General features: G+C 37.2%; 2 protein-coding genes and 1 pseudogene across 2 annotated transcripts; 2 read left to right on the plus strand and 1 right to left on the minus strand.

Moving 5' to 3' along the window:
• The first annotated feature begins 23,708 nt into the window (after nt 1-23,708).
• LOC149252292 (cytochrome P450 750A1-like) lies at nt 23,709-25,712 on the plus strand. The gene is made up of 2 exons (XM_089456642.1): nt 23,709-24,789; nt 24,869-25,712. The coding sequence occupies exons 1-2, from the start codon at nt 23,812-23,814 to the stop codon at nt 25,121-25,123; spliced, it is 1,233 nt and encodes a 410-aa protein (XP_089312768.1). The 5' UTR covers nt 23,709-23,811; the 3' UTR covers nt 25,124-25,712.
• On the plus strand, nt 25,148-25,510 carry LOC149252293 (cytochrome P450 750A1 pseudogene; annotated as a pseudogene).
• A 22,610-nt stretch (nt 25,713-48,322) lies between the features above and the next one.
• Nucleotides 48,323-49,832, minus strand: LOC149252294 (MLP-like protein 423). Its single transcript, XM_089454116.1, has 5 exons — nt 49,706-49,832; nt 49,537-49,554; nt 49,137-49,253; nt 48,972-48,975; nt 48,323-48,560 (listed from the first exon to the last, which is right to left on the minus strand). Exons 1-5 carry the CDS (start codon nt 49,830-49,832, stop codon nt 48,323-48,325), a joined length of 504 nt encoding a protein of 167 aa, XP_089310242.1.
• Nucleotides 49,833-72,089: the final 22,257 nt, after the last annotated feature.

Raw genomic sequence — 72,089 nt, forward strand, 5'->3', positions numbered from 1 at the left:
AATAGGCCTATTTTTGACTATCACTGGGATCTGGAAAGCCATTTGATGAGGCAAACGCGGTGTACTATTTTCTAGATCAAAGATTATTAGGTTCGGGTCCTAAACATCAACAGCTCCTATAGCCGACAAAAGTAATTTGCATTGTGCTAGGCATGATTGCAGCACTTCCAAAGCTGACATTGCTGAGGGTGAAACAGTTTAGTCCTTAACAATGTTATAATTCTGGGCTGCTCTCGTATGTGGATTGAAAGCAGACTTTCGAAGTATACCCTTGGCGGGCGGTTTGATTACCATGTCTGGGTTAGGCTTCTCGATCTGTAGCGGATCGAGGCCGGGAGCTGAGGTTGATGGATTAGAATGAGAAGATTCTGCTTCCTTGCCATCAACAGGACTTTTACTACCATAATCTTGCGATCGAGTCGCAATCCTTACATGGGACATCATCAATATGGGTTCTTCATTGGCACTCGAGGAAGAACCTATCATCTTACCATCCTGCTTTGTAAATGCATCTTTCAAAACAGCAGGAGTTTGGGAACCTTTGACGATTTTCGCAACCTCTACTCGATGAGGGCAGTGTCTTGTAAAGTGTTCTTCTTCACAAATAAGACAAGGATAACGAGGTTTGCGCTTTTCGTCATTGGTTTCCGACTTTTCAGTTTTCTCCTTTGGAGTTTTGTCTGCTTTATTCTTCTTCTTTCCTTTCTTCTTTCCACCGGATTTTGATTTCGCCGTAGATGACTCTACAACGTGAATATCGGCGGAAACCTGAGCAGAAGAATATCCTGTCGGGGAATCAGGCAAGGTTATAATAGGAGAAGAGTTCTTGGAAGACTTCTTCTTACTTTTAGTGTTCACCGTACCAATCATACCATCAGCGGCATGAGACCCTGAAGGAGCAGCAGCGATTTGATTTGACTTAGGAAGATTGGGGATCTTTTAGTGTAACGTGCCTGATTGAGTATAAACTAAGTCAAGGTACTGCTCTTGAGCAATCACTTGCTCCTCAGTAACTACTCTAACCTTAGCTACGTCTTCAGTAATCTTCGGTAACAATGATTTAACAAACCATTCAGCTAAGATCTGGTCTGGGATAAAAACTTTCACTAACCGCCTTCGACGTCTCCATTCATGAATATGATCGGAAATATAAGTGGACGTTGATTGCTTTAATGAAGTTAGTAACTCTGTGCCATTATCATATCTGACCGGCAACTGAAAATGAGTCAAAAACAAGGTAGCTAACTGGCTAAAATTATAAAAGAGGCCTGTGGTAACTCAATGTACCACTTGGCCGCAAGACCAATGAGAGTACGCTGGAAAAGATGTAAGCGGATCAAATCATCCGGGATGGAATTAGAGGCACACCAGAGGTGGTAAGTCATCACATGATTCGACGGGTCCTCTCCAAACTTACCTTCAAACTTCGGAATGTCACTCGGCAACTTATTTGGCATTGGCGGCCAAAACGGAAGATAATTAATTGGATTTTTCGTTAGGCGTGACAAGTCTGGTAAATCCAAAGTTGCGATAAATGGTAATTGCCGATTAGGATCTCTAAAACTCTGGGTCATTACACCAGCCCTAGGAGGAGGATATCCAGGATAACTAAGAATGGGAATCGCGTTCGGGATATTATATCCTCCTGGAAAACCAGGATTAACCAGACCGTACTGGGGTTGTTGTGATTGTTGATAAGTGTACCTAGGATACGGTTGATACTGGTAAACTGGCTGCTGGACAACAGGACCGAATTGGTACTATCCCTGGTACGGTTGATAAGTGAATTGTGGTTGACTCGTGACAACCGTACTTAAACCAGGTTGCCCTACAGGCATCTGAACCGTAGTTTGAATCGTGGATCTAGATGATGGTAAAGATGTCTGAGGAGTAGATATAGAGACAGTAGAAACCGGAGCTGTCGATAGTCTAGAAGTAAGTGGGGTAGATTGAACAGATGTTGCGACAGTTGCAGCAGTCCTTTGAGATGGAGTACGAGGCGAAATAGGCCTAGACTGAGAAACTACCGAAGGTACAAAAGTTTGAATATTAGACTGGACTGGTTGCTGGGGTGAACCAGAAACTAAGGGTTGTCCAGTTTGAGGTGACAACTGGACACTTGGCTGCAACACTTGTTGAATTTGTGATGGATCCCACACTATGTTCATTCCGGGGTATTGACCCATAAAAGGTTGAGGATATTGAGATCCATAACCGGATTGAGGGTAGGATTGATAATTGAAAGGTACATTTCCCATACCTTGAACATAAGATTGACCTTGGGGTGGTTGGAAACCTTGATTCGAGTACTGACCTTCGGGTAGATACCCTTGAGGCATGTACTGATACTGGGGTTGACCTTAAGGTATAAATTGATACTGAGGTTGACCTTGGGGTACGTATTGAGGCTGGTGTTGACTTTGAGGAATGTACTGCATCATGGGTACATACTGTCCTTGAGGTTGGTCCCCAGACACAATTGGTGTACCTTGAGGTTGCTCCCCAGGCGTTAATTGAGGTTGCCCCCCAGGCGGTAACTGGCCACCTTGAGGTTGAGAATTGGGAATTGAACCTGACATCATGTAAATGTCTCCTACGGTCAACGGTTTATTACCATTGTTTCCAGTTAATAACCCATGTTCAATGGGTTGAGGAGATGCTCCCGCAAAAGTACCAGAAAGTGACTGATACCTAGAGGGAACAGAAGGACCGCCATATAAAAAAGATTCAGGCGATTGAGTAAACATGGACGACTGACCTGACATATTTACGGGAGTATAAAGACCTCTAGGTGGATAAGGAGCACGAGGTGGTGAAAAACTTAACCCTAAGTTGTCCAAATAATTAGTTAAAGAAAGATACCAAGTAGTACTTCTAGGTGGACTGTAAAAAATGGATTCACGCTCCCTTAGATCAATAGTAGGTTGATTTTCAGGGATAGGGATGCCTTTTTCTTCTTCTGGAGCAAGTTCTTCAATAGCTATCAAACCAGAAGGAAGATTTTCGGTGATGACTCTTTCTACCATAGGTGAATCAGGAGCACTAGAAGTTGGAGAGACTAACCCCGATGTTGGAGTAACAGGCTTAGATATTTCAGGTTCTTCACCTATATCACTAGTAGATGAAAAACTACCAGCAAGTTCAGAAACCGAAATAGCTTCAGGATTATAACCTGTTTCTAGAGTTTAGAAATCAGGATGAACTACCAACGAAGACTCTCCTTCTTCAGGTGACCCTACTTTACTGCCACTAGGAGTTACGAGGACTTTCAAACCTTCGTAATGACCCGGGACGTCTTCAGGAGGTTGGTCGCGAAGTCTACGGGACTTCCTCAACAAATCGGCCACAGTTACAACCTCAGGAGACTGGCCCCGAAGTCTACGGGACTGTCTCAGTAATTCAGCCACAGTTAAAACTTTTAACTATTGCACACACAAACAAAGTAAAATCTCAAAGAAAACCGCCTAAAGTCTCTAAAGAACCAAACAAATTCGAATCAAACGCCTAAATAATCTATGGCGTCAAACCACACACAAACAGTAACCTTCCGAACCGAAAACACTAGTTGGTGATGAAATCCAACATCGCAGAATTCAGTACAGAAGTGGCGGGTGGAAGAGTTACCCCGGAAACCTGCTTAATGAATAGACTGGCATAAGTTCCTCCACTTTAACCGTCTCGAGTGAAGTGAACACCCCAGAAAATCCAAGTGAATCTAGCCGACGTCTGCTCCAGGTATAGTGGGATCTTCCCTCCACCGTCACCTTGGGTAGAACCCTAAAGATAATAGTCACTAAGGTCACCAACAGCAACAAATATACCTGGGGGGACAGTCTACGATCCGATAACACGCAAGGACAGAGTAACAAGCTCAATCCCCTTGCCGGTTCCTTAACAATAATCCAAGGTTTATCGACAAGTGACCCCGGGCTCCTCGACAATGGTTAATCTGAGGTTTACCGTTTGTAGTACGTGCATATCTGGCGTCGTTCCCAATGAAGGAGGATTGATCCCCTCACTGGTTCGGATACGATCTCGTGCTTCTCCTTTAAGAGGAGCTTTCCCAGAGCATAAATGTAACTATTGGATTTATCCTACCACAAGATGAGCTACTTGTTTGGTTTTGTTGTCTTGGAGAGTTAATTACTCTCCTACTCCAAGACACTAGCCTGATCTATGTTGGTGTTTCAGAGCCCTAGTAAATAAAAAGTTACTAAGTTAATTTTACTTTAAGCGTTAATTTTTATGGCTTTTCTTTAGGACAAAAGGTAGCAGAGATGAAACTGATGGTGTGTAGACTCGACTCAAATCCACTAAAAGATGCACCTAAGATGATTTAAACTATCTTTCCTTTTCAATGAATTCCCTAGCTAAGAGAGTTGGAGAACACAAAATTTATAAAGACAACTTTCTTGGCAATGAAAATCAAAGAAACAATCTCTTTATCTTTTCCAAAGCACACAACACATGACCACTAATTATTTGCACGAAAACTTCCTTCCTCTTTTCAAAGACTTCAAATGCTACTAAAACAAACTTTCCTCAAAAGAGATTTTTGTATTTTTTCCTATTTTGACAAAGCATGTAAAACTACTTAACAAAAATCAATTTTAAAATCTATGAAAATCTAAGACCTAAAAGAAAATCTAAGAGAAATTTACCTAAAAGCAAATCTAATGAGGTAAAAGCCTACAAAATATAATTCCAGGTTGTTTTACTCAGTTACAATTCAACCAAGGACTAATTCATGCAGAATCATAAATCAGTCAAAAACAAAAATAAAAACTTTTTTTCTTTTTCTTAAGAATGAAATTCACAGCTTAACCAACAAGCCTTCTCGAAATTCCGCAAAGAGACAACACAAAGGTAGGTTTCTCACAAAGGTGGATTTTACGAAAGGTCCGACTCCTAAGAAGACTGAAAAGACCAGGGATATCCAAGGTTTTTACAACTTCTAAAGCCAAAGTCACTACAAGACCAATACAAAAGTCAAACCTAGGGCTAGAATTTCTATGAACTTCACTAAAACCCTTTATGCTAATGAAACAAGCTTAGATGAAAATTTTTGACAGGTAATCAGTGGATCTGGGCAGCAATAAATAAACTATAAACAAAATCTAATGGGTAAAAAGGAAAAAATGGAAAATTTCTAGACTTTTGACAGGGTACGCAGGCAGCCTGTTTGCATAGGTGCAGCCATGCTCTGTGTACAAAGCAGAAGTGCGTACAGGTACGCACTGTGCTTAACGCAGAGGGTGCGTACTGCTCTCAAAATCAAGAAAAATAAAAACTAATTCAACCCTAAGCTATTCCACCCAAATTCACAGTCAATCAGTAAAAAACCAGAAAGAAATCGACTTTTCTCAAATCAAAGTATCAATCAAAAGAGAAATCAATCAAATCCATGGATTCCCCAGCGGAGTCGCCATTTTGTCATGCGGAGAGAGTCAATTTTGCGGAAAAAACTGACCTCCCTAGAAGCTAAGGTTTTTTATTGACAAACAAAACAATCAAGCACTATCTTTCCCTAAATATGCATTTAAAATAAAAGCAACCAGGTGTTTAAAACATACCTTTAGTCCAACTTTGTTTGTAGCAGCCGAGCCTCTCCGATCCAGATGAGCTCCTTCTCCTTGAAGCCTGCATTCACTAACAAGCAAACAATTACATAGCACCTGAATAACTCATATAAAAAAACATATTCATCATAAAGACCAAGGAGTTTATGAAACAAATTATATTTAACAACTTGTTGAGAAAAATGAACTTAATTGTATTAATTGGAAACCAAAGAAACCATTACAACCAGTGCCTTGGTGTTGTGCAGGTCCCTCCCAGGGTGTAGCAAGAGTTCTCCTTTACTTTGATCATCTCACCCACTTCCAAATGAAGCTAAGAAAGGATTGGAATCTCTCCTCTCAAGCTCTAAAAGGGAGTCCTAATTTCAGCAGCATCTACCCTTAGGAATGTTCAGCTTTCAACCTCCCCTTCCTCTGGCCCAATGCCTGTATTTATAATGCTTTGGAGGAAGTTAATCAGGTCCACCATCAATGGGATAATCCCCTCTTTCAATGGGATAGCTCCCCTCTTGATGGGATAAGTTCCTCTTTCTTTGGGATGCATGAACCATCTGGAGGCACTCAATCCACGTCAAAACATCTTCTAGAATGCTCTAGATTCGACCACAGGTAACTTTTTTGAAGTAAAACTTGCGACTTTTGACCTTTACATGAGTACGCACCCACCCCTTTACAGACAGAGCGTACAAGTATGCAAGTATTATGAACTTGAGGTGTGTACACGCAGGTAAGGGTAAGAGAAACTGCGTAACCAGAGTTATATTGAATTTTAAGGACTTTATCTCTTTCTTGGAGTTTCACATGAGGAGCAGAGGTATAAGACTTGCCAAGGAGGATAGTATGACAATTGATGGAGCCATACTGACTGCAAATAGTCATGGTGACAAATTTTAGTGTAACAGGTATTATCAAGAAATTAGAACACTTCTATGAGAAAGGAAAGTGAAATCCTAATATCAAAAGTAACTGGAATGCCAAGAGAAATGTTGTAAATAAGAGGAATTGTACCAAGAAAAAATTAGAAAAGAAAGAGGGGAAACACCCATCTCATACAAGATAGTTTCAGCAAAGAACCAATGTTGTTGTTAAGGAAAATGTGCAGAAACTAACGTCAGCGCAACCCACGTTTGAAGGCCAAGAACCATTCAAGTGTTGAAACTGTTGTGGGAACCACATGAGGAGAGATTGTCCACATTAGAAAGACATAGAACCAAAGGATTACAACACCTAGGAGGCTAGCACGATGGGCGAAGTAGCTCGAAGTATGCCAATAATTTAAGCAAAAATCGAAAACCACCAAGTAGATCACCAAACATACATCATTGAGATGGAAGGTAAGCTACAAGAGAAAGTCATTTCTATTTTAATTGATCTAAGTTTTAATTATAGTTATGCCATCCCAAAGCTTGTTGAGAAGTGAAGATTGGGCAAGGAATTGCAACAAGAACCTTGGCTATTTCAATTGGCAAGGAGGATAAGGAGAGGAATCAACCATTGGGTAAAGTCATGTGCATTTGAACTCAATGGCATACCCACAATAACCCACTTGAATGTGTTACCATTGGGTGGGTATGGCATATTAGTGGGCATGGATTAGTTGTACTTACATCAGACCAAGGTAGATTTATATAAAAAAGAAATATAATTCTTGGATGAGAAGGGAATAGAAAGAATGTTGCAAGGCAAGGAAAATATCATATCAGTGAGACTAATCAATGTTATGTAAGCCAAATGTAGCAGCAGAAAAGGATGTGTAACACACTTCTCCCAAACCCACCCAAGTAACCATGCCAGCTGGGGTAAACATGAGATGAGAGGCTACTATGATCAAATTCGACCTCCTATTTGACTTTAAGGAAGTGGAATCGACGAAACATCACACGCAGTCATCCAACATCATCAATAGATCCCTAAGGAGATAAGTCAACCACTCAAACAACCTGTCCTCGGGTCCCACTACTATTTTGGACTCTGGGGCCATATTCACTCTCATGCTATGGTTAAGCGAGTGACTAGATACCTAAAGTTGCTCTCAAATACCTCCATGCTAGCGACCGTGGAACAAAATTTTCAGTTCTGTGACAGCGACCTCGAGATTTAAGCCACTTTTTCAGGCCTAATGCCCATGCCATTGCCCAAAATGAAATGATAGCTTGAAATCAAGGAAAGTATATGGAGAAAATCATGCAAAAGCAATAATATCAACAAGACCTTAACCAGACCCCTAATAGCCATGACATGCATTTCATCAAACATATTGTCAACATGTAACCTATAGGTGTAAACAACAGAATTAAATTTAGGGATATCATAGTTATATGGTAATCTCTATGAACCATTGTTCCCTTGTGGCATTTGCTGCATTATCATCTATTAGGTCATAAAAATATTATTGTCGGAATTTCTAAGTTTAGCCCGTTAGAAATTCTTCTTGTACTATCTGATTTATTTCTTCATACTTGTTCAATTACTTAACAAGTTATTGACCATCTTAATACTAAAAATAAATACAAGTACAATATCAACACATACAGATCATCAACTGAAAGTGAACAACCACACAAGTGAAACCGTTGTTCTTTGGCTAATGTCCTAGGAAAAAACCAATGCGGGAAAACTGGTGCAACTATCAGAGGGTTTTATTATTAAGCAGTTTTAGAATTCAATCTAGGTGCCAGAAATGGCACACCCAACAAAGAATGCCCTCGGAAGTAGTAGATCTCAGTCGGAGACAGATATTCCTGCTAAATCACTGGAAGAATGATCCCATAGCAATACTGCAACACTTGTGATACTCGTTGTCACCCTAAAGGGATTGCGTCACCCTATCCAACTCTCCAGATCCAATCCACCCTACAAAATCTCCTAGCATCAGCCTCTAGGGTCTACGTCAGTCTCTCTGGCTTAGCGTCAACCCAACGTCAACCAATTTTTCCCAGCGTCAGACTCTTGGGGCTTTACGTTAGCATCTAGAGCCTCTCTATCTGCCACGCTATCCCTCCTCAGGTTCTATGTAGCTCCTGGCTACCTCTACGTGGCCTCTGGCTTCCTCTACATGGCCTCTAGCTGGCTCTGCGTAAACCCTCTCCCGGCTTCTGCGTTGATGCTCCTGGTACTATCTTTGCCTCCCTGCTATTGTATTCACTACCCCTCAGCTGCAACTCTGATCACTCCTTTGATTTCCTCAGCAAGCCCTACCCTAAAAAATTGAATTCTTGATTAACTAAATGTGTTCTCCAACCGACCCTCGAGCCTCCTCTTATACATTTCTTGTTGACAATTCAATGGCCAAGATTGAGTCCCTAATCAATGGATAAGATTAGATCTGGCTTGATCCATTACATTTGGACCATTCTAACTCAATTTTATATTAATTCACATTAATATTTTATTTTCCCTAAGTTTAAACTTATGGACTCCATTAAAAATATTAATTATTTTAATATCTCCCAAACTGTTTAGGTTCTACCTAAACCATTTATGGGTCTTGGATATCTCATGTGATTTAGCCTCTCTACTAATTTTCAGGACTAGAGCACAGCTTATGCTACCCAGAATCAACACTCGCTCTTAGCGAGGACTGTGCTCAAGTAATACTCCTCAGTGAGTATCACCCTGATCATCTGCCATCGGTACCTGTGTTGATGCTACACCTATTGCGCAACATCCTCTACACTGCTGCATCATGTACTACTACCCATGGCCCTGTCATTGGCACTGCTGCATCCATACGACATCTCCCTCTGCATCTGTGCTACCACCCATGGCCCTGCCATTTCCAGTGCTACATCTGCACTGCATCCCCTCTCATTATCCTTCATCATGATGCTAATAGCACTGCCACTGCTAACTACTGCACTGCAACTCAGTTACTGAGAAGTAAGTAATTGATCTCCCAACTCTAACATCTCTGTCAGGCTAGAAAAACTCTCGATGATGAGGCTACCTCTGTCGCTAACAAGTGCTCCCTCTCTGACCTTTGCACTACTGCAACTACTCTATGCCTCTCGCACTACTACCTCACGTTATCCTGGGACTCCTGCACTGTAGCCCTCTCTGTCATTCCGTCCGCATCCATCTCTACCAACATTCGTCAGTCCCGCTACTCCTCTTTGGGGCTCTCGTAGCAAGGTATAATCCAAGAGGTTTGGTACCTTGAGGATCTTGCCCCTCATCGCCTATATTCCATATGATTGTATTTCAATCTCTCCCCACCTCTTCTGTCAAGGTGCATGAACACTCATGGCATAGTCATCATCAGTCGGCCCTTCCTTCTTCGCCTTATCCAGCAAAACCTTGGTCTCAGAAGCCTCTCCCTTGCCCTTCTTCCTAGGACCTTGGAGAGGTCCTTTTTCTTTCTTTTCTCTTAATTTCCCGTAGATTCGAAAAATGCATATTCTTCTTCCTCCTTCTTAATTCTAACCCCTTTTCCACTACCCAATGCCTTGGACACCTATCTGATCTCTTCTTGATGAAGAGCCACCCACAGTTCCTGCTAATTTTGAAGGTTCGTCTTGCTGAGTATGCTCTAGATAAATACCTCCCAATCATCTGAGACTGCATTCAATGATGTCTTCTCCATCAGTTCCTGATTCGGTGTGGCCCATATGGAAGTTAGCGGATCACATATCTCCTTCTATCAACTGAGGAAGACATCTATCTTCTCTCCCTTCTACATTTGATATGACTGCAACTACTTTTCAAGTAATATCCTCCTCTGCAAAGAAGTATGCGGGTACAATTTCTTCAGGGACACCCACATCTCATTTTTCCTCTCCTTCTCAGCAATGTGTGGTACCACATGATCCTTGACACCATCAAGTTTGATGCACTTTTCCCTGGCCATTGTCTCCTCATACTTGTCATTTTCAGCTCGGTTAACTGGGATCGCTATCATTTTTAAGGCAAAGTGTTTGGTGCAATACCTGTCTAGAATGGACAAGATCCTAATCTTCCAAACTAAGAATTTTGAAGCTCTGTCCAGTCTATCCTAATATCTTAGCCCATTCACTACCATTTTACTGCTCCTCTTTCGAATCTTTCATGTCTCTCTACTTCCCGTCTGGAAGTTTTCAGTTTGACTCCCTTTGAGCCTCGATTTACCCTCTAGAAATCCCTCTGCCAATCCTTGGCAACAACTCCCTCCTCTTTGGTCTTGCCCTGTTAGGTACTATTCTAACCAAAATACCACACTAGCTTCACTCCGCAACTTACCCACGGCTTCATATTCCCCAACATTCTGAAGGTCAGAGCCTCTAGGCTTTGTGCAATCCCAGCACCGACATAATCTACACCTCCTGGTCATAGTGTCGATCATGTCTCGCTGAGAAATATGACCGGGCACTGCATAGGTCAATTTTTCTCCTCTCTTTCTTAGCGTTGATCCTCCTCCTGACTCAAACTAGTGACGTAGGCACTTTGCGTCACCCCTTCCTCATTGCTTTATGCTAGGAACAACTTTTTTCACTCGGGACAACTACTTTCTGTTGCTACTTCTTTGCTCAGCTGATGCCTTTAGTTATCCTGTGGTATACAACCACGCTCTGATACCATGTTGGAATTTCTAAGTTTAACCCATTAGAAATTATTCCTTTACTATCTGATTTATTTCTTCCTATTTTTTCAATTACTTAACAAGTTATTTATCATGTAAATACTGAAAATAAATACAAGTACAGTATCAACACATACATATCATCAACTAAAAGTAAACAAGAACACAAGTGACACCGTTGTTTTTGAACTAATGTCCTCGAAAAAACCCAATGTGGGAAAATCAGTGCAACTATCAGAGGGTTTTATTATTAAGTAGTTTAAGAATACAATCTCGGTGCCAGAAATGCCTCACTCAATAGAGAATTCCCTCAGCAGTAGTACCTCTTAGTCAGAGATAGATATTCCAGCTAAATCACCATAGGAACGATCCCACAACAACACTGTAACACTTTTGTTACTCTATGTCACCCTGATAGGGACTGCATCACCCTATCTAGCTCTCCAACTCCAGTCTGCCCCACGAGATCTCCCAACACCAGCCTCTCTAGCCCAAGGTCAGCCTATTTTTGCCAGCCTCAACCTCTTGGGGCTATGTGTCAGCCTTTGGAGCCTTCATGTCTCCCACACTAGCCCTCCTTAGGCTCTGCGTAGCTCCTGCCTGCCTCTGTGTGGCCTCTGGCTGCCTTTGCGTGACCTCTAGCTAGCTTTCCGTCAGCCCTCTCCTGGCTTCCACACTGATGCTCCTAGTACTCTCTTTTCCTCTCTACCACTATATTCACTACCCATAAACTACATATCTAATCACTCCTTTGATTTCCTCAGCAAGCCCTACCTCAGAAAATCGAATTCTTGATGAACTTGATGTGTTCTCCAACTAACCCTGAAGCCTCTTCTTATTCTTTTCTCGTTAACAATTCAACGACTAAGATTAAGTCCTTAATCAACAGGTAAGATTAGATATTGCTTGATCCATTACTTTTGACCATTCTAACTTAGTTTTATATTAATTCACATTAATATTTTATTTTCCCTATGTTTAGAGCAGGGACTACACTAAAAATATTAATTATTTTAATATCTCCCAAACTTGTTTGATTCTGCCCAAACAATTTCTGGGTATTGGAGATCTCATGCGCTTTAGCCTCTCCACCAATTTTCAAGGCTAGATTACATCCTACACTACCCCAAATCAACAATTATCCATTCATGTATAAGTAAAAACATGCTGATAGCCATACATAACCATTGTCCGAAATGTACATATAACCAGCATAATAGGAACAGAAATACCATAAACATATCAGCCATCAACATCCATATATACATCAAAATATTTTCACATGAAGATAAAGGAAATGAATTTCTCAATAAATAACACAATGAACCAATCGAAGATGGGACTACAAACAAATCTCTCTTCATCCATTCCCCCCTGTGCCATATTTCAAGTATGAATGTGGGACTCAAACCAAAAGAACTCAACCAAGGGATACCGAGGCTAAATCACCTCAACCTCATCAATAGAAACGAGGATTTAGCATAATCCATCCAGGATCACTAGGCCAACACAATGAACACATCATAACAAGCTTTACCGTGATCTCCACCTGATCACTGGGCCAAACAAGGATGGATGCCATTAGATTTCTCCACCTACATTATGAGAAATTTTCCTGTCTCCTAGTCTATGGGCCTTTACTCGTGATGTGCATCTGATTCCATCTGGAAATTCTAATGACCAAAAAAAAATCCATCCTTGAACTTCCCTTCTCTACTACATAATCCCTCGCGCAATCTGCTCAATCCCTTTAGTGCAGTCACTCACCTTCCAATTTCTGTTAGCACCCCCATCTCGAGTAGTCCATCCCTTGGCAAGGCTTCCTTGCATCAGAAGATACAAAACCAAGGAATATACCTACCTCAAAACCATCATACCGATCATAGCATGCTCATGGATATCAATGGACGTAATTGGGTACCACTGTCCCACAATGGCCTTGTTCCTGAATTTCTTTACCAACATATAGTTGCATATTCCAATTCTTTTCATTGTTGCTACTAATTCTTGCAGTTGATTTTAACCACCCAGCTTGACATTTCTGTGCTTCATGTACCAAGCACATAACTTCCATTTGATTCAAAATAAATTGAAATAAATTCAAATCTTACCTCATTGGTAGCTTGTCAATAAGGTACACTAGCAATCCTGTTTACTTCCTGTCACGACAAGTCAAACTAGTATCATGTATAAAACATCACATCATGTTATGAAATCAGCTCACAAAAAGATAGAAAATATAGATCAACGACTTTAAAATCAACCTCTTTGGGGGGTAGGGGGAAACTCCTTTACATTACACAAATGAACAATTCTTCCATGATACAAATGACAGGACCTACTTTCTCTATATAGGAGTCTAAGGGGTCACAATATAATCAGAGCCAACATAACAATAATAATGTAAGGGTGCAACAATAACAATATTGGGCTTCTATGGGGCACAATAATAACAATATGCGGACTACATGGGCACAACAATATAATAAGGGGGTTGCACTAATAACAATAAGGGGTTACACTAGTAAAATAGGGACCTAACATCCCCCTCTCCTTCAAAAAGTGTGGTCCTCAATGCTTGAGTAGTTCTGGATGTGTCTATATAAAATTCTCATCCTCCCATTTGGAATCCTCAGCGAGTAAGTTCTTCCAATTGATGATATACTTTGAAATTGATTGATTTCATAGTTGTTAGGTTCTTGTTTCTATGACTGCTTCAAGTTCCAATATGATTTTTCCTTCCTCGTCAAGTTCCAAAAATATTGTTTGAATTGGGAGCTTGTCACATATAACCTTGTTTAAGCATGAAACATGGAAAACTAATGTCACTCGGGACCTTAGTACTATGGTGATAATTTATTATCCTTCTTAGCTTGCTTCAGGGACATTTGTTTGTATGGTTGTAGCCGTAAAGATACCCAGTCACCTATATCAATAATTATTTCACTGCGATGTTGATCTGCCTGTTGTTTCATTCAATTCTGCACGAAAGTGAGGTTATCCTTTTTCTTCTTGATATGTCCTTCTATCTTGAGTGTTTGAGGAGTGGTAATTCCTGCCAATGCATTACAAGATATGGTCAGATTCATTTATTCTTTCTCTGGGGTTGGTTCCTGGTGTATATCCTCTTCTTTTTTTGTTTCTTGATCCTTTTCATCCTCCTCTTCACAATCAATGTAAAATAATTTCTTCTCAACACACTTATGACCTTTAATGTATTTTGTATCGCAACTGTAACAAAGCCGCTTTACTCTTTTGTCTTCCAATTGTTGTGGTCTCAACCTTGTAGGTTGTGGAAGGCTAGGAGCAACAACACTTCCATCTTTATAATTGTGAGTGGTAAGCTTTATTGTTGCCATAGTTTTTCTCTCAATTTTTCTTGCCAACCTGAATGCCTTCTCCAATGAATCAGGTTTCCAAAGGTGAACCTCATGTTGAATGTTATCCTTTAAATTCCCCATGAAGATATCAATCCTCTACTTCTCTGGAATATCATTTACCCTTATATTCAATTTTTGGAAGTCCTCAATGTGCTCCTCCATTGAACCCTTTTGTTTGAGATTGATCAATTGACTAAAGAAGGTGTTTATGTTTGTATCCTCATAATGTGCTACCATTTCCTCTATGAAAATTGACCAAGTGACAAGTGGTTTATGAGAACAAATCCCTTTATAACATAAAAATTGATTTGGTTCTAAATATAAAGATGCAATACATACCTTTTGTAAGAGTTGCACATCATGTAGATCAAAATATTTCTCCATATTTAGTATCCATGTTACGAGATACTTCCCATCAAACTTCCTCATATCGATCTTTGGAACATGGTGGGTCCTTAATCCAACATTAGAGTCGATGAAATCATGATTAACATTTCTTTTTTTCTCATCATGAGTTTCCTTTACTACCCTTTCGCCATTAGTAAGCATTTATTGTAGCAACTTTGTTAATTGTGTCTTCAAATATTCCAAGTTTCCTTTAAGTTTCTCTTCTATACCATCCATCTTAACTTCCACACCCTTTGAATTCCTTCAAACTAATTTTTCAACCAAACTTATGAAAAACTTTTAAAAAACTACACACCTTTTGTCACTTTGTAGGAGCTCAATATTGAACCTACTGTATCTCTATAATCTTGGATCTCCAAGGTTTTAAATTACGTCCTACAGTAGCCCTCTGAGTCCTCTTTCCAACCCCACAAGTCTCATCAAGATTAAATTCTCTAAGAAAATTTTATGTTAAATCTCCCATGATGGACTCATTATAAACTAGTTCAGTAGAGCGAAATTGTACGAAGTTCCACATGACACTAGTTTGTCATTACGACCGAAAACCGATACACATAAGACTACATGTTGTCCTATTTCTGTAAATTTTTACGAAATGTCAATCTGATGCTCAGAGAGAAAGTTATGATGATTTCCACAGGTCACCTGTTTGGGATGTAATTCAGGAGCCTGCAAAAACACTAAATGTCTTGAACCATATCTACAAGAATATAGCGAAACAAGATTTGAAATTCGGGCCCAGGGTTCATCAATATTTTGGCTCAAATAAGTTTTAATTTCAGAGTATGAAACTTCGTAGAAAAACAATTATAGCAGAAATTCCACGATGACCTGTTTGCAATGGAATTCTGGAGCTTGCAAAAACCGCAACTTCCTCATATCATATCTCCGAAAATATAGTGAGAAAAGATCTGAAATTCGGACCCGAGGTTCAAAATGATTTCTTCTGAAATGGGTTTTTTTAAGTATCTGCAACATCGTATAAGAAACGTTATACCGACAATTCCATGATGACCTATTTAGAGCAGTGAAACCCTAGAGTCCAAGCCTCTTATACCAAATTTTATGAACCAATTCACAAAAGGATAGAAAAGATAGATCAACAACTTCAAAATCAGCCTCTTCGTGGGGAAACCTCCTTTACATTAAACAATGAACAATTATTCCATGATACAAATGGCAATACCTCCTTCCATATAAGAGTCTAAGGGGTCACAATATAATCAGAGCCGACATAACAATAATAATGTAAGGGTGCAACAATAACAATAGTGGGCTTCTATGGGGCACAATAATAACAATATGGGGACTACATGGGCACAATATATAAAAATGGGGTTGGACTAATAATAATAAGAGGCTACACTAGTAGTATAGGGACTTAACACATCAGGTTAGCTCAAAACATAACCATCATAGATCAAAATCATAAATCACATGTAACCATCATAAACTAGAACCATAAATCACATGTAATCATCATAGACAAAAATCATAAGTCATATCCATAATAAAACTAAAATACAATATCAATACTTATCCTTCATTAATCCTTACTTCTACCTTTGTTCTTTCTGTACACACACTTGACTGATTGCCACACCCGATAACACTTAGTGCCTTCTCCTCAACCATGTGTACATACACATATTGTACATCCTACACTTACAACCACGCACGACATACAACACCATGCAATTCATGCATTCACACCTGACATACAATGAATACACCTACACTCAGTGTCCAACACAACACAAGACCATGGAAAATTTTAACTGCTAATGTTTTCACAGTGGGCTAATTTTCCATGATTTTTCCACAAAAAAGGTTCACCAATTTTCAATATTTATAAAAAACGATTGACCCAAATTTTAGAATATGAAATTATTTTACCTTAAAAATCGCCAACATTATATAGAGACTATATATAAAATCATTATAAATCTTAATAATTTTACAAATATATCAATAAACATTTTATAGTTTGCATATTAGGGATTAGTGAGATTCGCCAATGTTTTTAAACTTAAAGAAAATTTCTCATCCTTATACAAATATCTTGGAATTGACATTCATCATTAGCTCAACAAGAATTATTGCATTGAGAAAAGGCTAATTGGAGGTTGGAAAGTTTATTATGGGCTTGAAAAAAATTGTAAATAAACAAATCTTTGGGTATGGAGTAAAAAATTCCTCTTTGAGACTCTAATCACCCTTTTTATTTTATATGGATGTGAGGATTGGAGTTGTAGTGTATCTAAATAATCATAGAGGAATATTGAGTTGATCCAAGAGAAATTTATAACCTATAACCTTAGATTAAAGGAAATACTTCGTACCCTATCCTATGATTGAAGCTAGTGTTTCCCCCATTGAAAGCATGGCTATGATAAGGTATCACATGTATGATAAAAAAACTATACAACATCGAAGCCATGAGGTTCCCCAAAATTGCTTCTAACTCTAGCCAGATCCCACACCTTAGGCTCAAATGAGGCTGACATAAGGATGTCAAGTCTTGGCTAAACCATTGGAGGTAAAAAAGAAGATCATCTTGGAGAATAGCTAAAATTTTAAAAACATCATTACTTCCAAATTTAAGGACAAGTTGAGAGAAGATAAGAAGTTAGAGAGATAAATGAAGCTATGGTACTATAAGGAGGTGATTAACCCCAATCTTGATAACCAAAATTATCTTTATGTCTTGGCTAGTGCTAAGAAGAGAATGAACATTGCCAATATAAGAACTAATTCTCATGAGGTCCAAAGTGAAATTGGCCATTGGTCAATTCCCAAAACACCTTGGGATGAAATAGTCTTCCACCATTGTGATTCTAAGAGGGTTGAAGATGGAAACTATTTTCTCTTGGACTGCCTAACTCTTATTAACATTCATTCTAGTTTTCAAAATCTTTGCCACACTACCAAATTTCTTGAATTGTTAAGTCAACAAACTATAGTGATCTAGGAAGAGTTCTCTCTCGTCTTTCGATTATAGAAATAAAATATTAAAGAATCTCAACTAACATTATGTTGGTCTTTGTAAAATTTAAACATGGCCATGTGCATTCATAATCTCATGATACATTTCACATTATCAAAATTAAAAAGCCTTAAAAAAAAAAATTAAATTATAACTTCACTTTAAATTATTATTACTATTTTATTAATTATAAAAAATATTAATAAACGACGTAATTATTAATATTTAAAAATATATGTAAGAAGAAAAACATTAGTAAATAAATAATAAATAATTAAAACCAAATATGGATTTTTTTAATATTGCTGTTAATGGTTGTTCATTATGAGTTCTATTGTCTTCCATTTCGGGCAAGGAAGCCCCCATAACCAAGGTTTATGTTTTAGGCAATTTACTATCCAATAAATATGAGAAAATACCTTGAGTTTCTCATTTTTTCATTTAAAATGAAAACATACAGAAAAAAAACTACTTTTAAAGATAAATTTCAACTACTTAAAAACACAAATTAAAATTATAAAATTTATTCGAAAATAAATATGCTATGAAAATAACATTTGCATTAAAAAAAAAAAATCATTTTGGAATAATAATCATTTTAACTTATTCCAAAATAAATATACTACGAAAATTAACATTTACATTAAAAAAATCATTTTCATAACTAACACCACAGACTAAGCCATTATAATTTATATATATATAAAATATGCTTCGTTCATGCGTATCGCAATCCAAACTCAGCGCACTTATTTGATTTACAACAGAAAATGATGTTCTTCTTTCCATCAAAGAATGCTCCGGACATTTGAGTGGTTGATTTCTGTATTCGTCAAGGTCGCGTGTTGGGTTACAGTGACCGAATTGCCTTCCATCTTATTAATAATAAAAAAATTAATACATCACTTAATCTAAAATATATAGGTTGAAAAAAATGTGTAAAAGGAATATAGTAAATCAATAATAAATAATTAGTGTTTAATAATATTGGTTGATATAATATTTTTTAATTAAATTAATTGATTCAACTGATTTAGAGTAGATGCGAATTTCATTGATATTATAGATTTGACTCTTCCATTTTTTTTTTGAAAAAACTTAATTGGAAAACGTTTCAAAGTTTCTCATATTTTAATTTTAATTAAAAAAAAAAAAACTATTTTTAAAAATAAATTTCAGCTTCCTATCTTAACAATTAAAAATAAAAATTAATTTTCAAAAATACTAATAACTATTTAAAAACACAAATTAAAATTATCACACCTATTGTCACGCCCCTACATCTGCGGTGGTTGTTTCAACCGCTTGTAGCGAGGTGCGGCACCACCGAACACTTTCTTTTAACAATACTAACATTCGTGGACTACGCCTACTTCAACATGAACATACATAGTTTGTGTTTTATAACCAAGTAAAAGCATTATCCTTTATACTTTAATGAAACCCATATTCATTATCCATGTGCAATTAACCGAGAACAACAATTGCAAACAAGTATAAAGGAGGGGCAACTCCCGAACAGTCTGCCGAACAGTTTATTATAACAGTTTCCTCAATAATACATCATCAAGTATACTTGGCAAAACTCCAAGTCTATACTTAGAATAATTTACAACAGAGGCATAGAACTGCCTTTACAACATGTACACCATTTGCATAAAGAATTAGTGCTCACCCGAGTCACTAATAACCTTCACCAAGTCCTGCACACGTACATCTGTCGAACCCCGGGTAAACCGTACCCTCACTCCAACTGGCACAAGACAACTCCTCAAAACTGCTTCTGGACAGTGCGCATGAGTTATGCGCAGCACCATCCAAAACTGCGCAAGTTTTACCCCTGCACTTGTGCGTATAGAAGATGCGAGTTCGTTGAACAAATGAGCCTCATGCTCTTTACACTTATATGCAACCTACGTGGGATTACATGGGGTGTGCAGCCCCATGGCCGACCCCCCAAAACCACTTAACACACGTCCACAAGCTATCGTTCACAAGTCGGCTGCCATGTATATTTTTTAATCATCGTATATATGCCTTCGTTCAACACTTAGTCGCATGCCTGCCCGAGCTTGTGCACGTCATTCACCCATCGCCCATTGCGCGCCCGTCGTTTACCTTGCGCCCGCCTTGCGTCCGTCGTTCACCCATCACCCATCGCGCGCCCACTATGCGTCCGCGCCTCGGTGAAAACTCAAGGACCTTACATCCTCCTTCACCTGATGTCGTTGTCGTCCTCGACAACATGTCATCCTCCAAGTATCAATATCCATGATGTCGACTCCTCCACATAAGGCAAACATCACTGCAACATATGTTGAACCACTGTCATCTGCACTATGTTGTCCATGTGTGTGTCCCCTCCAAAGTGAAGAGATCATCTCATCAAACCAACTCTCGATGTGCCCCATTCAGGTCCGTGAAGTCCTCTTCATCATCTGTAATGTGCCATCATCAATCATACCTGCTCCATGTGCTTGAGGGCTCACTGCCATGAACAGCTAACAATGAGCCCATCTTTTTATTCATCTAAGAAGATGTAGAGGGAGTAGAGCCTGAAGGCTCTCCCTCACTAATCAACTCAATCCATCTATCAGGATTCTCAATCTCCATCCTTTGTAGATAAGCAACCCAGTCTTCCTTCTGGACATCCGGCCTTACATATACCTCATCATCATCATCATCTTCCACTATCTCTAGTCTCCTTGTCAAGTCCAAGATGCTATCTGAAAGTGATCTAATGACCAATGACTGCTCCACAAGCTTTGCCTCAACAGTGGACAACCGCTTGTTCACCTTTTCCTTATCCTCCATTTGCATTGCTCCTACTTTACAATCAGGTCTTGTTGCACCAATGGTAGGCACACCGATGGGCACATCTTCCCTTCCATCATAAATGTAGAGCTTCTTCAAATGTGGCACAATCAAAGTATCGAATTGTTTCATAAACTCCATCCCCAATACAACTTCGTAGTCATCAATCCGCACTATAGTGAAGTCCACTTTCCCAGTCCATTCAGCAAATGTAGTGTCCACCTTCTCAACTATGCCAATAATGTCCATAGGGGGAGAATTCACTGTCTTCATTTGTGCCTTTCCCGGTACAAACTTCAGCCCAATTCTTCTTGCAGTATCTTCTCCCATGAAGTTGCGAGAAGCCCCACTATCCACCATAGTGAGTATATTAGTACCTCCAACCTTCATTCGAACATATTCTAACTTGTTTCTTTCCGGGTCTCTCTTAGAGACTACTTCTTTAGTAGCAGAAGCACCAAGTATCTACATCATCCCCACAGAAGCATCATTACCCTCATCATCAGATTGTGCAAACGTAGCCACCTTTAGTTTAGAGGGGCAATTCTTCACCGTGTTTGGTCCTTCACATAACCAACACTTCAAAGGTTTCTTCATCTTTGAACCATCATCTGATTTTGGAGTATCATCATTCTTCTTCTCTTTTGGCTTTTCGGACTTCTTCTTCTTGTCATCAGAAGTCTCCTCAAAGTGATCCACCATCCTATCAACTGCAACAAAAGCTTCTTCAAGTGTGTTAATCTTCTGCCTCCTTACCTCATTGCGTGCCCAAGGCTTCAATCCCATAATGAAGTTGAACACCTTGTCCTTTTCAGTCATGTCATGAAGTTCCAGAGCTGCACTTGAGTACTCTTGCTGATATGCTTGTAGGATTCCTGTTTGCTTTATGTACTTGAGTTTGGTCCTTGCTTCCCAGGTGTCATCCTGAGGACTGAAGTGGGTCTGCAAAGCTTTCTTCAAGTCTTTCCACGAAGTGATGTCATTAGCATTGCCATTGGCAATCTGATCCACCCTCCTTCGCCACCACATCTTAGCATCCTTTGTCAAGAACTGAGTAGCTACCTTGACTTGTGTCTCACCATCAACCAGGTTCAACCGCTCTAAGTATTGCTCTATGTCCCACAAGAAGTTGCCAAGAATTGCTGCCTTCCTTGTTCCATCATAAGACTCCGGTTCCTTGACCTTCACATGAGGCACTCCTCCACCTGAGTTATGCCCCACGGCCTTCTTCACAACCGCAAGCTCATTCTTTGTATCTTCAAGAGTCTTCTTCAAGTTCTCAATTTCTGCAAGACTTTGATCCCTTGATTCCTCAACCTCTTTGACCTTCACCGCAAGTTGTGTACACATAAGATCAGTGTACTCATTTTGTGCCTTGAGCTCATCATTTTGTGTTCGAAGTTCATCGAGTTTCTCTTCAAAAGAAATCTCCATATCTTCTACCTTTACCAACACCCTTTCAATGAACTCCATAGTAGTTTCCTTGCCATCATGACTAGACCCGGCTTGAGACCCGGCTGCCATCTCGACCAGCTTCTCCTTCCTTTGTGATCTAGTCTTGACCATTCGAGTATCCTGCAACCTGAACCAACCCTTGTTTCACTTCGTGTGAAACGGCTTCCTTCACCTGCAAGTACCCTTGTCACTGCCACGAGCAACCTTTGCTCACCAGCTCCGACCGAGCTTTGATACCAACTGTCACGCCCCTACACCTGCGGTGGTTTTTCAACCGCTTGTAGCGAGGTGCAGCACCACCGAACGCTTTCTTTTAACAATACTAACATTCTTGGACTACGCCTACTTCAACATGAACATACTTAGTTTGTGTTTTATAACCAATTAAAAGCATTATCCTTTATACTTTAATGAAAATCATAGTCAATATCCATGTGCAATTAACCGAGAACAACAATTGCAAACAAGTATAAAGGGAGGGGCAACTTGCGAACAATCTGCCCAACAGTTTATTATAACAGTTTCCTCAATAATACATCATCAAGTATACTTGGCAAAACTTCAAGTCTATACTTAGAATAATTTACAACAGAGGCATAGAACTGCCTTTACAACATGTACACCATTTGCATAAAGAATTAGTGCTCACCCGAGTCATTAATAACCTTCACCAAGTCCTGCACACGTACATCTGTCGAACTCCGGGTAAACCGTACCCTCACTCCAACTGGCACAAGACAACTCCTCAAAACTGCTTCTCGACAGTGCTCATAAGTTATACGCAGCACCATCCAAAACTGTGCAAGTTTTACCCCTGCACTTGTGCGTATAGAAGATGCGAGTTCGTTGAACAAATGAGCCTCATGCTCTTTACACTTATATGCAACCTACGTGGGATTACATGGGGTGTGCAGCACCATGGCCGACCACCCAAAACCACTTAACACACGTCCACAAGCTATCGTTCACAAGTTGGCTGCCATGTATATATTTTTTGATCATCATATATATGCCTTTGTTCAACACTTAGTCGCATGCGTGCCCGAGCTTGTGCACGTCGTTCACCCATCGCCCATTGCGCGCCCATGGTTTACCTTCTTGCTTCCATCCTTCACCCATCGCCCATCGCGCGCCCACTATGCGTCCGCGCCTCGGTGAAAACTCAAGGACCTTACACCTATTCCAAAGTAAATATACTATGCAAATAATTAGATTAAAAGCAATTACATCAAAAATATTAATTTTTCATAACTAATGACACACATATATACTATGCAAATAATTAGCTTAAAAGCAATTACATCAAAAATATTAAATTTTCATAACTAATAACAAACACTAGCCCTTTATGATTTCACATGTTACTTGGAAGAAAAAACAAAATTATATACTGATATTAAAATAAACGAGAAATAATATAAAAGTTCATTCATGCCCATCCCAATCGAGTGGTCATATTCAATTTGACTTATAACAGAAAATGAAGTTTTTCTTTCAATCGAATCCTGAGGACATGTTAGTAGTTGATTTCTGTATTCGTCAAAGTAGCCTGTTTGTTTGATGAATAAAGCATGAATATGTAGGAAGCGTTACAGTAAGCGGATTCGAAGAATTCTAGTATTTCCTTACATCAGTATGCAGTACAGCGGGTTAAAAATGTGGTTTAACGACTTGGTTCGAACTCTGAGCCTGTCAGTAATAATAACTGCAGCAGCTATTGGACTTGTGACTTTGGTATTCTTCTTTCAGATATTGCAGCACAAGAGAAGAAGACACAGCACCAGATTGCCTCCAGGACCATGTCCGTGGCCAATTATAGGAAATCTTCATCAATTGAGTCTGCCTGCTCACCGTGCTCTCAAGAATCTTGCAGAAAAATATGGCCCCGTCATGTTTCTGCGCTTTGGCTCTATCCCCACTGTGGTCGTTTCGTCTTCTGAGATGGCTAACCACTTTCTCAAAACACACGATTTGGTCTTTGCCAACCGGCCTCCAACAACGACAGCAAAATACTTATCCTATGATTTCAAGGGTTTGATAGCGACTCCATATGGAGATTATTGGAAATACGTGAGAAAAATATGCGTTACAGAATTGCTGACTCCCAGAAGGATTGAGTTCTTCAAGGATGTGAGAGAGGAAGAGGTATATACCATGATCCATTCCATTTGTGGGGAGAGTGAGAGTGGCACAATTGCCGTGAATGTCAGCAATGCCTTCTTTACCCTCACCACCAATATAATTTGGCGAATGCTGGTGAGGAAGAAATTTTCTAACAATGATTTGGGTACCAGTGGCGAAAGATTCAGGGATCTGGTGTTAGAAGGGTCAACTGCCGCGGGATCTTTTAACATTGGAAGCTTTATTCCTTCTTTGGATTGGCTTGATTTGCAAGGTAACAATCGACGAATAAAGAAGGCCAACAAAGTATTTGATGCATTTGTTGAGAAAGTAATAGACGACCATATGGATCAGGGCGTGGATTCAGCCTCGAATCCGCAGACAAAGGCAAAGGCAGAATATGGTAAGGTCTTCGTCGATGTGCTTCTTCAGACCCAGAGTGATAAGACGGACGACAAGATCACGCGAGAAACCATCAAGGCAATTATGTTTGTAAGTCTCTCCGGCCTCGTTCTCTCTTTCAGTTTTCTACTAACATGAGAAACGAATTGAATTTGTATGGATTTGTCAGGACATGTTCGCCGCCGGAACGGAGACGACGGCCATTACCTTAGAATGGGCAATGAGTGAGCTTCTCAGACATCCCCATGCAATGAAGAGGTTGCAGGAAGAAATTGAACGTACAGTTGGCAAACATGCCAAAGTTAAGGAGTCAGATGTAGCAAGCATGAAATACCTCCACAGTGTGGTCAGAGAGACGTTACGATTATACCCAGCAGGGCCGCTAGGCGTTCCCCGTGAATCTGCAGAGGGCGTTACAGTATGAGAATATCATATACCTAAAAAAACAATGTTATTGGTGAATGTGTGGGCGATAGGAAGGGATCCTAATGTATGGGGAAAAGATGCTTCAGAGTTCAAACCGGAAAGATTTATGGAGGAATTCGGTGGACACAATGATTATACGGACATAACAAGTACACAAGACTTGAGGATGCTTCCATTTGGGGCAGGAAGGAGAGGATGCCCAGGGGCCCCTATGGCTATTCCTACTATTTCGCTTGCATTGGCTCAGCTGTTGCACATTTTTAACTGGAGAGTTGAAGGTGATCCGACCCAACTGGATATGAAGGAAGCGCATGCAGTGTCTATGCCCAGAGAAATTCCTCTCTTTGCGTTTCCAAGCTTGAGGATGCCACTGAGTTGTGTTTAGAATTTGGAAAAGTAGGAATTTATAGGTTTCAGGCAGCCCGGGTCTTCCCGCCATCTTTAGCGTTGGCTAGTAGTTTGTTTGATCTATTGTTTTGCTATGTTGTGTGAGATGTTATGGCGATGTATTGTGCTTAGTGTTTCTGTTAGACATTATGGCGATGATGAGAAATGCATTATGCTTAAATAAATTGGGTAAATAACGAGGTAACTTTCCTACCTTACATATGAGTGTCGATTTATGATCAAGTTCCTTACGTAGTGCTTAATATTACATTTTCTTTTTCCTTTTCCTGCACATACATTTTGCATTGTTATTATGTAATTTGTCCGGTGGAAGCGAACTAGTATGTATTTTAATATTAAAATATAAATTTTTACTATGCATTATATATTTGCGTGTATATTTAAAAAATTACTTATCTCCCATTTATGTTTTAAATATTTATAGTATATATCATAATAAAAACTCTGAACAAAGTTGTTTATAATGTAATCTATTCTCTTTTTAAGAGAGAATAAATCAATAATTAAGTTATAAGAGTTATTTCTAAATATATTAGCAGTCATAAGGGCCCGGAAATTTAGATAGGCATCGTCACTGTTGTGTTTTGGAACCACTGTTACCATCAGTTTTTTACTGAATTTACAACAGTCAGAAGCGCTGAAAATGAAATACAAATTCCCGGTTCTGTTAAAAAAATTGAAATGAAATTCCAATTCCCAGTTATGTTGAAATAAATGGCTACTGCTGGGCTGATTCTGTAGAGGGTGCTGCACTGCTGGATATAAGTTATGTTTCTTTCCACGCTTCCACCAACTGAAGCGATTAGTCTGAACAGGCCTGTGGCGAAACTGACGAAAGAACCTGCAAAGAGGGAACTTTATGTTAGTTGTTCGGCAACTAACATTGTAAACCTGCGTTGGTTGTCTATGTACATTGTAAACTATTCTCTTTTTCTCGGAAATATACTATCTTAATTTGCCAAGGAAATATAAGTGATCACTTGTGTAACTCTCAAAATATGAATAAATGAATTTCGCTCGATTGGAATCAACTTTCTCCAAAAAAAAATATTTTTAATAGTTCGGATAAAGTCGAATTTATTGTATAATGGTATGTCAATTTATTTTATATGAATATTTAGTGAAAAAAAAAATTTAAATACCCCTCAGCTAATTCATTATAATAAACAATTTTCTGTGTAATCAATTAAACAAACCTCAAATTCAAGAAATTCTCTTTGAGAGTGAGCCCAATATTGTCGTGAGTCCTTCGAAGTTACCCATTAAAGATAAACAAAGTAAGCTTTGAATTGACGATGAGGTTCATATGAGGTTATAAATGATGTTGTATGCAACTTACTTATTTTTCGGCATCTTCACGTTGCTTTTGGCTTCCAAACCAAACGAAAGCAGAATCTGATGCCTATGTATATCTATATTCTCTTATCTAAAAATTTTAATACATATATCTATATTCTTTTATCTAAATTTTGTAATTAAATTATCTTTATTTTTTTAATTAAATTAAAAAATAGAAAAAGCAGTGTTTAGTTTATATAAATTTAATCTCTCTATGTCTTATTACGCATAAAATAAAAATAACCAAGTGGTTGGTTGAGCCTCTATTTTCTAAATCGGCTTCTACTCCCAAATCAATCTAGTCCCCCAACTTATTTAAAGTTCACAACAGATTATCAGATTATCTAGTCCCCCAACTTATTTAAAGTTCACAATAGATTATCAGATTATCTAGTCCCCCAAATTATTTAAAGTTCACAATAGATTATCAGATTATCTGCCCCATGTTATGTTGATGAAGGAATAACACAATTGGTATACTTATAGCCTACAACAAACTTGGACCAAACTGCACAACAGAGCAAAGAAATATCAGTTGGTTTCTATTGGAATTTTTTATCTGGTCTATTTCATCTAATCTTTTTCTCTTCTTCCCCTTCTATATTATCCATATTAGCCTACAACAAACCTGGATCAAACTGCACAACCGAGCAAAGAAATATCATTTAGTCTCTATTGGAATTTTTTATCTTGTCTATTTCATCTAATCTTTTTCTCTTCTTCCCATTCTATTTTATCCATATAACTCTTCCCCATTCTTCCCCTTCTATTTTATCCATATTTATAACTCTTCCCCACCCAGTAAGATGATTAGATTTCAAACCGTAATAGAATTTTCATATAAAAAGCCTGCAATAATATTATGTGATCCCAACATCACATTAAATGTTATTATGCATTCAAATTCTTCTTCTAAGCTTAAACTCTTCTTCCATTTTTATTTTTTCTAGTGAAACTATATCTCTTTCTTGATATTTACAATTTTAGATAATACGATTTGTCCCGAACGAATAAGAACTTGATTCGATTCAACAATAACATAAGTTTCATATTAAAATATACAAGAAAGTGAGTACAAACTATGAATACTTAAACCTATATTTTATCTAAATTACAACATTTTAACTCTCGGCATTTCATCCAATTGTTTTCCTTGTTTTCTGTTTCCTAATAGAAATAGGATTCCTCGTGGCCATCTAAGACAATATGTCCTTGTTTTTTCTTCCTAATATAAATAGGATTCCTCCTTGCCATATAAGACAATATGTCCTTACCATGGATGATCTAAACATAAAGCAGCAACACAAAATTCAGCCTATGAGCTACTAACAATAACTTGACTCTAACATTGCAACTGTAAGACTATGCATTAACTAGCACAACCACATTTACCAATGTAGTTGATATACTCTGATAGGCATATATGAATTGTATATAGTATCGTTTTCCAATGTGGTTGATATACCCAGATAGGCTTATATCAACCACCTTAATAATTCTTATGTGTACTTTTTAAAACACCAACTATTTATCATTATTAATAATTATATAAATAATAACAACCATATTATTATATATTTATATTATAGCTCATCATAATATTATACTCAGCGGGAGAGCATTCTCCATATGGCTCATAGCTTCACGAAAATAGTTGCTGGCTCAGTTCCGTCCACCTATAGGGAGCAGGCTTCGGCCCATATCGTTAGTGAAGCCCTAGTTCCCACTGTCCAGGTGGTCCAGGCCTCGATGAGGCTTTGAAGTTCTTTGAAAGTGCCCTAATCTGCAGATTCAATGGTTTTTGGCCGCAGCTGACACCTCTCCACAGTTGGATCTTGGAGGTATGGAAGCCTCTAATTCCTGATGCAATTAATATCTACCCTTGTGCTAGGGGTTTCTTTATAGTAGATTTTAAAAACCGTGAAAGCAGACAATGTATTCTAGATGCTAGCCCTTGCTTTTGGGAAAAATCAGGCCTATTCATGAGGCCATGGAACCCATCATTCCATCCCTCAACAACAGTCATAACCTCAGCACCAGTTTGGGTGAGATTGCCAAACCTACCCTTCATCTCCGGAATTCTCTCTGCTAAAAGCCATTGGAAATGCAATTGGGAAATTTTACTACAGGTGCCCAGAAACATAGGAATATGTCAGAACCACCTATGCACGCATCTGTGTGGAAATGGACATCAGCGCCGGATTCCCAGCTGAAATACACGTAACAAGTAATGACTACGTGTGGAACCAGAAACTTGATTATGAAAGTGTCCTCTTCAGATGTCGATATTGCTTTGAGAGATGCCACCTAGCCAAAAATTGCCCAAAAGCCTGCGAGAAAAATTCTGCTAGAAAAAATCACCACAGATCTACATGGTGGGAAGGAGCACAAAAAGAACACTACACTGTCATCAAAGAATAATACTCTCGAGAAAACTTTGAATCACAATAAATGAGGCAAGAAAGAAATCACTCTCAAGACAAGCAGGGGGGAAGCCCCGCCCAACAACAAAAAGAGTGAACTCGACAACCCCTCAAGCATCAACAGTTATGAGAATTCAAATACTGCACAAAATAAATCTTTATTTAACAGCAAAGAAGATCTCTTAGACCAAACTTCTTCTCCGACTATCTTCAAAAGGACGAACACAATAGATCGCGAAGCTAAGGCACCAATGTCCCAAGAGGCAGAAGAGATGAAGGAGATGCAAGATAAAGAAAGTTAGAAGACCGTAGAGGAAAAAAAGAAAGCTACAACACCAATCTCGGCAAGAAAGACGAGGAGCCAGAGAATTAGAAACTAAAAACATTATAGGTCCGATAGACTAATTGGGTCTCGGTGGACATTAACCACCACCATCATCATCATCATATTAGATAATAATAATAATAATAATAATAATTACAATTATATGGTATTATTATTATAATATAATATATTTATTATTATATTATTATAATAATAATATTATTATATTATTATTATTATACTCATAATAACAACTACGGTCCCATAATAATTAGAAATGTGATAAGAGAATTATTATGTGTATTTTTAAAAAAGATCAATTATTTATAATTGTTAATAGTTATATAAAAATAACCACCACATTCTTATATATTTGTATTTAATATATTAATATTATAATAGTAATATTAATCATAATTAATATTAGTAATATTAATTAATAACGATAATAATAAATGATAATAATATTATATTACCCTTACATTATTATAATAATATAATAATTATAATATTATTAGAATAATAATAGTATATATCTATTATTATATTATAATAATAATAATAATAATAATAATATTATTATTATTATTATTATATTATAATAATAATAATAATAATATTATTATTATTATATTATAATAATAATAATATTATTATTATTATTATATTATAATAATAATAATAATAATAATAATAATAATAATATTATTATTATTATTATTTCCCATAGAAAAAACTCGTAATTTTCATTAATTTTTTAAAATTACATTTTGTAGATGCCAAAGCATTGCAAAGACGAGGCTATGTAGCCAAACAAAAAATTGGTTGACACAACTGTCAAATAATGAAAAACAGAAGAAAGTGATCCCTGTCGGGAACCTTGAGATGCCAGAATGGGGAAATCAAAGTTTCTGCCCCTTTTTCTTCTCTACCTTGCGCCACTCGACTTGGGGCGGATGCATGGGAACAAGTTGAAGTGGATTTTCCTCTCTGGGTAGGGGGTTTTCCTTTTCGGAGTCCGAGGTGTCCGATATGTGCTGCCTTTTGGTTCCACTGGATTGATTCTGGGGTTCTGCTTGGCTGCTCTCATTTTAGTTGGGCTCGTCGTCCTCATCAGCTCCCTCTTCATCAGAGTCTGGTGGAAATGTCCACCCTTTTTTTTTGTTTAACTAATTTTTTCCTTTTTTGGCTGTCTTTTTTGTAATCTGGGCAGGAATTTTGTAGATGCCCAGTTTACCTGCATATTCTGCACCAAAATTTTGTATTTTCATAATCTATTATTTGCACCCAGCTGTTATCTTTATGCTTCAGCAATATGCGGTCTGGTAAACCTTTTCTAAGGTCGACTTCCACACAAATACATGCGTAAGTGAAGATTCTATCCTCCACCCGCTGAGTATCCATTTTGATATATCTTCCTATGGAATTGCCAATGCATGCAAGAGTCTTTTGGTCCCAGAAATGTGCAGGGAGATTATATAGACACACCCATACTGGGATCCTGGAGACGATAAAGGAGTTGGCGTCAAACTCCGGGAACCAAGGAGTGATAAAGAGTCCTGAAGATCCCCAAAACCACGGTCCCTCCTGGAGCACTAGTGTAAGGTCCTCGGAGGTGTGGTGTGGTTGGGCGCTGGGTGACCGTGCACGCGCGCGCGACGGGTGTGCGATAGTGCGACGGGCGGGTGCGACGAACCGGGCGTGCGGAGGAAATGCGACGTTCCTGCGAGCTATGTGCGACGAAACCGTGAACAATGAAATTACGACACTTGAAAGTTTGCGATGGTTTATACTCACGTTTGGAGGATTGTTATGAGGGGTTGGCCGACACACCATGGTGGGTAGGCTGACTTGAAATAAGCCTTGAACGGGTGTGTGCTTAGGGGTGTATGGGCAGTCGGTTGGGCAACCCACCCACGCACTAAGGTTCATATCTATGCTTGAGCGTTCAAATTCATCATCCAACTTCGCACTTCCTACTTCGCTCTTGGATTAGTGTCTCTTGTGCGCAATTTTGAGGAGGATGAGCGCATAGCTCATGTGCTCCTCCAGTGAGTCGCACTTGGTGAAGAACTCTTGGTGGAGAGGTGGACGTGTTGGGCAAGGCGTGCCCGAGGTGATCGTGCGGAGGTGTTTGTGAGATGACTTGGCATGCGTGTCTTGGTGACTCGGGTGAGCGCCCGCTCACCGTGCAAGTGTGCACGAAGGTGAGACGAAGGTTGGAACTAGAGGTCGTAGAGTTGGGCAGGCAGTACTACGTGCTGTGTACACAATTTGGGCATTTGTCAAGAGTGACAAGCGGGACTGCATGTGGGCAAGGATACAGGGTTTGGGTGTTTGTGACCAAATGAAGAGCAAACCGGCGAAGACGTGCGGCGATGTGAATGATGGGTTGGAGTGTTGTGGGCAACCGTGCGGAGGTGTTGACAAGCTGGGCAACCGAGTTTTCTGAAGTTGTGAAAATTTGGCTGTGTAAATTTGGTGTTTCCCAAGGACTTAGTTTGTACATTGTAAAAATGAAGATTATATAATATATGGATATTCAGGCAGACTCATATTGCAGGGAGTTGCCCCTCCCTTTATATTGTTGTGCATTTCTCTTAGTTAATGCTATTGATAATGAATGTGTATGGGTGTTCATTGGTATAAAGGCTAAACACATAATAATACATGGTTGCGAAACACAAACTAAGTAGGAGAAAGTGAATTAGGCGTAGTCCACGAACATAAGTATTGGTGAAAAGAAAGTGTTTGGTGGTGCCACACCTCGCTATAAGCGGTTGAAAGACTACCGTAGGTGTAGGGGCATGACAGGTGGTATCAGAGCTCGGTTGGAGTTGGTGAGCAAGGGTTGCTCATGACGGAGCGCAGGGTGGATGCACTTGACAGTTGATGACAGTGGAAGCAGGTTTAGCAGGGGTGAAGCTTAGTGCTTGGACCAAGCTGAACAACAAGGCATGGCAAGTTTGGGAGAATGCGAAGGGAAGCTCTTGCTTACCTTGTACAAGTTGAAGAGGTTGAAAGAAGAGAATCCCCGATTCGAGAGAAGTTTGAAGTCTTGGAAAATAATTTTGAAGACGAACTTCTTCAACTTGGTTGGACAATGGAGCAAGATGAACTTGCAGATTGTGCTAACAAGGAAGAGGAAGTCGTGATGATAGAGGATGTTGTGGATGTGACAACGATGGAGGATGAACTTGAGATTGATCAAGTTGGACCAGGATCGTGCAGTTTGCAAACATGGATGGATGAGTATACTCATTTGGAGGAACCTCATGATGGTGATGAAGAGCAAGGATTGTTGATTGTTGCAGGACTTGTTGGGGTTGCTTGTGACTTTATGGTAGAAGGTAAAAAGTCCCTTGACAAGGGAGGAACATGATGATCGTTATGGAGGAATGGGTCATGCTTTAGCCATGTGAAAGATTGGCTAAGTGCCCGGCATGACTCATGGACATATTGAGGAGGGTACACACTTGAGGTATGATGATGATGCTTGGGTGGACTTCTCATGGCCGAGACCAATAGATAGTCTTGGTGCACACTTTGGTGGAGGAGCTATGATGGAGGGACTCATGACATGATGATATGGTTGGGTAACCGAGTTCACTAGACTGAAGATTGAAGACTTGGATGAGGATGACCGATTGTTGTGATGAGTCTACTTGGTTGGACTACATGGACAACATTGTCATGGACATCAGGTTGGAGACATGGAGCATGGCAGTCCTATGCAGGGACATTATGTGGGAGCACTTGTAGAGGTGTCACTTACGGGCATCCAATGAGGAGTGCCAAGACAGGATGTTGTGCAGATGGAATTGCTAGTGTGACATGGAGACTTATTACTTATGAGACTATGGAGAGGTTGTACATCCTTGTGCAACAATACCATCGACATGGATGGTGTTATGAGCAGACTGTGGAGCATTCCTACTACATGGGGAGCTAAGGCGTCTTGCAGAGACCTTTGGGCCGAGACTTGTATGCTTGCTGATGTGTTGGTTTGGGATGACTTATGGAGCTCATGATGACACGATATTGTTGTGACTTTTGGGGACTTCATATATGGTGGACTTAGAGGATCTGATGCATTGAGGAGCTGAGGTCAGAGACTTTGATGTAGGATAGGGTGCATACTTTCAAGTACATGTATGGGAATGGCTTGGAAGAGTGACTTGATGTAGAGGATCGATATGAGACACTTTGGAGTGATGAAGTTACGATGATGATGATGCCTTGGTGTCAACACTTGGGCATCTCTTGAGCCGAGACTCAACTACTTTTGATACATGGGAGCTGATTGATCTATGATCATGAGCAGCACATGGATAGATGAGGCAGGTGTATACTTGTTTCTATGGAGACTTGAGGGTTGACACATTGCAGATGTGATGGAGGTAGCTTCATGGACTTGGATGTGACACACCGAGAGTTGGAGATTGATGAGATGGTCTCTTCATATGGAAGAGATACACATATGGATGATGTTGGGATAGATGTGGCTGATCATGTAGCACATTGACACCAAACATCATGGACAACATGTTGGAGATGAGATGAGGACTACTTCATGGACCTGAGCATGGCTCACACTTGTATGGAGATGGATTCTTGATCGAGTTGAGGATGTGGCAGGATGTTTTGAGAAACAACTGATGGTGGCATGAGGATGTGCATTCTCATGGTTTGGGTGTGACGGTTGGATTAGCTACCCAACTAGTTTAGACATGGGGGTTAACAGTGTGAAGAGATGTGTTAGCATTGTGTTGGAGTATCATGGCAGCAGTTCACATGGGGACGACACATGATGAGGTCGACAGGGGATGTTGCAGTGGGCATGTAGCTTGGACGGAGGGACCAACCTTCCACGATGGGGAGTAGCATGTGGAGATTGTGATAGGGTGATTGATGATCATGGATTGAGATGATCTCTGATGGATGACATACCAATGGGTGTACCTTGGTATGGTTATCTTGGTGACAGATGGTTGCTGAGGATGGTATGTTGTCGAGGACGACAACGATTTCAGGTGGAGGAGGATGTAAGGTCCTCAGAGGTGTGGTGTAGTTGGGCGCCGGGTGACCAATCACGCACACACGACGGGTGTGCGATAGTACGACGGGCGGGTGCGATGAACCGGGCGTGCGGAGGAAATGCGAAGTTCCTGTGAGCTATGTGCGACGAAATCGTGAACAATGAAATTACAACACTTGAAAGTCTGTGATGGTTTATACTCATGTTTCGAGGATTGTTATGAGGGGTTGGCCGACACACCATGGTGGGCAGGCTGACTTGAAATAAGCCTTGAACGGGTGTGTGCGTAGGGGTGTATGGGCGGTCGGCTGGGCAGCCCACCCACGCACTAAGGTTCATATATATGCTTGAGCGTAGAGCGTTCAAAGTCATCATCCAACTTCGCACTTCCTACTTCGCTCTTGGAGTAGAGTCTCTTGTGCACAGTTTTGAGGAGGATGAGCGCATAGCTCATGCGCTCCTCTAGTGAGTCGCACTTGGTGAAGAACTCTTGGTGGAGAGGTGGACGCGTTGGGCAAGGCGTGCCCGAGGTGATCGTGCGGAGGCGTTTGTGCAACGACTTAGCATGGGTGTCTTGGTGACTCGGGTGAGCGCCCGCCCACCGTGCAAGTGTGCACAAAGGTGAGACGGAGGTTGGAACCGAAGGTCGTAGAGTTGGGCAGGCGGTACTACGTGTTGTGTACACGATTTGGGCATTTTTCAAGAGTGACAAGTGGGACTGTGTGTGGGCAGGGATACACGGTTTGGGTGTTTGCGACCAAACGAAGAGCGAACCGGTGAAGACGTGCGACGAGGTGAATAACCGGTTGGAGAGTCGTGCGGCGACCATCCGGAGGTGCTGACGAGCTGGGCAACCCAGTTTGCCAAATTTGTGAAAAATTGGCTAAGTGTAAATTTTGGGTTTCCCAAGGACTTAGTCTGTACATTGTAAAAGTGAAGATTATATAATATATTGATATTCGGGCAGACTCATATTGCAGGGAGTTGCCCCTCACTTTATACTGTTGTGCATTTCTCTTGTTTAATGCTATTGATAATGAATGTGTATGGGTGTTCATTGGTATAAAGGCTAAACACATAGTAATACTTGGTTGCAAAACACAAACTAAGTAGGAGAAAGTGAATTAGGCGTAGTCCACGAACATAAGTATTGGTGAAAAGAAAGTGTTCGGTGGTGTCGCACCTCGCTATAAGCGGTTGAAAGACTCCCACAGGTGTAGAGGTGTCACAACTAGGGCCCTGACCTCTTATAAAGGGAATTTGACAATAAAAAAGCCTTTGGAGCAACGTAAAATCTCACAATTAAGGGTCCATTTTTTAAAAATCTAATGGAATAAGTCCATGGGTTTTGGCCAGAAACCATTGAAACGATAGATGATGGCTTGCTTCTCATAAATATTACGTACCTTCTCTGCTTCGGAAGTATCTATTGTTAGTTCAGGTGTATAGCTCAGTTGCTGCACTATATATGGGCTGGGAGCTATTCCGGCCTACTGTGGAGATGTAGGAGAAGGTTTTCCCCTTTGTATAATATGCTTGAAGGACATTCCTTCGCTTCTGTGTTATTGATGTGATTGTGGGCTATGTTTTGCTTTAGATCTACTGGCTCCTTCTATTTGTTTACGTGGGCCACTGTCGGCTGCACCTCTGCGAAGCCTCATATTGAGAATAATATTAGATCCTGGCTCGATGTTATAGGCCTTAATTGTTTTGTGATCCTGTAGTGATCTTCCCTTGGAAAGCAGATCTTGATGTCCTTCCGGAATGCCAATCTGATTGGCAATGTTGTTCTTCAGATTTAGGACACTTTCTGAGGCATAAATCCAGATCAGGGTTGATTTCTGAGAGGGGGTTTTATAAAAATTTGGAAGCAGTTGGAGTATGACCCAACAGATTCCGATTTGGCCATCAGGGGTCGGGGGACCGTCCGATGGTTTTTCCATACTTCGAATGATTCTTTGACTAGGTCTGGTAAGGCTGCTACCGCGAAGACCATAGGAATTGTACTCTTCAAATTTGCATTCAGGCTATCCTCATGCCAGATAGCCCCCTCCGAGATCTGGGGGCCCGGATCGATGAAGAGTGTTTGAGAGTACCTCATCATAGCTACTGATTGATGCTTGTTGAAAGCATGGTAGCCCTTGTTGATAAAACTTTGTGCATCCCTGTTCCAACAATATTTCTCTATCCAAGGTTCCAGAGCTCTTAGGTTTTGGCATGTCTTTCGATTGTTGTCCGGATGAGGTTGATCAAGGCCAGATCTGGGTTGTTTATTCCGATCCCCAGAGGGGGAGAGCAGATCCGCTCCATGGAGCCACCCTCCTTTGATTTCAACGGTGGATCCGATGAAGCATCCTTTAGATCCAATACCTAGAGCACCCAGGACCCCCTTCCTTTTTACCCCCATGTCGGTGCTCAGGGCATCCGGCTTTCCTGCGCATTTCTGGGGGTGGCTCCTCCATCTCCCTTTTGTAGTGGATATGAGTGTTGCATTGACTTTAATTATTCCCTTATTCAATATCCCCTTTCCAATGTGGCCGAGTTTTACCGCAGGTAAGGGCGCGTGAGGGATCCAGGCATTCGCCAGTTCACCGTGGTTTGATTCCCTCTTACCTAGGATGCCTTTCCCGATTTCTTGCAGGTTGTGATGACGGGTTGCAGGGGTGGCCATTGAAGCAGCTTTAACCAGTCCTTTTCAATTACCTTCTTAAGAGTTGAAATTATCATTATTATTACTATTATTATCCAATGATAATAAGAATTGGGATAAGGGAATATTATGTCTTTTAAAAAAAAACAATTATTTATGATTATTATATTAATATTATAATAATAATACTAACTCATAATAATATTAGTAATATTAATTAAATAATAATAATAATAATGGAGAATAATATTATATTATTATAATAATATAAAAATATAATAATAATAATAGTAATGTATTATTATTATTATAATAATTACATTATATTATTATTACCGAAGGGATTAGTACTAAAATCCGAAAGATTATATTACAATAAATCCAATTGATTAATACTAAAATCTGAAGGGGTTATGAACCGCAAGGAATAATATTAAACAAAAGAGACTAATATTATAAACCTAAGGTAGACAAAACCTTGAGATAAATATTAAAAATACTAAAATAAACATGGTTGAATTAATAAACTGTATGAATTAATATTTTAAACTGAAAGGAATAATAAACCAAAGAGATTATTAATATTATAGACCCAAGGAACTAATAAATTGAACCATTTAATATTATAAAATGGACTAATATTATAGACCCAAGGTATACAAACCCTAAGATAAATACTAAAAATACTAAAATAAACATGGTTGAATTAATAAACCCTAAGACTTAATATTTTAAATTGAAAGGAATAATAAAACAAAGGGATTATTAATATTATAGATCCAAGGAACTAATAAGCCCAAGGAATTAGTCAAACCAAACAATAAATATTAAACACCTAAGGGATGAAGAAGCGCAAGTGATCGATATTACAAACACAAAAGATTAATTAAGCTCACCATGATTCCTATTATAAACCCAAGTTAATAATAAACCCAAGGGATTAATACTAAAACCTCGAAGGATTATGAACCCAAGGAAATAATATTAAACCCAAGAAACTAATATTATAAACCCAACATTTTGTTTTCTATATAATACTACCTAAGCACCCACGGGGATTTGAACCAGTGACCTATCATAAGGAGTGCCTTAACAGTACACCCATTCACCATGAATCCAAAGCCCCGTGGGCTATTATAAACCCAAAATTGGTAAACCCTAATATAAATATTGGAAACGCTAAAATAAACATGGTTTATTTTGGTGGTGAGACAATTCTTGTCACAATGCGACATTCAACCATTGTTGGCCATGATTGGCAATCGTTGACCTTGAATGATATTATAAACCTAAGGGAATAATAACCCAAAGGATTTATATTATAAACCCAAAGTAATAATAAACCCAAAGGATTAATACTAAAAACCCAAGGGATTATGAAATGAAGGGAATAATATTAAATACAAGGGACTAATATTATAAACCCAACATATATGAACCCTAAGATAAATATTATAAACACTAAAATAAACATGTTTGCCCATCGTTTATTTTCATATTGAGGCAATCCTTATCACAATTCCATGTTAGACTATGGTTGATTTCATAATACACCATGGTTGACCAAAGAATATAATAAACCCAGTCAATTGATATTAAACCCCAAAGGAACAATAAACCCAAGGGATTAATAGTAAAACCCCAAGGGATTATAAATATAAGGGAGTAATATTAAACCCAAGGGACTAATATTATAAACCCAAGGTATACAAACCCTAAGTGGAGACAATTTGTTTTCTAGTGTGAGATTGGACCATGATTGACCACAGTTGACCATTGTTGGTTATGGTTGAGTATGACTGATATTATAAACACAAGTTAATAATAAACCCAAGGGATTAATACTAAAACCCAAGGGATTAATACTAAAACACAAGGGATTATGAACAAAAGGGAATATTATTAAACTCAAGGGACTAATATTATAAACCCAACATTGGTACACCCAAATATAAATACTACAAACACTAAAATAAACATGGTTTATTTTCATGGTGAGACAATCCTTGTCAGAATCCGACATTCAAACATGGTTGACCATGGTTGGCTATGAGTCACAATGGTTGACCATAATTGATATTATAAACTCAAAGGAATAATATATTTCTTTTTTTTTTGGTAGGTAAGCACCCACGGGGGATTTGAACTTGTGACCTATCACAAGGAGTGTCTTAACAATGCCCCATTCACTGTCAATCCAAAGCCCCGTGGGCTAAACCCAAAGGAATAATAAACCCAACATATTAATACTAAAACCCCAAAGGATTATGAACCTAAGGGAATAATATTAAACCCAAGGAACTAATATTATAAACCCAACATTGCTAAACCCAAATATAAATATTACAAAACTAAAATAAACATGGTTTATTTTCATGGTGAGACAATTCTTGTCACAATGCAACATTCAACCATGGTTGACCATGGTTGGCAATAATTGACAATGATTGACCATGATTGATATTATAAACCTAAGGCAATAATAAACCCAAGGGATTGATATCATAAACCCAATGGAATAATAATATATTATAGTTATTATTATATTATTATAATAATAATATATAATATATAATAATAATTATAATAATAATAATAACAATTATATTGTATTAGTATAATAATATTATTATATTATATTATTATTATAATGATAATATTATATTATTATTACCAAAGGGATTAATACTAACATTATAAACCCAATGTATATAAACCCTAAGATAAATATTATAAACACTAAAATAAACATGATTGACCATCATTGATTTTCATATTTAGACAATCCTTATCATAATTCAATGTTGGACCATGCGTGACCATGGTTGACATCATAATAAACCATGGAGGACTCAGGAATAATAAACCCAAGCGATTGATATTATAAATCCAAAGAACAATAAACCCAAGGGATTATTACTAAAACCCCAACTGATTATGAAACTAAGGGAATAATATTAAACAAAAGGGACTGATATTATAAAACCAAGGTATACAAACTCTAAGATAAATATTGAAAATAATTAATTAACATGGTTGAATTAATGAACCCTAAGAATTAATATTTTAAAATCAAGGGATTAATAAACTTGGTAAACCCAAATATAAATATTACAAACACTAAAATGAACATAGTTTATTTTCATGTTGAGACAATCTTTGTCATAATGCAACATTCAACCATGGATGACCGTGGTTGGCTATGATTGAACCCAAGGGAATAATATTAAACCCAAGGGACTAATATTATAAACCCAATGGATTAATATACCAAAGGCATTATTAATATTATAATCCCATGGAACAATAAACCCAAGCGATTAATACTAAAACCCTAAGGGATTTTGAAACTAAGGGAATAATATTAAACCCAAGGGTCTAATATTATTAACCCAAAGTATATAAACCCTAAGTGGAGACAATTGTTTCCATAATGTGAGATTGGACCATGATTGACCACAATTGACTATGGTTGGTTATGGTTGACCATGATTGATATTATAAACCCAAGTTAATAATAAATCCAAGGGATTGATATTATGAACCCAAGGGATTAGTAATAAAACCAAAGGGATTATGAACCCAAGGGATGAATATTAAAAACTCAACATTGGTAAACCAAAATATAAATATTACAAACACTAAAATAAACATGGTTTATTTTCATTGTGAGACAATCCTTGTCACAATGCGACATTCAACCATGGTTGACCATGGTTGGCTATGATTAGCAATGGTTGACCATCATTGATATTATATACCTAAGAGAATAATAAACCCAAGGGATTGATATTATAAACCCAAAGGATTAATAAACCCAGGAGATTAACATTAAAACCCCGAGGCATTATGAACCCAAGGGAATAATATTAAACCCAAGGGACTAATATTATAAACCCGACATTGGTAAACGCAAAAATAAATCTTGAAAACACTAAAATAAACATGGTTTATTTTCATTGTGAGACAATTCCTGTCACAATGCGACATTCAACCATAGTTGACCATGGTTGGCTATGATTGACAATGGTTGACCATGATTGATATTACAGACCCAAGATAATAATATTAAACCCAAGGGATAAATCTTACAAATCCAAGGTATATCAACTGCAAGGGATTAATAAAGCCTAGCAATTATTAATATTATAAACCCAACCACATTACTAAATATGGTACAAAAGCATTGATAAGAGTTAATAAACCTTATGAATAATATTACACGCTAGGAATACGAACCTGTAGATTAATAAACCCAACAGATTGATATTATAAACCCCTGATAATAATAAACCCAAGGGATTAATACAAAAAAACCAAGGGATTATAAACCGAAGGGAATAATATTACACCCAACGGGTTCATATTATAAACTCAAGGTATATAAAATCTAAGATAAATATTGCAAACCCTATAATTATCATGGTTGACCATGGTTAATTTTCATATTGAAACAATCTTTTTCAAAGTGCAACGTTGAACCATAGTTGACCATGGTTAACAATATTTGATTTTCATATTGAGACAAACTCTTTCATAATGTGACATTGGAACATGGCTGACCATGATTATAAACCCAAGGAATTTATATTAAATCCTAGGAGTAATATTATAAGCCCTATGAATAATATTTCACACTCAGATAATCTTTGTGAGAATGCAACATTGGACCATGGTTGACCATGGTTGATTTTCATATTGAGGCAATATTTGTCATAGTGTAACGTTGCACCATGCTTAACCATGAAAGAATTTCATATGGAGACAATCTTTACCACAATGCGACATTGGATGACCATGTTTATAAACCAAGGGTGACGTTCGACCGTGGATGACCATGATTATAAACCAAGGGTGACGTTCGACCGTGGATGACCATATAAACCAAGGGTGACGTTCGACCATGGATGACCATGATTATAAACCAAGGGGATTTATATTAGACCCAAGGATTAATATTATAAATCATATGAATAACATTACACTAGAAACCCTTAGATTAATAAACCCAAGGGATTGATATTATAAACCTAAGGGAATAATAAACCAAAAGGTTTAATAATAAACCTAATGGATTAGTATTATAAACTAAAACGATAATGAACCCATTGTTTCAGTATGGCTAACCATAGTTGACTATATGTGTCCATGTTCACCATGTCTAAACATCTAGTTTCTTGTAAAAATACTCAACTTCACACCCATCAACCTTTAAGTTAAGGAAACGATCACTACTTCTACTTCTGTACGCACCCCACTGTCAGGTGACATAAAGATCACCAACAGTAAAAATGGCAGAAACATCACCAAACATTTATAACATAAACATATAAATGGTAGCCAAACAAATTATGAAACCTCTTCTAATTATGTTTAGAATTCCAAAACTAAAATTTGAAATTTTAGATTTCCTTCAGTATTATAAACTGAAAGGATAATGAACCCATTGTTTCATTATGGCTAACCATAGTTAACTATATGTGTCCATGTTCATCATGTCTAAACATCACAAAATATGTTTTAAGTATGGTTGACAATTATATATCTATGGTTGACAATTGTGTGACTATGGTTGAGCTTGATTGACCATGGTTGACCTACATTTTCCATGGCTAAACACGATTACCCATTGTTTCACACAATACTTTTCTATCATAGATTATGATTGCGCATTTTTACAACGGTTTGCCACATTCAATCATAAAATACATTGGTTGACCATATCGGATAATTCTAATCTATAATATTATTATCGTTAACCTTAATAACTTTATTATTATTAATTTTAATAATAATTAATATAAATTTTAATGGTTAATAATAATAAAATTAATATTAACTTTAATAACAAATATTATTATATGACTATGAAAAACTATATAATTATGATTAATTATCATATTAATATTAATATATTTATAATATTTAATTATAATATTAATATTAGTATATTTGTAATATTTAATATTAATACAATATATTAATATTACTATTTCATATAATAATATATTAAATATCTATTAATATTCACATACTAATATATATTAAATATCAAATGTTAATATGAAGTATGAAGTATTAGTGTAGAAATATTTATATAACTATTATATCACCAAGTATAATAATACTTAACATATTGATACTCTGAATATAGTAATATGTAATATAAATATTTATTAATATTAATTTTAATAGATATTATTATTACTATTAAATTTAATATTAATTATTGTTATATATTAATATTAATTATAAGATCTAATTAGTATTGATATTAATAACATTTGAATTAATATTAATATTAATAGTCACATTATCATCATTATTATTATTCTCGACCACCTTCCCACGTTCTGAATAATTATTCTCCAGACCATCTCATTATTACACGTTGCATAGCCCAAATCCTGATGTGATGCGCTCCCTGTCCTCCTGACGCCACTGCGCTCCCACCTCAGTACCTGCCCTGTCGTCAGCCTTAGGATGAGCAGGGCTTCGCATGCATGGATATATGGATGCCGCCCATTTAAAGTTTCAATACATATATTCCGTAAGCTGCGTCTGTCACCATAAATGCAGTTATCATATTCATTCGAAAGCATGAGGAGAAGGCACTTATGTGGTCCTATCCTCCCCTCTCGCCTCATGATTCCCTTTAAATTTTCAATATATCTATTAATGAAGCTTCATATGTCACCATAAATACAATTGCCATATTCGTTTGAAATCATCACGAAAATGCGTTTTAGGCGGTCCTTTCGTCCCCTCTCGCCTCATGATTATCCTGGCGCAATATGACTGCCAGGTCATGCCATCCCATGTCCTCTTGTAAGGCCACCCATCTTCCATCCAATACATAATGGGAACCGCCACATGGCCAATTTGCCAAATAATCAGCGACTCTATTACCTCGTCTCAGAACATGGGTGACTGTAATATAGTCAATCCTCCCATTTGGTGTTCAATATCCTGAATAATTGCAGTCGTCCGCCAGCTCTTGGCTACATGGTCCCAGGCTTTGCCTCTCTGTAATTTCCTCAACATTTCAATGACAATTTGGAGATGGCTGATTGGGAGACCTTCTTACCTGACCCTGGACATACAAGAGGACGGATGTCCCTCTATAAGCAGTCACTGCACGTATATTGGGGAATGAAGCGTTTACTTGCTAAGGCCCTGGAGCAAGTAGCAGTAGAAATGGTGGAGCTCGCACAGGGTATGCCAATGTTCAAAAGAGAATTGAAAAATATACAAATGACCCTTCTAATGCAGGACAGGAAAATGGATCAGCTCATAAAGCTGTTGAAAGATAATGGAATAGCTGTGAAGACAGAAGATGCAGACAATGCAGTAAGGAATGATGCCATGCATCCGTAGCCACAGTAGTTGAAGACATTAATAGGTTTTTTACATGAGGATTTTTGTGCTTTTTCCAGATAGTAGTAGTTTATAGCAGTATAATGGTAGCAGTGTTGAACAATATGGATCTATCTCTAGTGTTGCATAGTATGTTTTTCGATAGATTAGCGGGGTATTTAGTCTGGTTTGAGAAACTGATCTTCTATTACTTTTGGATGGCGGTTATATATTTTTAGGAGTTCACCCGATTTCCCTGTTGGGCGGGTGGCAATATGTATATGTACATAGTTTTCAATTTCATTAATAGAATTTACCTTAGCTTACAAAAAAAAAAACTTTAATTATTATTATTTGACTATGAATGATTATGTCTTACAATTGTTTCAATTTATAATTTAACATTAAACATACAATTAATGGAACACAAATTTTCGTAGCTTAGGTGTGTTAAAGATCAAAAGTATTTAAATTATTTTGGTAAAACTAAATTAAAATTAAATATCATATGAATGCAATAAAAGTATGTGTTTCTCAAACATTAAATTTTGAATAGTTATATTAACTTAAATATAGAGTGTTGTGTGTATCACCTTATACACACAAACACAACAAAGAAAACATAACATTTGACATAAAACATTAACATGGTACAATACAAAACGCTACAACACATCACAACACAAATATACAGATTTAATATTATGTTTATAATGTTCTACTTTATTAGATATATTAGATTTTAACATGAGGTTGTCTAAAGTTAACAAATGTAATTTTATAAACATCATTGGAGTATATCACTGTGTGTATAAGCATCAAATTTTAAGTAGTGGAATTGAAAATTAAATAGTACAATTGTCCAAGTTGGCCAATGTTAAATGTGGTTGGCTTGGAAAAGTGTGTTTGTATAAATTTTAGAACTTTGAGAAATCATTTCTATTAAAAATTCAATTTTAGATTTATCAAACATGGAAATTTTTAAATGTAATTTTACAATTGTTATTATTTAAATGAGTCTTCAGAGTGTGCTAAGATTTAAATTGTGAAATAGGAAATTTAAAATAAAGAAAAGTTCTATACATCCAATTTTTAAAATGCAAAAATTAAATTTTGAAATGTGAGGTTGAAAATTAAATATGTCAAAAAAATTTACATAAAGAGTTTTAAGGTAATATTTTGTTATAAAATTATTATGAAAAAAACAATTCATTAAGAAATAAAAAATATTATTAATCTTCTAAGTTAAGTTCAAAATAAATAATTTTATCATAAAATGAATGATGGCAGGAATAAATTTAAATTTTAAATTTTAAAAACCAAAGCTATAAAAAAATAATAAAAAAATTTAAAAACTAAATCACAAAAGCATGAGAAACACAATAAAAACACACACTCCTCCATGACAGCTTTGGCCAAGGCTATCTGTTAAGGTTGAGAGTAGGAGAAACCCCCTGTCAAAAACAAAATGCTTAATTATATATCTATTATAGTTTTTTTTTCCTTTTTGAAGTTTACATCAACAATAATAATATAATTGTCTTCACCAATTACACTTCTTTCTATTAATCAATTACACTTCATCTACTTGCTACTCCTATATTATTTAGACCTTCAAGCAACTTTCTTGCTACATGTAACTTGTCTAACCCAATATCTTACTCTTGTGAAAAGCATTTTCCATATAATTTGTTCCATATCATAAGAGAATTAAATATTTAGTAGCAATTTCATTGTCAATTAATAATAAAAAAAAAAATTTACTTAAATATTCCTTCAAATCTAACTGTTAAATATTCCTTCAAATCTAACTGTTATCCTATTGATCTATATCATGCATTGAATTACATTCTTATCGAAAACTTGCTCCTTAAGTTTCAACTATGCTCTCTTCTCTTCCTCTTTCTATCTGTTTCATATCATATCATAAAAAAATTAAATTTTTATTAGAAATTTTATCTTTATATAATAAATACATAATACAATTAATTATTATTATTATTTTATATTATTGTAAAAGTGTGCTTGACTACATTGTCATGTAGTCAAATTGTGCCAAAAATTGTGGTTAACACTTATGGTATTGGGAAAAAACTTTTAACTTTTAACGCTTCCAAGTTATATTACAAATATGGTTTATATGATTGAACTCTCTTATTAATGCAGTCACCATGTTTTTTAAGGGAACTTTTCCAGTCGACAAAATAAAATATACTCTTTGCACACATTCTTGTCAATGATTTAAATGTTTTACTGATTATTTTAACGTATTGAAATGGATGGTAAAGCACCAATTTGGCTTCTGTAAATATATTTTCGTTTGACCACGTTTTTGGTACCATTTCCAATTTTAATGGATGAAGGAAAGCGATTCAGACAATCTGACTCAAGAAAAACCATGATATTCTATAGTTTGACCACGCTTTTTGACCTTTTCGGATGAAGGAAAACGATTCAGACAATCTCTAAGATGCCTTCAAAAACCTGGAAAGGTCAGTCTAACATAGATGACTTCGAAAACCTAGTCTCGACTATCACTCGGTGCAAAGTCTCTTCGTCTAGGTTTGTAAAGACGATCAATGCAATCGGTAAAGTTCCATTCAATTCTAGAGAAATGGCCTTGAAATTATTGATCAGTTTACTGGGATTGGGATTTATTTTTACTAGCAAAAAAATGTATGTGCTTTTATTAAAAAAGAAAGTACAACAGCATCAATCTTTCATTGTATATTCGCCATCATCATCTGATAACCACAAATATGATAAATGATTACTATAATCTCCTCTGTTTTTTCGAGAAAGACCTTATGAAGCATTTAAGTGTATCATCTAAACTATGTTTCAGCCATGTTTTACAATATATGAATCATGAATGCACGAAAATTTGCACCTGACTCTCTCTCACATTCTGCGGCCAGTTTCTTCACATTCCCGTTGAAGAAATGGCTGATCATGAATCGATTTTTAGAAATGAGATCTCAGGTCTTGTAATTAAATGGCTAGAACGATGATTTCAATTTTGAAAAAGACACCCTTTGGTCGTTCATGCACGGGGTACACTAACATATGTTCCTCTGCATCGCTAGAATGAAGATAATCTCAAGAATATTCACAAGTTTTTTGGGAGAGTATATTGACAAATGTTTTATTTTTTTGTGCCAGATTCAACTATATTTAAATAATAGTAATTTCGAATAACAAAAAGAAGTTTAAATACAAATCTTGCCATCATTATCGTCCCTTCACCCACCCTAAAAAGCAAAAAGAACAAAGAAAACAAAAGAAACACCTTCCCTAAAAAGAAAAAAGAACAAAGAAAACAAAAGAAACACCTTAAAAAAGGCATTTTTCTAGGTCCCCAAAGAATTAACCCGACTCTTCTCATGCATAGGTGTGCCACCCTCATTCCAGTGGGCTTTGCAGGTATGTAACATTGGTTGGTAAACTCATAACCACGACCATTTCCAATGCACTATCCAACAAATAAATAAAAATGTGAATATCAATCTGAGAAATATATCAATTACTTTATTAAATAAAAAATCTCTCAGGAGCGAACCATTTCCTTGTGCAAAGAGACTACCGCTTACAAGGTTCTAACAATCAACACTGTGATCCATTATTCTATTATACTGAACATAGTATTATCCGACTGAAACTCAAGCTGTGCTCAGTAGATATCCTTCCACGGCCTTGAATATGCTGACTGTTGCTTCCTTAATTAGCTCTGTTGGGGGAATTTGGTTACCCGCTGGCTCGAACTCGACTTTCCAACTTACAGTGCAAGAATTGGCATCAGCTCCTGGAATTACCTTCATGGTTGGCTTGAAGGCTTTGAATATGTTCAGCATCTCATCCTTGATCACAATATAAGGGTCATATTTGTTTCGTCCCATGCTTCAATTCTCGGATACATGAGTCGCCCCTTTCATTCCTGCACCCAACAACGATTTTTTTTCTGCTATATTCTTCTATATAATTCTGGTTCGGGATCATTAAAAAGGTAAAGAACAAGATGCATGTTAAATAAAAGAACAAGATTTATATAAATTTAAGTGGACTGTAGATTTCGAAAATATTATGAAATGTAATCTATAAGAATCCTAATATTTTGGAAGATAATATATTCCCAAAATAGATTATTAAGTTAAAGAATCCTAAACCCAAGAAACATATATTCTACACTGTATAACATTTGTAAAATACTTTGTATTTATTTAATATCCTCTAGTTTCTCTTAAAAATCATTAGCTTCACACCCATCAACCTTTAAGTTAAGGAAACGATCACTACTACTTCTGTACGCACCCCACTGCCAGGTGACATAAAGATCACCAATAGTAAAAATGGCAGAAACACCAGCAAACATTTATAACAGATACATATAAATGGTAGCCAAACAGATTCTGGAACCTCAGCTAATTATGTTTAGAATTCCGAACTCAAATTCCAAATTTCAGATTTCCTTCGTACCTTGTCCGTATTTAATTTTGTGGATTGTGTCAATGTTACCATCTCCGATGACTTCAATGCTTTTGAAATGAGAGGGCATTATCTTCGGAAATAAGGTTGCAGAATCCCGAAAGGCACCTTACAATTTCTCAGCGGAAACCACCTTCAAATCTATCTCCACGCTCACAGATTGCGTCATTTTTTCAGCTAAAGCCTTACCTAAAGCATATGAAACAAAAAATGACTGTTGGAGCACTACGAGTGTTGGAAGAGGTGAGCTAAAGCCTTACCTAAAGCATATCAAACAAAAAATGATTGTTGGAGGACTACGAGTGTTGGAAGAGGTGAGAGGTTTGAAGGACTGAGTGCGAGTAAAATGATGAAGCTATAGCCCTAAATGCTGGAAGAAATTATTCTTAACCATATAAGGCAATGCAGACTGCATCACAGACAAAGAAAAAATAGAATAACACAAAGACAAATTTTGATAGCTTCCCATAAACATAAACCCTTCACATCTGTCAATTTTTTAGACGGTTCAATGTTTTGTCCTAATACACTGGTATTAGCTTTAAATCAATGGAAAATACTCTGAACGGGCAGCCGTTTCAAGGAAGTAGGCACATAACGTTTTCGTGTACTCTTCCATTTATCATTCACTAGTTCATCCAATACATTTAGCATCCAACTCCGCATACGTTTCACAAAGGAATGCATAGGGACGGATGCACTAAATGGAGTGAATATTACACTTGGCAAATCGTTGGACACGTTTCAATGCTTATTTTTTTTAACTTTATTTCTAGTAATTATGATAAGTGGTTATGAACAGGGTAAATTAAATTTCTGATCATGTTTTGTAGAAAAATAATTTAAGTGCCGGTTAAACATGTAATTTAGATATGCATGAAAGTTAATAGTATGAATTTCAACCATTGATGAAGTGGCAACCACTAGAATATATTGGCATATTTCAATTTAAGCCATCCCATCAAAAATATTAATTAAGAAAATGATTAAAATACCCAACTTCAATAGAAGGGACACCTATCCACTTAAAATTTTTCCTCACTTTACTTGTCACCTTAGCCTTCCAGCGTCCTTCCATTTTTCTTTCTTTTATTAAACTAAGACACCACATCTAAGCTTTGGAAGTAACGATCAATCTATCCTTAGCGAGAGAGAATCCCAATGTGCCAACAAATTAAACACTATAAATCTAAACCTCACTCAATATAAGTTCTCTCTTTTTCTTCCTTGATTTATTCATTTTCTCTTCATTCACCTCTGCTCTATCTAAGCCACCACTCTTCCTCAGCAACTTAGTTCCTAAGCAAGAACAATATCAATTTCAACAAATGCTTAAAAAAAAAAACGCTCTTCACATTAACAACTTACAACTTCCTGCTTCAAAACCTGCAACAACAACAAATTCATCATTTTCTTCTCACTTCCGTTTGACTTGAACTTGTAATATCAGCCCGCTATATCAAATTTTAAAATTAAAACCACCTCGTTATCAACCAAGTCTGAGAGACCAATCCAACCTTACATGCGACTATAACACAGAGTAACAAGGATTTCTTTCAACATCGTTTTCTATACACAAGGAATAAAGTGTAAAATTTCCATTAACAGCCCAAAGATCATCAATACCGAATATTTCACAAACAGAACTTAATATGATAGATGACATACCTTGGTTAACCGCGGAAGATGTAATGGCTACCATCTACTTTGATCTGACTCCTGACTGTTCCTCTTCTTCAGAATTCGGTTTCTCTCCTCTTGCCCTCACTTCCTTTATGTGCTTCTTGATCGAGAAGAATGCAACTCTTGTGTGTGGGAGAGAGAGGACCCAATCCTTTATATATTATTTAACTCTAATCTGGTACGTCCATCATATACCAATTCAATGCTTAAGATCTAATGGTTTAGATTAGAAACTGCTTTAGTGCTTTAATGCTTTAATGCTTTTAACGCTTTAATGCTTTAATCGGGTCACATTAAGATTTACAAACTGCAGATTTCTAACATTCTCCTACTTGACCCGATTATTCATAATATTAAGTGTTGAACATCATACTATGATAAATTGCTGAGAGTTATGGCGGTTGTGCACTATTAATTCAATACATTCCCTTCCATATACTACAATACCAGCAATCCATCAATCATACTCATAATTTATATAAAACAGCATAATGGTCCACATAATGTCTTATATCATAATGATTAAACATAATATCTTTATAAGACTCTTTCTTGTTTAAAATTACATAAAATACGTACTACTTCATTAAAACAAGAGACACATAATTGTATATCAGAAACACATAAAAGAGCTCAGAATGTCACACATCAATTATTATTAATACAACCAAGACCCATTCTTTGAACATGTTCCTTAAATTGTCTTGGTTGTAACCCTTTCGTCAAAGGGTCTGCAATCATAAGTTCTGTCCTGATGTGCATGATTGACACTCTTCGTTTCTGAACCTCATCTTTCACAACAAGATACTTCAGATCTATGTGTTTGGCACCTTTAGAGTACTTGTTGTTCTTTGAGAAAAATACTGCTGCAGAGTTATCACAATAAATTTTCAGCGGCTTGCTAATGGTGTCGACAACCGCAAGTCCTGAAATAAAGTTCCGCTACCATAATGCATGAATTGTGGCTTCAAAACATGCCACAAATTCTGCCTCCTTAGTGGATGAAGAAACGATAGTCTGTTTCGCACTTTTCCATGATATGGCACCTTGAGCAAACATAAACAGGTAACCAAAAGTCGATTTTCTAGTATCGATGCATCGAGCAAAATCTGAATCGCTATATCCGATCACCTTTCTGTACAGGAACTGTCCCAGGTGAACATTTACTCATTCCAAATCTCTCTAGAATCCTTTCGACATATCCTTTCTGAGATAAATAAACTTGCTCCCACTGATCCTTTGGTATATGCAGTGATCAACCGTATTTTCCTTAAAACCAAAGGATGTAATAATGGTATTGAACTTAATATACCATTGTCGGGATACTTGTTTAAGCCCATATATTGACTTCTTAAGTTTACACACCAATTGTTCTTTTCCTTCTATAGAAAAACCCTCAGGTTGATCCATGTAAACATCCTCATCAAGATCTCCATTCAGAAAGGCTGTTTTCACATCCATTTGATGCAACTCCAAATCATAATAAGCTACTAATGCCATTATTATTCTTAGTGAGTCCTTTTTCGAAACAGGAGAAAATGTCTCCTTGTAATCAGCACCATCTTTCTGAGTGTAACCCTTAGCAACAAGTCTAGATCCCAAACTTCATTCTGTTGCATGGATTTCAGTTCTTCTTTCATGGCATTAATCCATTCCTTTGACTCTTTACTTTCTACAGCATGTGAAAACGAAACTGGATCCTTATTGATTCCAATATCATAATCTGATTCTTGCATATAAACCACATAATCATCAGAAATAGCTGACCTACGATTTCTTTGAGGTCTTCTTAATGCTACTTGTTGTGGTTCATGCATATCAGCATTATGTAAGTCATTTCCTTCAGGAAGTACTTCTTCATTTATATGTTGTTCATTATCAGCATGTTGTTCTACAACAGCTGGAACAACATTTGGAGTAATAGTAGATGGAGGAACTATTCTAGGCAATGTAACATTTACCCTTGTTTCCTTTATTTCTACTATTTCTCTTCGAGTACTCCCACTGACTTCACCATTCTCAATATATCTTGCATTACCAGTTTCTACAATTCTTGGACTATGATTAGGACAGTAAAACACGTACCCTAATCATATCTATTAACGTCCTATTGCGCCTTTCTGCTACACCATTTTGCTGTGGTGTACCTGGCATTGTGTATTGCGCACATATGCCATGACTTTCGAGGAATTTTGCAAATGGACCTGGACACTAGCCTGACTCATTATATTTACCATAATATTCACCACCTCTATCAGATCTCCATTAAAGGTTGAAGCGTCCATAGGTCCGCAAATATCAGTGTGTATTATTTCAAGAAGCTGGCTGCTTCTGGTGGCTCCTTTCTTATTATGTTTGGTTTGTTTACCTTTAATACAATCCACACATAATTCTAGATCACTAAAGTCCAAATTTGACAAAATTTCATTATTTACTATTCTCATCATTCTTTCTTTGAAGTAGAATTTTCATTCACCATGCTACGTTTACATCCAACATTATTTACTACATTCAACAAGGAATTCGCATAAGTGTCATTCAGTTTAAATTTATATAAACCACCAATTAGAATACCAGAACCAACATTATCAGTATTCTTATATAAATCAAAACAGCCAGATCCAAACATACATCTAAAACCAGAATTATCCTACTTACTTACGGAAATAAGGTTTCTAGATAATGAAGGTACATAAAGGGTACTGTATAAGTCTAATACATATCCACTTTCTAGATTTAGACGATAAGTCCCAATGCCTTCAATTGAAGATTTCATTCCATTTCCCATAAGGAGAAAACGATCTTCATTTGTATTTATGGTTCGGATCATAAGAAATCCCTGCATATTATTGGAAACATGAGTTGTAGCACCAGTATCAAACCACCGTGTATTAATGGGAACTTCAACTAAATTTGATTCAAAACATACGAAAGATAGATAATTACCTTTCTTTTCGAACCAAGCTTTCTTTTTCGGACAGTCAACTTGATAATGTCCTTTCTTTTTACAGAAATGACATTGAACATCCTTTAGTTCCTTCTTTTCCTTATCCTGCCCATTCTTAGCAGGTGCCTTTTTCTTCTTGAAATGACTTGATTTTCCTTTCTTTTCTTTACCAGCTTTATTACTCGCAAAACTTACTGAGTGATTCACTTGATTTTTCAAACGTCCTTCTTCCTGAACAAGTCTACTGGCCAATTCATTAACATTCCACTTATCCTTTATAGTGTTATAGTTAATCTAAAAAGGTCCATATTCAGAAGGTAGCGAGTTCAGGATGAGCTGGACAAGAAAATAATCCTCTACTATAAGTCCCAGGGAGTTTAACTTTGTTGCAAGATTAGTCATCTCTATAATGTGCTCTTGCATAGTTCGCGACCCATCAAACTTCATGGTCGTGAGTTCTGCCATAAGAGTACCAGCGAGTGACTTATCAGCTGAACGAAAACGCTCTTCCACAGACTGCATATATTCCTTAGCACTTTCTGTTTGTGGAATTGTTGACTTGATGTTGTTAGCAACAGTCATCTTAATAAACATAAGGCTCAATCTGTTACTGCGTTCCCGTGCTTTATGGTGTAATTTTTCCGCCTCAGTGCTATCTCTTGTAAGAGCAGCATGTTTATCCTCAAGGAGTGCCAAGTCAAGATCCTGAACACCTAAACGGAAATTGACTTGTTCTCTCCATTCAGAAAAATTAACACCAGTGAACAATGTAACAGATGAAGCATGTGCATTCACGGGAAATCCTGCAAATTAAAAATGAAATAACTATAAGCTCATAACTAATGCGATTCAAATGTAGACATAATAGTATAAAATAGCACTCCTTTGGGTAGATACTATCCTATACTTAACATAATTAAATACCAAAACATAAGTAGGTAACAAATATGTTCAATTAAATAGAATTGACATCTTTCGCTGATCAATATTTATTTAATCAAAATATCTATTAAACCTCATCATGTCAACTAGTTATAGAACAAGACTTTCCTTTGGGTAAGCTCTCAGGTTCTATCATTAGTGACGCCAGTGTTAATTGGTATTATTATCACTGGCAATTTCTATCATTAATCATTATGTCACTTATGCACTAAATGATTATTCTGATTTTGACCACTTTGGTGATTAACAAAATCATAAATCTCATGTGCACAAATAACTTATAACACATACCTTATGCAAAACAACATTCTGATTTTGACCACTTTGGTGATTAACAAAATCATAAATCTCAAGTGCATAAACAATCATTAATGTATGCAAAACAATCATTCATAGAGCAATTACTTTTATGCCCAAATTTCAAACGCCAATCGAAACTGTAACTTTTCCACAAACTGCAGCAGCAGCCAAGACTAGGTGAAAGACCCAGTGGCCTTGATGGCCCATGAATACCGTGAACCAACTGTATAGCCGGTTTTGTTATCGTGCATCGTTGCACAAATGTTTAAAGAGAGAGACAGTAATTAACCCTGACCAAAAAAGAAATCATTTTTTAACGTTTCTATCTATACCAATGGGACATGTTCCCACATCCCCAATCCGAGAACGTTGCAATTAAAATATCCAGGCAAGAGCACTAGCATTAGCACAAGCGACCCACAAGGGAAAACATGTCAAGCAAAGGAGACTTGAACGTGATGGAGTTATTCGTTAACCAAAAGAGCAAAAATGAATTCATTCTGTAATTTATCCATAAAGGCAAAAGGCTAGGTCAAGCCAGCCCTCACAAGAGAGAATTTCAGAATGGTTTCTAAATTATAAAAGAAAAGCCCCAAATCTGGAATTTTATCCGCGCCTAAGACTGGCCCTAATTGTTTATTCGTTCCCGTCTGAAATAATTCTCCAGCGACTCAAATTCAGACTAAATAAAACATAATATAAATAGTGAAGAATTCGAATCACGCATTTTTGCGGGTAAATCAAAAGGGTTAGCTTCAGATGATTTAAACTTGCCTTGAGAAGGATATCTTCTGATTAAGCCACTGGGCAGGAGATCGATAACCTGAATCGTTCCCAGCGTATTATGGATCGCGTGTTCGAACCCTGTAACTCCCTTTGGCTTATGTAGAAGTTGGGTTCTTGTACCTCTGATATGCCTCGGCTGGGACGACGGGACTTATCCTGTGAAGGTGGGGTGAACTGCCCTCTCGACTACTAAGTCTCGTGGCGGAGTGAGGGTGCGACATGAGGTGTGAATGATTTAATAGGGTAAAATTCATCCCATCTTAAACCTTATCTTGGAATTAATAATCTTGACCATCCACTCATACTGTAATGAGCTGTAAGTAAAAAGGTCGTCCACGTGCTTCCCTTCCCTCTATGGCATTCCAGAGGCTCGCCAGGAGTGGGAAAAAGAGATTATGAAACACAAAACTACACTCCGTTACATTTGCTATGTGTTATTTTTTGTTTCGTGATCATTTCATGAAACCCCCACAGTTTCCCGAAGGCTCAATCACATGAGTAAAGCACAGAACAGATCAATTGCAATCATAGGAAATATTCAGTTATTGATTGTGGCTCTGATACCAAATGTAAAATTTCCATTAACAGCCCAAAGATCATCAATACCGAATATTTCACAAACAGAACTTAATATGATAGATGACATACCTTGATTAACAGCGGAAGATGTAATGGCTGCCATCTACTTTGATCTGACTCCTGACTGTTCCTCTTCTTCAGAATTCGGTTTCTCTCCTCTTGCCCTCACTTCCTTTATGTGCTTCTTGATGGAGAAGAATGCAACTCTTGTGTGTGGGAGAGAGAGGACCCAATCCTTTATATATTATTTAACTCTAATCTGGTACGTCCATCATATACCAATTCAACGCTTAAGATCTAATGCTTTAGATTAGAAACTGCTTTAGTGCTTTAATGCTTTTAACACTTTAATGCTTTAATCGGGTCACATTAAGATTTAGAAACTGCAGATTTCTAACATAAAGATGTAAAGATGCACAAAAATTGAAAGAAAAAAGAAAGTGTATAAAAAATTGACTCGAAATAAACGCTTACAAAAACTGAAAATTTCAAAATAGATCTGGTGCCTTGGGATTTCGATCCCAATACCTCCAAGAAAACGCTCTTATTGAGAAAGCCCACTGCCATTCCATCTCAAGAATAGCTCTTAAAGTAAAAAAGCAAGTCAATTATGAACTTCTCGACCAATTTCCCTTCATCTCTGTCATTCCCACCCGCCTGACATGCTTTGGAGCAAGAATAAAGCGTAAAATGGACGAAAACCATCCTCTGAAAGTTGGTGAGATAGGACTCTAAATACTCCAAATGAAAATACGACTTTCAAAATGGCACCAATACTCGAGACATATGCCACAGGATGCCAACATATGTTTTGGAATGGCCTTGGCTGAGAAGTGAAAATAAAATTACTGTTGAGCACTGGGGCCAACAAGGTTTCCAGGATTTCTATTGTATTTTTCAACATCGTTACCTAGGTTATATGCTCTTGTTTGAGTTTAGTTTGCCGGTTACTACACCGCATAAAAATGAACAGGGGCATCAAATATTTGAGACACTAAATGAGGGAAACATCTACAAGGAAATTAATATTTGAGACACTAAATGAAGGCAACATGTACAAGGAAATTGCTTGATAAATATAAGCATACGGCAGAAGAACTGCTGGTCATCTCCCTTACAAAACTTTGTGTGATATGCTCTTTCAAGGAATAACTGTAAAAAACAGTTTCCGCTGGGAAAATCATTTCGGTTACATTAACTAGGGTTTTACTTTACCAAACATTATTTTCCTATGTGGAGACCATTCTAATGAAATTTTAATAGTGAAACATTTGACAACTGACTTCTAATCGACAAACAAGGGTTTCTGTTGAAAATTTTCAAAGGCTTTTCAAATATATTTCATCCAAATTAAAATTAGTGTTGCAGTCTAGCTATTTTCCCTGATTTGATTAAATCGATTAATCTATACGGAGGACGCAATAACTCACATGGCATCGCAGATCCCCCTGGAATAAAATGCTAGCGATATAGTGAATAAAATTGTGAAAAGACGCCAAGTGGTGGTTTTACTTCCTTTAGCATCATATGTCCCTCTGGTTTTACAAAATTGGTTTTACTTCTCTAGCATCTTATGTCCCTGTGGTTTTACAAAATTCCCCCACTCGGCACAGGGTAAGGCGATAATTATTACCACCCAAGAGGGACTCACTCGGAACACAAAGCATACAAGAATCTCGACGACGGAAAATAAGACTCTCCTAAGCCCCCTAGCAAGTGTCTAAGACAGCCTAGTGAATCCTTCCACCCATACGAAAGAGACTTTGACTCACTCGGAACACAACGCATACAAGAATCTCGACAACGGAAAATAAGACTCTCCTAAGCCCCTAGCAAGTGTCTAAGACAGCCTAGTGAATCCTTCCACCCATACGAAAGAGACTTTAATTCAAGGAAGCAAAATGTGAGCCAAAAAAGTTTTATTATTATTAGTGTAGTCATATTAAAAATATTAATGTAGTTGATATAGCCATTTTATAAATATAGCAAAAAAATACTATTGTAATAGGAAGAATGTCTTACGAATGTACATATTTATTTGATTAACCTTGCATAAAAAGGTTATGGGTTGTTGGGTGCGAGCCATGTTGCACAAATCTAATTTAATTTGAGGGAAAAAAAGGAATTACACATCTCAGTGTAAAATGGACAATTTTGCTAAATAAAATATGCTTATATTAATTTCCCATCTAATAAGAATATAAACTTATTAGAATTCATATATATATATGTGTGTGTGTGTGTGTATAATTTTTTATTAAAAGTGAATGCAACCTGACATACTCTCTAAGACACTACAACCCTTCATAAAAATTAAGACTAAGCCCTTGATAAAAATTAAGACTAAGCATATGCTGAGCATATTCCCTTGAGAATTAATCCAGATAATCACTTGGAAAATAAAAAATAAAAATCAACAAATCCTTATCCACCTTAAATTGAAATAAGAAGCAAAAATAATAATTTAAATTTAATATAAAATAAATAGTTAAGATGAAATGATAACTTCCCTTAAGTTGAAATAAGAAGCAAAATTATTAATTTAAATATAGAATAAATAGTTAAGATGAAATTATAATTTCATCTTAAATAAATATCTTGTACAATATTTTTATTTAATAATGTTAATACTAACAAGATTAAAATCATGATAATTAAGTCTAAAAAAATAAACTATGATAATTTCATTTATGGTAATAACTACTTAGAGAAATTTTCCTTATATAAATATCTTGGAATTGACATTAATCATTAGCTCAATTGGGGTACTCCAAGGTAACATCATCACTTACAAACCCATTGAAGAAAGACAAGAGGTGGAGTTGGACGGATAAATGTCAGAAGGCATTTGATGACTTGAAGAAAAGGATGGTTACAGCACTGATATTGAAGTTGCCTGACTTCGAGAGATCGTTTGAGGTACACACTGATGCTTCAGATATTACCATAGGAGGGGTTCTTATGCAGGATGGGCATCCGGTGGCGTACGAGAGTCGGAAGTTGCAGGATAGAGAACGAAGGTATCCGGTTCATGAGAAGGAGATGACTGCGATCATTCACTGTCTTCATGTGTGGAGGCATTACTTGATTGGAAGTCGTTTGTTGTCAAGACGGACAATGCTGTAGCAAGTTATTTTGCATCACATCTCAAGATTTCTACGAAGCATGCTCGTTGGCAGGACTTCTTGGGAAAATTTGACATGACTATCGAGTATAGGCCGGGAAGGCACAATGTGGTAGCAGATGCCCATAGCAAGAAGGGACAACTTGCAGCATTGGAGGGAGAAGACAGGGCAGCTAGGAGTAGGAGTCGAGTTCAGATTTCAGAAGAGATGCAGAATAAGCTCATGGAAAGTGTTGAAATGGATACTTTGGTGCAGAATATAGTGAAGCAGATAAAGGAGGGAAAGACACGAAATTTCTTTCTATGAGATGGGTTCTTGTTCTTTGGAGACCGACTCTATGTTCCAAAGTCATCTGGGCTCAGGAGGCACCTTTTGAAGGAGTGCCATGACTCGCCATGGGCTGGCCAACCAGGGAAGCGTTGTTCTTTAGCATTGTTGGAGAGAGAATTCTTTTGGGAGAAGATGCGGGAGGATGTAGAGGAGTATGTACATATGTGCATCATTTGTAAACAGGACAAATCGGATACTCAGAGGCAAGGAGACCTGTTGTAGCCTTTACCGATTCCTGAGAGACCATGGATGAGTGTCTCGATGGACTTCATCACTCAGTTGCCACAGGTTCAGGGGTATAATGGGATTATGGTCGTGGTTGATCATTTTTCCAAGTATGCTATCCTTGTTCCAACAAAGATACCTTGTGGAGCCGAGCGGACTGTGGAGTTGTTCTTTAAGAACATAGTGAAGTATTGGGGAATGCCATTGAGCATCGTGTCGGATAGAGATCCGCGTTTTACAGGCAGATTTTGGACTACATTGTTCAAGTTAATCGGGACAGAGTTGTTGATGTGTCCGAGTTACCATCCACAAACAGATGGACAGATCGAGAGCATCAACGCGTTGCTGAAGGATTACTTGAGACATTATGTGATGGCTGAACAGAAGAATAGGCTTGAACTCTTGGATATTTCTCAGTTTAATTACAATATTCAGAAGAGTTTTGTGATGGATAGTCCATTTGAGTTGGTGAATGTGCAAACGTTGGTTGTACCGCATACCGTAGTGACAGGATGTTTCTTGAGGAGTCCTCATGCGAAGAAGTTCATGAAGGCTTGGGATGAGACCTTGGAGTTGGCATGGTTGCGCTTGCACGAAGCTGCAAGGAGAATGAAGAAATGGGCTGATCAAGGAAGACGGGATGCACACTTCAGTGTGGGAGATATGGTGTTTCTCAGGATTACGGGGAGCAGTTTCAGCCAGCCAAGGGGACTGCGAGCAAACTGACACGGAAGTATGAGGGACTATTCCGAGTGAAGAAGAGAGTGGGGGAAGTTGCTTACGAGCTGGAGCTTCCACATCATATGCACATGAAACATCCGGTTTTTCACATGAGTCAGTTGAAGAGATGCAAACTTGATGTTGATCATCTATAGAAAGATGAACCGTCGAGAGGACCAACCGAGATTGTGGACAAGCCAAGATTGGAGTTAGATAAGATTTTGAGCTACAGAACTATAGGGATTGTTTGCAACATGAAACGGGAGTATCTGTCAGACGAAAGAATGCACCAGAGGAGGAAAGCTGGGAATCAGAGGACTCACTTTGGAGATGGAAGAAGAAGATTGCGAAGTATGAATGAAAGATACTGAGGAAGTCAGGATTGTTGAGGGTGACAATGATTTAGAGTGGGGGAGGATGTAATGCCCTGCGGTTGATAGGAAACTGGGTGCGTGATCCACTCGCTCCATGAAATTGACTAAGGCATCAAAAAGTGCGAGGGGCGACAAAGGGCGTAACATATCTATGAGGACGAGTTGGTGCTCTGTCATTTATAGAGGCGAGCTGGGGAAGCTCGTTCACAAGCCGACCGAGGAAGCATTAGACAAACAAAGGAGAATTGTGGGACGGTCTCGCGCCATGGGCGCGCTGAACTAACAAAGGCGCTCAAGTCGTTTCGTGAACGCATGGTTGGTGGAGCGAACGGAGGGTCGGTCAAGGGCGTGACCTCCACACTTGGTAGCATATAAACAAGGCGACGATGGATGGCATTATCACCATCGCTCTTTGGTCTTTGCTCATCAACACAAGGTGCGAGCGAGGAGATAACCACAAAAAAAAGGCATAGGTTATGTGCCCGGTTGCTGGGCATGGTTGTAGGACTTGGCACGGAGGTTGAAGCCCCGGGTGGTGGGCACGTGAGGGCACCCGCCCGTCGAAGGGTGTCGACAAGTTTTGGGTTGCATTTGGGTGTGGGACGTGCCCAGGCGCGCCCGCCCGGTTCAGGAAAAAGACTTGTGTTGTATTTTGGTTAAGTCGTGGTGAGACCACCGTGCCCTCTTGCACTTGTGGGCGCCCGAATTGGGTGTAAACGCTGGTGGAGCCAAACTCCTGGTCACCTGTAAAAATTATTCATATATAATAAAAGAATTCTCTTGCATATGAATGTGTTTACGCTGTTGTTCTACGATGTTCTTATATTTATGTTTTCCGCACATTAATATGTTATTCACGGTTTAATGATGAATGTTAAGGCGTAGTTCGTAAAGTAAGCTAACAATGGAAGATGTTAATTACTTAGGCGGTGCCGCACCCAGCCAATTTAACGAAAAAATAATTGGGGGCGTGACACTGTCTGTGACAAATTATAGGAAATCTTCATCAATTGACTCTTCCCGTGCTCTCAAGAATCTTGCAAGAAAATATGGCCTTGTCATGTTTCTACGCTTTGGCTCTATCCCCACTGTGGTCGTTTCATCTTCTGAGATCGCTAAGCACTTTCTCAAAACACACGATTTGGTATTTGCCAACCGGCCTCTAACAACGACCGCAAAATACTTATCCTATGATTTCAAAGGTTTGATAGTGACTCCCTATGAAGATTATTGGAAATACGTGAGAAAAATATGCGTTACAGAATTGCTAACTCCCAAAAGAATTGAGTTCTTCAAGGATGTGCGAGAGGAAGAGCTATTTGCCATGATCCATTCCATTTGGGGGGAGAGTGAGAGTGGCACAATTGCTGTGAATGTCAGCAATGCCTTCTTTACCCACACCACCAATATAATTTGGCGTATGTTAGCGAGGAAGAAGTTTTCTAACAATGATTTGGGTAGCAGTGGCGAAAGATTCAGGGATCTGGCGTTAGAAGGGTCAGCTGCGGCGGGATCTTTTAACATTGGAAACTTTGTTCCTTCTTTGGATTGGCTTGATTTGCAGGGTAACAATCGATGAATAAAGAAGGCCAAGAAAATATTTGATGCATTTGTTGAGAAAGTAATAGACGACCATACGGATCATGGCGTGGATTCAACCTCAAATGGCAAGACAAAGGCAAAGGCAGAATATGGTAAAGTCTTCGTCGATGTGCTTCTTCAGATCCAGGGACGATAAGATCACGCAAGAAACCATCAGGGCAATTATGTTTGTAAGTCTCTCGGGCCACGTTTTCTCTTTCAGTTTTATACTAACATGAGAAATGAGTTGAATTTGTATGGATTTGTCAGGACATGTTCGCCGCCTGAATGGAGACGATGGCCATTACCTTAGAATGGGCAATGAGTGAGGTGCTCAGACATCCCATGCAATGAAGAGGTTGCAGGAAGAAATTGAATGTACAGTTGGCAAACATGCCAAAGTTAAGGAGTCAGAAGTAGCAAGCATGAAATACCTCCACAGTGTGGTCAGGGAGACGTTATGATTATACCCAGCAGGGCCACTAGGCGTTCCTCATGAATCTGTAGGGGGCGTTACAGTAGGAGAATATCATATACCTAAAAAAACAAGGTTATTGGTGAATCTGTGGGTGATAGGAAGGGATACTAATGTATGGGGAAAAGATGCTTCAGAGTTCAAACCGGAAAGATTTATGGAGGAATTTGGTGGACACAATGATTATACGGACATAACAAGTACACAAGACTTGAGGATGCTTCCATTTGGGGCAGGAAGGAGAGGATGCCGAGGGGCCCCTATGGCTATTCCCACTATTTCGCTTGCGTTGGCTCAGCTGGTGCACATTTTTAACTGGAGAGTTGAAGGTGATCTGTCCCAACTGGATATGAAGGAAGCGCATGCAGTGTCTATGCCTAGAGAAATTCCTCTCTTTGCGTTTCCAAGCGTGAGGTTGCCACTAAGTTGTGCTTAGAATTTGGAAAATTAGGGATACATAGGTTTGGGACAGCCCGAGTCTTCCTGCCATCTTTAGCGTTGGCAAGTAGTTTGTTTAATCTATTGTTTTGCTGGGTTGTGTGAGATGTTATGGCGATGTATTGTGGTTAGTGCTTCTGTTAGACGTTATGGGGATGATAAGAATTGCATTATGCTTAAATAAATTGGGTAAATACCGAGGTAACTTTCCTAACTTTCATATGAGTATCGATATTGCTGAGCCCCAATGTTTTGATTGATTTATGATCAAGTTCCTTACGTAGTGGTTAATATTACATTTTCTTTCTCCTTTTCCTGCATATATATTTTGCATTGTTATAATTTATTTTGTTTGGTGAAAGAGAATTAATATGTATTTTAATATGAAAATTTTAATTTTTATCATGCATTATATATTTGCATGTTGTTTATAAATATATATTTAAAAAATTACTTATCTCCAGTTTATATAAATTTTTAATAATTTAGTATATACCATAATAAAAACTGTCAACAAAGTTGTTTATAATGTACTTTATTCTCTTCTTAAGAGAGAATAAATCAATAATTAAGTTAGAAGAGTTATTTCTAAAAATATTAGCAGTCATATAGGGCCGGAAAAAATTCTATTAGAAAGTGAACCCAATATTGTTGTTTTTCCTTCGAAGTTACCCATTAGAGATAAACAGAGGGAGCTTTGAAATGAGGATGAGGTTATAAATTATGTTTCTTTCCGGAATTCCCAGAGCTGTTGTATGCAACTTATTTATTTTTCGGCATCTTCTCGTTGTTTTTGGCTTAGAAATCAAACGAAAGCAGAATCTGATACCTATGTATATCTATGTTCTTCTATCCAAAATTTTAATTAAATTATCTGTATTCTTTTTTAATTAAATTGAAAAGTAGAAAAAAACATAGAGTTTAGTTTGATATAAATTTAATCTCTCTTTCTCTTATTACTGTATAATTAGATATAAATTTAATCTCTCTATCTCTTATTACTATATAATTATTACTACGTAACATGCATAAAATAAAAATAACCAAGTGGTTGCTTGAGCCTCTATTTTTTAAATTGCCTTCTACTCCAAAATCAATATAGTCCCGAAATTACTTTAACGAGGACTTCCATATATTTTGTCGGTAGAATCCAATTTATCTAGAACAACCTATTGATGAGGCAATTAAATAAATTTTTTTCCATTAGAATTCCATTATGTTAATCTATTCCGTGTCCCAAGGTTTAGAAAATAAATACTATGTTTTAACAATAAATTGGGAGCCCTCACAGCAACATTGTGATGCGAGGTGTTGTTTTACTTTTCTCTAACCAAATTTGTAATTGTTTTGTATTCCTCTCGATTGAGGTAACTATTATGGTATTATTTTATCCCATTTATGGTATCCATTTTAGTTATAATTTAGTTATAATTTGTTTATAGGTAAATTATATTTACTAATATTTGCATTGGTATCTATTTTAGTTATAATTTGTTTATAGTTAAATTATATTTATTAATATTTTTTATTTATGATATTCATTAGGTTTAATATATTTTTTATTAATATTAAATATGATTGATATACAACTCAGTGATTTGATTGTTAAGTTTACAAAAGATACATACTCTACCTTTCTTAGTTTTCAACCTGTGTCCTTTTAAGAGAAAACACAGGCTATTAACCATTAGGCTCACTCAAACTGTATCAACTACACTAACGTATATTTATATATTTATAATTATTATATTATATATTAATATAATATTATGCTATTGCATAATATTATATTATATATTAATATAATATTATGCTATTGCATAATATTATATTAATATATTAATAGTTATGCTTCAAACTACTATATAAATAACATATAACATAATAAATTAGCATTAATTTATTATTAATAATACTTATCTATCTCTTACCATTATGTCATAGCAAATAATTATTACATATTGATTAATATATATATATATATATATATATATATATATATTCAAATTCAAGCTTCTGTGATCTATTTTTTAAATATTTGAAATACTTTCACAAGATATTACATTCAGAAATATTTCTGAATGTGATTTCCTCTGAATATATATATATAAATGAATTAATCCGACAATTAATAAACACAAAACATTACTATTATAAATCTAAAAGATTTATATTATAATCCCAACTGATTAATAAATCCAAGAAATGGTTAATATTAAAAATCCAAGGGATTAACATCAAAATCCCTTCGGATTATTGTTGTAACCCCAACAAATTAATAAACCCAAAGGATTACTAATATTATAAACCCAAAGGATAAATAAATCCATCAAATTGCTAATACTATAATCCCAAGAGATTAATATTTTAAACCTAAGGGATTAATATTATAAACCCTAGGGATTAATAAACCCAACATATTAATATTAAAAATCCAAACGAGTAATACTATAAACACTTGGGATTTATATTATAAACCCAATATATTAATAAACCCAAGAGATTAACATTCTAAACCTAAGGGATTAATATTATAAACCCAAGGAATTCATATTAAGAAAACCTTAGGATTAATATTATAAACCCAAAAGATTAATATTATAAACTAAAGGAATTAATAAATCACATTGCAATGTTAATTATGTAATGCTTTAAAATATAGCTATTAATATATTAATATAATATTATATAATAACATAATCTTATATTAATATATAATACAATATTAATATAATAACCATATAAATATATAATAATGTGGTTGAGCGTATATTAACCATATTTTCTAGTGCGGTTGTATATGTGCTTGATATACTCTTATCGATGTATATCAACCAAATTAGTAAATGTGGTCATGCTTATAAAATCTAAAATTTCTACCTTCTGAACCTTTCTAGGAATTTATGTCAAATATTTTACAATTTAGACTAAGATATTAGTTTCCTTTAACACGCTGAGAAAAATAATTGCAATAATGAATTGTTTAAAATAAAGGTGCATGCATGCCAAAATGATGAAATGATGAGATGTTGCTTGATAATTACCTTAACTTTCTAGTTTGAATATAATTTATTCAAGTAATTGCACTCCACAAAAAAGAGAATTCATGTTTCATTGATCTAAGATTAGCAAACCACACCCAAAGATTCATTCAAAATATGAATTCCATTTATAATTATTTTCCTAACCTTAATTATATTATACTTAAGTCTATATAAAATTATAGCTATTATACAAGAAGTGTTATATATATATATATATCTATATATATATATATATATATATATATATATATATATATATATATATCCAAATTATTACAAACAAAATGTTATAATATTATATTTGGGGTTGATAATACTATAAATCTATGCCATAAATAAAATGTTATAAACGAATGTTATAAAATAAATATTATAAACCCCAATGTTATAAATGAAATATTATAAACCAATGTTATAAACCCCAATATTATAATCTCAATATAAAACAAAATATTATAGACCCTAATTTTAAACCCTAATTTTTTAATGTTGAAATGTGACGTTGGATAAATTGCAATGTAATGTAAAATTGAATCAACTATTGTCACATTACAACAAAACTTGATCATGGCGAACAATTTAGTAATGACTATAAAGGTTGGCCTTTTTTGACTTTGTTGACTAATGCGGCTGACTATGTTTCACCGTTAATAATAATAATAATAATACGAAATTATGTTTGATTGAAATTGAGAGTGTTCACTCTCAAACATAGTCAACAAACATAGTCAAACATTGTCAACTGCAATAGTAAATGTGGTTGGCTAATTTTGTAATGTCACAATATGAAATTGGATAAATTGCAATGTAATGTAATATTGTGACAATGATTGTCACATTTTGGCAATGTTTGTTGCAATATGACGTTGGATAGATTTTTATACCAATATTTTATAATCCCCATTGTTACTAAAAAATGTTATAAACTCCAATGTTATAAACCAAATTGTAACAGTCGCACCCAAGGTCCTCGCATAAGCTGCATTGTAAATATATTTTACATATTATGCAATATTTGAAATCAAGAAAAGGGGACTAAGTCGAAGGGACACATATTCTAGAGAAGAGGATTTCTTTCTTGGGATGTTATGGTTTCTTGTGCAGATAAAGAAACCTGAATTATAAGAAATCCATTAAAGGTTGGCTGGTGCATGAATCAATGAATTAGGTCTTGAAATTAAATGGGCTATAAGAGAGAGTACATAGGCCCATGTTGCTTAAGAAGAAACCATAAGGAAAGAGGATAGAGGATTATGAAGGGGATGAAAACTACCAGGAAAGGAGGATGCGACAACAAAGGCAAATCCAACAAACGGGCATGAAGGGCGGCGGAGAAGGCACGATTAAGGGGAAGGAAAGGGAAAAAAATTGATTCAAAGAAAGCTATAAGAAGACAGAGGAGAGACACCCATGCAAACCTATGATGTGTAGAGGAACACAAAGAAGAGATACAATTGAAGATTCAATCACACCTTGTTAGTAGGAAATGCTGAAGAGAAGAGAAGAGAAGGAGATTTGTTCTCTATCCCTTGAGGATGTGGGTTGAGTTACTAGTATCTAGATCCCTGTGACAACTTGGGGTCCCAAGAGGTTTTGGGTTAAGATAGGATCCCTAGATCCCTATAAAAACTTGGATCCCTGGAGACTATGGGTTGAGCCAAAGGTTTATGGAGCCTTGTAATAACTTGGGTCCCTGGAGGTTGTGGGTTGGGATGGAATCTCTAGAACCCTATAGTAGCTTGGGTCACCTGGAGGTTGTGGGTTGAGATATTAGACTCTGGATCCCTGTAATAGCTTTGGAAGAGGTCATCCTAATGCATAAGCAAAGGAAGACTTGAACGGAGACTTTTTCATACTTCCCTATTAGTACAGTGGATTCTGGACTCCCTAAACTAGGGTGAATCATTGTGTTTGCACTTGGGGATGGGACCTCTAGACTCCTTGTGTTGAAAAAGAATGTAGCATTCAACTGATGGGATTGAGGAAGGAGGTGATCTAGAGTCACTGTTTCAGTTGGCAGCTAGTGTGCTAGTCATAGGAAGCAAGTACCCCCCTAGACTCTAGAATCTTTCTTAGGGATGAAAAATGTAAGTAAACATGTTTTCAACTATCTATGGCTGGTTGGAGAGTTCTAGTCCCAGAATCAGATGCCATGCAATTCCAGAGATAAGTATTTGTTTATGCTTGTTTACCTTTTAATGAATCACGTTGCGTTGTTGTTGGCAATTGTTTGGGATTCAGGTACTACATTTGTGTTGTTAATGCTTACATGTGTGTTGCATCTCAATGGGGATATGTCACTGATATATGTGCTAAATCCAAAAGATAAATGTTGTGTGATAATTCTCTAATGGTAAACGTACAACATTTGATGCATAAATGTACAAATGAACCACATGATAAGAAAGAATAAGCCCTAACGTTGAGCGTAACCTTAATATACACACATGCTTAATAGTATGGAAGGAAGCACATAAATAAAATAATAGAGAAAGAATAAACCATGTTACAGTTTGTAGCTAAAGCCATGAGATCTTGGAATAAAACTTGAAAAATAGTGGCTTCTTAGACCTTTTATTAATATAAATATTACATGGAAGACCCTCTACATAGCAGGGTATATATTTCCTTGCATTCATTTGTTTGTCAAGTTACAAGTTGTTGTGTTGCATGGAAAGAAATGAATAAATGTTGGGGAATGTTTCCTCTGGGGCCAGTCGAGTCCATCAACTTTACTTAAATGGCCTTCAACCTTGCATTTCTAGCAAGGTAGATAACTATCGTTGGAGTCTTCGTGTTTCTGGTGATGCACTGGAAGGATCTATGTGGCACGATAGAGTTAATTACAGGGTCAACATGGATTTAGGTACTTTTGGTGTGTGTGAGGAGAGGTGGGAATCTCTCAGGAGCCTGCACTATGCCCTTGGTAGGTAACAGACGCAGCAGTACTTACACCACAATATATGGAACTCGCTATCTGTGGGAAGGGAAGACCCATAGGTTGAGAACCCATTAGAGAATATATTGTCTAAGATAAGGAGGCGTAACACCATGAAACACCTTAGATAACCATTAGTATAGTTACAAAAAATTGATATAGATATGGAAGTCTATTGGACCTTTGAAATAAAGCGATGGTTGAGAAGACTGGGTTGAGATAGCTTATGTTGTGCCAGAGCTTATGTCTGGGGAGATTTCATAGATCCCTATCTAAGACATTGTATGAGGTAGGGCTTAAGTCCCTTCACCGAGTCATGGTGAAAATGATAATGAAGGTTTTTTTTAACCACCAAGGAGAAAAGCCCTAAATTTATAGGAAGGTTAGGTTATGTTTATCCCTTTGACGGTCAAAACCCTAATACAAAAAATCTTCCTATTAGTATCGTCTGATTTTCCCCTTTTACATGATTGATCGGGAGGGTGATGACATGGTCAAAAATATTGGCAGGCCCAGATCACTTATTTTTTTTTAAATTAAGTGTCACAGAGTCAAATGGAAATAATGTCAAGGTAGGGGACTGTCACATGACAGTGACAACAATTTTCCTGTTTCCTGGGATCGTTAAGTCGGAAGGTCGAAAGTCTTGGAAGGGTTAGATCCCATAAGTAACTTAATTAAAAATCTATAGAGCATTAGGGACTAGGGAATCAGGGGCCATAAAGGGATGATTGGTGGGCTCCAGTATTGTAGCAATAATTCTACAACTCCTGGAGCTTCCTATCTCTAATTTTATCGACCCGGTAGTTCGTAACAAACTTGGAAGCGACGGTGCTGTATGAACAAGTATTAGCTCTTGTCGCAGCTGTCACTTGGTCAACTGGCACAAGTCCGCTATGGCTCAAGCCAGCTTCTATATGCTCTCATAAGAAGTTTTCTAAATGATGGACGAAGACTATCTCAAAGGAAACTGACCTACTTTGCAATAATGAACTGAAAGCCAACAAAACAGGGAAACCCTAGTAAACCCTAATCTGACTAGTCTAATCTCTATGATGCAATGGTAGGAGTGCAAACTTCTAGAAATGATGCCATTACTTCAAGTGATATGAGATGCATTAATTTAAGCTACTTCTACTGAAAAGAACATTGTTTTTGGATTTTTGCTTAAGTGGTTGGAGTTATTACGATTTTGTTTCTTATTAGGGTTTGACTGTGGAGGGGTAGTTCGAAGGAAAGAAAGCTTGGGAAAGGTCGGGACGACTAGGAGAGGTTCCAGAGGATCCAAAACATCATTCCATAGAAGTCCACAACGTTCAGGTGCTCGGAAACCGAGGTTACAGGTTTCTACAGGATGTCTGCAGGGGATCCTACAGGAAGCTTGGGATTTCTACAGGAAGTCTGCTAACTTCTACACGATGTTCTGTGGTTGGAGTTTTGGGTGATGTAGGAGTGGAGCAGTTGTATGGGTGGATAGGTAGAATGGAAAGGGGGCTTATGATGGCTCAGGGACAGAGATATGAGATGAGGAAAGAGTGCTTGCAGCTAGTTGGAGAATGGAAGGGTGGAAGCAATGAAAAGTCCAAAAAGATGGAGCACGTGAACAGTGGAAGTGTTGGAAGGCAAACGATCTGAACAGAGGTTGGGTAGGTGGCTTTAGACGCGGTTGAGAAGAAGAAGAAGATAGCAGAGTGATGCAACGCAGTGTAAAGGAAACAAATCTGCACAAAATTGAGAATTCATCAACTTATCCTAACTGTGTTATTAAATCAACGAACAGCAATGTATACTTCAGAGAAAAATCGTGCATGGAGTTGGAATGAGGAAATACTGCTCAAGATCAGAATGCATGGATGGATCTACAATTGAAATGACTGTGTTGCAGCTTGATTGAAAGTGTATGACTGCGTTTTTGGTGGTTGGTACGGTCTACACCCCCAATCTCTAAACAGAGATGGCAGTGAGTGCAATGTCAGCCTTTTCTTGGAGCTCTAATGAATGCTGATCCTCCTACTCTAATCTAAACTATTAAAAGCACTTGAACTGTAAACTAATCCTACTCAATCACATAAAAGAAATCAAATCAGCAGACTGTAATTTCTGAATGCATGTCAAAACAGAGGAATAAAGTGCTGAAAAAGAAAGACAAGTAACAATACAAGGAAGAGGAGGTCTATTGCTCTTAGGTTGGGCCCTAACCTGAGAGCTATAGCTCCCTTAAAAACTTAGAATGGAATCAAAAGCTTCCTGTCTTTATTGAATAATCATGAGTCTAATGACATGCCAAAACTGGCTTACAAAGAGCAAAAACCGAGTTGTAGCTCGTGATTAGAAATTGCAACAGTAGTTCAAAAGTTAAAAAAGATCCTATCAAAGGCTACGGCCTTAATATTTATACATGATGAGGATCAAGCTGGCTTCCTCAATTAATGGAGCTCGGCTGTCCAACTAAAAGTT

This window comes from Pinus tabuliformis, chromosome 7 (genome assembly GCF_031772625.1).
Source record: "Pinus tabuliformis cultivar Carrire ecotype Pingquan chromosome 7, CPIR1, whole genome shotgun sequence".
In the NCBI taxonomy this organism is placed as follows: domain Eukaryota; kingdom Viridiplantae; phylum Streptophyta; class Pinopsida; order Pinales; family Pinaceae; genus Pinus; species Pinus tabuliformis.

Bases quoted from the DNA above. Each gene is read 5' to 3' on its own strand.
- LOC149252292 (XM_089456642.1), top strand. From the start codon at position 23,812: ATGCAGTACAGCGGGTTAAAAATGTGGTTTAACGACTTGGTTCGAACT. The intron at 24,790-24,868 runs GTAAGTCTCTCC...TGGATTTGTCAG, and splicing joins CCATCAAGGCAATTATGTTT to GACATGTTCGCCGCCGGAAC.
- LOC149252294 (XM_089454116.1), bottom strand. From the start codon at position 49,832: ATGCATTCCTTTGTGAAACGTATGCGGAGTTGGATGCTAAATGTATTG.